Source organism: Metopolophium dirhodum, chromosome 7 (assembly GCF_019925205.1).
Source record: "Metopolophium dirhodum isolate CAU chromosome 7, ASM1992520v1, whole genome shotgun sequence".
Classification (NCBI taxonomy): domain Eukaryota; kingdom Metazoa; phylum Arthropoda; class Insecta; order Hemiptera; family Aphididae; genus Metopolophium; species Metopolophium dirhodum.
Window position 1 is genome coordinate 23733154 of NC_083566.1, and position 65294 is coordinate 23798447.

Here is a 65294-nt window from a genome sequence, read left to right on the forward strand (position 1 = left end):
TTAAACAAATTTGTGATTTAATTTAATTCTATAATGTTACCAATTTAGACAATTTAGGTAGGTATATACTATGTATTATTATTATTATTTTGTCATTATTATTGTTATCTTTATTCATATTATTTTCTTATATTGAAGTTGTATACAAATGTATTCTTATACCGTATACACATATTTATAATTCATATTGTACCTATAATTGTGTACAATACACATATTATGTATACATAATTATTTTCTTTGTAAATTAATTCTAAAATTCGTCTTTGTTTTTTCTTAAACATTTTTAAAATTTGTTGAAAATAATTTTATAATACTATTTATGTGTAAAACAATTTCCAATTAGGGAAGTCAAATTTTAAGTAAAATGTTAATTATTTTTCTATTATTTATAATTATTTAAATTATCATCATAACGGTGAATAAAAAATATAAGAAGAGCTATTATCTATATTCTATCAGGTGGTGGAGTTCGCTGAAGATCTGAAAATTTAATGAAGTTATAAATAAATATTTGCTAAGCATATTAAAAAAAACCGTAATTGGTAACGCTTCTCAAAAGAATTACTATAGATGAACCGCCTAGATGAACTTTCTGCTGGTGGAGATTGCTTATAGTTTCTAAAAATGAAATAACATTGTAGATAAATATTTTCTAAGTATTTTAAATATGTTATATTATTAATTAACATTAAAATAATAATTACAAAGATGAAATTCTTATATACCTATACCTACTTGTTGTATCTGAAAATTAATTTAAATTACCTATATATATATGATATATCTAATATTTTGTAGCTATATGATAAATAACACAAGTACCTAGGTATACCTACCTAATTATACATTTAATTATTTAAATATTTAATTTTTATCAATAACTACTTGGTAATTATATAATTATTATTAAACAAAAATATTTATGAGCGCATTTGGTACCTAGATATTAACCTACATGATTTTAATGAAAACGATTTATTTGTATATTTTATAAGCTTTTTAAATAGCATAATGACCAAACAGCAAAAGGGAATGAGACATTACACAATCTTTCATTTGGGTTGGATCCCTGGGGCAGTAAAAATGTATTAACATTTTAAATAATTATTTTAGACAGAATAGACAACGCTGCAAGTATAAGGGAATTCTGGTAATTACAACTTAAAATATTTACTTTTTGGTTTACTTTCGATCTTCTAGAAAAATAATTCTACATTTAAATTGGTATAAACATTTTTAAGACAGTAATTGCATATACATGTAAGTATGATGCAAAGAGTAAAGACATACACCTACATTGTAGAACATATCAATGGAATCATATTTAGTATTTTATGATGGTACCTAACTACCTAAGTATTATAACTAAATAAATATCATACATTGTATTTTACAAATATTAAAAACGAATATGATGATAAGAACATAATATTCTAATATATAAATTAATCTATCATATTTCATAAAAAATTAACTGTCTATAGGCTATATCTAACTATCCACTTATAAGTGGAACTAAAAATTTAAAATATTCAGCAATTTATATCTTGTGGATTGCATTCCTGATGCGAAAAAAATAAAAAGTACCATAATTATGTATTGACTATTGGCATTATACTAAAAATATAATATATTATGATAAATGACTAAATGAGCATGTGGCATGACCATGTTTCGGAGTCAACATTCGCCACTGTATTTTAGATTATTGTTAGGTTAGATATAATAATTAATAATATAGACACAAGAAAGAATATAATAACTATACTTATAATTAGGACTGGCGGTATTTCAAATTTTAATATCGGTATTTGTTTATTACCGGTATGGCGATATCTATGGTATTACCGGTTATACGGTATTTTCGGATTATATTGAAAATACCGTACCTCGGTAATTATCAAAAATACCATACAATTATTTACACATAAATAGATAAATTTACACTATATAGACATATTATAGGTACATCGTAGGTATAAAAATCAGTGGTTCTCGTATTTAATATGTATAGGTAGTTTCGATATTTTTTAAATGGTATATGAACATCTTATATCTATTAAACTTGAATCTTATATTCGATTTTCAATTATTTTGGCCAAGCTAACATTTTTATCGACATAAAAAAAAAAAATTTCAAATAGGTGTCCAATGTCCATATAGGTACCTAGGTATAATTTAAAAAGAGTAAATTACGGTTTACCAACCCATTAAAGTGTTGTACCGTCATATTCAATTCAAAAGATTTGTAGTGTACCTACATACACTTTCAACGAATATTAAAACTTTTATAATATATCTTCTCAAGCGTGCGCACTGGTATGGCATAATAATATCATCAATAGACTACGCGTGGGGCTGAACAGACTTTATGAATCACTGTGTACATTAAAGATAGCAGTAACGTATAGGCACAGAATATATTAATCTATTCTGTGGTATAAGTACAATGCAGGTATATGGCGAGTATATTACAGTTTAATATATAGGTAGGTACTAGGACACTGGCTACTGGGCACTGTCACAGTATAACTGGAAGGGTTGGGGGCATTGACTTATAATATAACCTAAGACCTAACCTATATTATTATAAGTCTATGGTTGGGAGTGTCAATCACCGGGACCCGTATAATATTTACCGAAAACGGTACGCCCCGCGGTCAAACCAACAGCTGCCTATTTCCGTATTTGAATATAAATTTCACAAAAAATATCAAAATCATAATATTTTGATTTATGAAAAATATTTTTTTCGCCAAAAAAAAAAATTGATTTACGAATTCTAAAAACCTATTTACAATTATTTATGATTAATTTGCAAAATATTGGTATATTTTTCACCTAAAAAATAACTTGCGCGCCTAAAAATAGCGAAGATTTTGTTACAGATTCTCTATTATTACCTCTCAGTATTTAAAAAAAATGTTTTTGCTGTTTTACAATATTTTCTGTAGTTGCTACAATTTGTGTTAATTTCCAATAATCCAATATTTCCAATCAATGAACATCAAAATTGTTGTACCCTTTTTACTACCAAATTAAAATGACCTATAAATGTATGTCTGTTACGAGCCATAAATTCCTAGAAGCTTTACTAACTTAAACGACTGGCAGCTCAGGGTTATTGCTAAAACAACACAATGGCACTTCATTCAAAATTCGATCATATTAATTACTTTTGAAATTTCTGAAACAGTACTGAAGTCGTTCTAACATATTATATATTGTGTTATATTATATAGTGACACCTCTGCAAATACGGAAACAACAAAGGCATTGGCCAAATTAAGCGAACTCCGGTCCAAGAAAGAACAACGGGAACACTACTTATATAAGTTAGCCTGAAATACGCAGCATCTTCATATTATATGATTATATTTATCACTCTATTGTTCCGTTGTTTAATTATGTTATTCATATCATATTTTATTTTTATATTTTTAAGTCTACAAAACTATATAATATTTATAAATATTATTTTTCTTTGTCTTTTTTTTTATATAAACCCATTATTATGTATTATTATAACATTACTTCTTAGATTATTTGTACACATTATGTAATTTGTCATTATATTTTATTTTATGTAATTGGGAATTTTTTTTTCCGTGAATAAAGAATTATTGTTAATATTAGGTAGGTATATTATAGGTAGGTACAAGATTTGTACAATACATTAGTTTTAACTTGTGTTGCATTTAAAATAAAAAAATCATTTGCAATATTACTGTTGAGATTGTCTTCAGTAAATTATTTAAAAACTCCACCTGAATCTCTGGCAGAACTCACGCAACGTGTCATATTAAATACCTACACATACCTAATACACAAACGTCATACATCACTATAAAAGTAAAACAATTATGTTTGGAATCCAAATTTAATATATTTTAATATTTTATATTTTTATCATACAATTAACAGTTGTTATAGTTATAGATACTGCAGATTGCCGATGGGAAGAATAATAGTGGATAAAAGATGACCTATTGAACCAAATAAATACCAGAAACCTCTTTATTAATAGTTATTATACATTGAATTACCTAATTAAATATAATTAATATATAAATCACTGAAAAAATGTAAATTATCAAGTACCATGTAGGTATCTTTTTAAGTATAAAATATAACGTCGGACGCTTTATTTTAATGACATATATTATACTACGTTACAGTTGTTGTCAATGTCAATTTTCATAGGCGGAAATCCATTAAAATTTCAGGGGGCTAACATTATTAACATCAATGTGAGCGGGGGGAGCTTCGATCCTACAAAACTAAAAAATGAGGGGGCTTGACGGACTTGGGGGGTCTAGCCCCCTCAATTTCCGCCAATGCATACTATGGTCTATGCTAGATTTCGACCTTTTTTTATGTAGTTTTATGTATGTTTTATAGGTACCTTACTTTTGGATTTTCAAAGTAAATATTATTGTTGTAGATATATATATGATTACTACAGTAAATAAAAACTGCTCGCTAATACAATATTGATAATCGTAAATTATTAAACACAAACACAGATACTTAGTAGATATATAGCTATGTATATAAGGCTCTGGTCCAAAAGTAATTTGGTTAAAATTTAAAGGAATCCCGTCTACCTTAGACATGTGATTTATTAACAAATTACTAATTACGAGTACTTTAACTATCTAAAATATATAATAAAAGTATAAAACTATAAGAACATCAAATGAATTATTAAAGCTCTCCAAAACCACCGACGTAAATTACCATTTCGCTTACGAAAACGTCGAAAACAAAACATTAAACATGCACCATAAGTAGCTATAGGGTTAATGCGGCTTATACTAATTTACTATGCTAAATTAGCTTGTGTTTATCAAATAATTACCATCAGCCAAGCCACCAAGCTCATAATATTATATACAACAGTAGGTACAACACTGATCTCAGTATCTCACTATATAAATCCTACTATAAAGATCTCGATAAAATACTGTCGACTAAATAAACGTATAGATATAATATGTTATACCTATTACCTATACGTAAATAATAGGTAGGTACCTACATGTTTAATGATTCTTTTTTTTTATTATGAAATTTGAGTCAGATGAATAATTAATTCATTGCACGGCGATATTATATAATGATCCATTTCGGTAGAAAAAATTCTGATTGTAGCTTATTGCTAAAATGTTGATTTGAATTTCGAATGCGAAATATTAAATTGTATCACGTTGAGCAATATTATAATTAGAATCAATTACTCTAACACACTTTGCAGTTTGTACTACGATTTAAGATAGTATTTAAATATCACTCTGATTCTTATTAATTGTATCATAGTGTATACTACCTATAGAGTGGCGTCATTTCAGTTTTCAATAGAGGGGGGCAAAGGTTTTAATCGGCTCGAATGGGTAAAAAAAAACAGCTCGCTTCCCTCAAAACCACATATTATCATATAGGTACTTACATTTTTTTATGGTACCCTTTTTATTAACTAAGTAACATAATTTTTAAACTTAAGGTAACAGATATTTTATAAAAACAATTGTATACCTATACCAGTCAAAAGTCTACAAACTATTATAATATGGCAATAATATTTATATTGATAAACAAAAATATTAGTAGTTTATTAGGATATCTTTTTTTTTTATTTATGAAAATATATCAACTGCATTATCTATAAGTCAATTTTACCTTATTCATCAATTACTCTATTACTTTTACATAGGTATACGATGTATTTACAAATTAATATTATCTTAAATTATAATATATTTTTTTTATTGCTTGCTTACCGGCTCAAGTTTTGTCTGTTTATTAAACTTACCTGAAATTATTTTCAATTTTTGAGCAGTTTGCGGTGAGCTTATATTTTTACCACACATTAATTTTTTTAAGTCATATTTTGCCTTTAATGTAAACACTAAACACCGCGTCATGAAAAAAATAAATTTTAATTTAAGTAGAATAAGGAACTCAACTAAATTAACACAGTACGCAGAATAGTTGAATCATCATACACGACTCACTGTCGCAGTGTCGCAAGTTAACTGAAGTCCGTGGTCAATGATAATTAAAAAGAGTGCCAATCGGTTGTTGTTTTTAGAATTTGTATTGATTTTAGATTTTAGAAATTAAACTATACCTACGAGATTATGATACTAATTATTATTATTACTGTGCATACAACAATATTATGTTAATTTTCCTTCAAAAACACACTCACACAAACAAACATACATAAATAGTAAATAAATTACAATACATAGGTACCCCCCATACATACAATGTAAACATATACAGAATCAATAATAACGATTTTGATAAATATATTGTAATTCAAATAAAATATGTAGATATCGATTTTAATATAGTAATTTATCACATTGTCAGTAGGTATATAGCCTATATCTACGATTATTTACCATAGGTAGTAGATAATAATTATGTTTGTACAACAATAATTATAAATAGTTAATTACTACTAAATGGAATAACATAAGTACCTATAATATTGTTCAATATTCAGGTTTTTTCAATTAAGTTCCTACTTTGAGATGAATATTAATAAGAAATTATTGGTAAGTATAGGTACCTCAGGTACCAACTTAATTTTTCAAATAATAGGTAGGTAAGTAAGAATATTCGTCTGTATTAAATACAAATATATACAATGTACCTAATTGTGTATAAAGAGTTTAAACTTTAAATTCATATTTTTCTCGCATTACCTAATTTATATAAAAACTGAATAAATGTTAAAAAAACTTCGGCCTTTGGGATTGGAATGTTTTTATAATACATTTGAAAATAATAAAGGTAAATGGTAATGATACATTTTCGAATTTGTTGAATGATTTTGAGCAAAAATCAGTAATAGCAAGGTACTTATCTGATTTGTTTTAATGTCTTTAATATTTATCTGTAGTGTGTATGTGCTTTAGCTTTGGGAAAATACTATAAAAATCAATTACTTCTTCCCAAAATAATATACAAAAAAATTTAGTATTTAAAAAACATATTAAAACCTTTACTCGGCATTCAAAATCAATATATGAACTATCTGTATAACAATAATGAAAACGTTTTTAATTTTATTATTTAAATGATAAAAAACAAAATCCATGAATTTAAAACCATCATATTATAAAAACGTCTTTATACATCTACTTCACTTTACATGTAAAATTCTACAAAAAAATCATCATTGTCAATATTAATGTTCTTTTATAATATTTTATGCACATATAAAAAAAATGTATCGTTATAGGCGCAATTTATGACAACTGATTTTTTTTGCGTGGGGGGGGGGGGCGGCTAAATTTATAAAATCAATACAGACTCGCATAATTTTTTTAATAGGTAGGTGGGTTTAAGAATGAATATATTTAAAAACTTAGGGGGCTTAAAAAAAACTAGGGGGCTAAGCCTCCCCTAGACCCCCCAAATTGCGCCTATGTGTATAGTATCCGTTTGTAATGCTTATAAAAAAAATTGTGACTAAGGATTTTTAATATTTTTCAAATGTCATTGTAACAATATAGTAGGAGCCTTGTATTAAATTTTCAAGCTTTTTTACCCAGCAAATAAAGTTTTATTGACATTTATAGAAAAAAGACTAACAAAATTGGAAACTGAAAATTTTCCTTAACAATTCAAAACAAATCTAAATATTTTGAAAATGTTATCATGTATAGAAAATGCAAATATAAACAACCAGTGAAAATGTCATGTATCTACGGTCATTTGTTTTAAAGTTACACCAAAAACCAGTCAATTTTGTGTAAAAATTCCCGTTTTCCTTAATTTTTCTTTTGTTTTTCATGGCGCTTTTGAAAATTACTGAGAATTTTAAATTTTGACCTCCCCAATGCACCAACAATATTCACTTTCCCATCGAACAAGATACTGAAGTCGAAAATCGAACCATTATTTCGACTACCTAGCGTGTACACACACACAAAAAAAAGTGTTCCCACCTCTATCAAAAAGAAAAGGTTCACTGGAAAGTTACGCTATTTGAAGCCATTTTTGTGATTCTGAGGAACTTTGTCAACATTTGAACTTTAAGTGCTTATAAAAAGTAAGGGCCAACGAATCTTTAATAATTTTTAACTGATTTTATAGTAAGAAATAAATTATGAAGAACTATTGGTATTTCGTATTAAATTCTTAAGTTTTTTGATTGAGCGAAAAATTATTTATCAACAATAATAGAAATTAAAAATAAAAATATCGACATTTTATGCCTAAAAATAGCATATAAAGAGTCAAAATGTTTTGAAAATGTTATGGTGTATAAAAAATGCTATTACCAATTTAACTTTTTTTTTTTTTGTTAAAGGTGGACAAACTTATGAGGAATTTTGTATTACATTTTCTAATCCTAGATAAAAAACAAAAATTCTTATACATTTCTAACATCTGATTCACAATAATTTGCAAATTATCAAAATTCTAACTTTAGACACGCTCATAAAAAATTATTGTGAATTTACATTAAGGTTTTTCTGTAAATTACATAAGTCACAAATAACAAGTTATGAGGAACCTTGTATTCAATTTTTTAAACGGGCAAAATATCTTCAATAACTACAAAAAAATAACTAATGAAAAACGAAAGTCTTATGCCTGTAAATAGCTGTCAAGCTGTCATCCATCCAAGTACTAACTACGCTTGACATTTCTAAAAGTTAGGCAACTTAATGAAAATAATTAATATTGTGGCAAGTTAAGTTAATTCAATTAAATTGCCTTCAGTTAAAAGTTGTCAAAAAAAATTTAACAATATAAGTTTAAAGTTAAGATAGAAAATAAAATTTACTTAACTTAGTTAACATTTTTTTTTCATTTATGTAACATTTCAATGTGGTATTAAAATATGTAATGAAGTACAATTTAAATATGGTAACTATTATAGGCATAAGATACCTGTAGGTTTTTAATTATACAGTTTTAGAACAAGGCTATTTGTTGATGAATATTTTATTAGTGTTTCTCTATAATTTCATAGTGTTAATACTTTTAATAGACTGATCATTAGATAGGTCATAGGTACCAAACACCAATAATACGTTTGACTTACAATAACTTATAGGCAGGTATAGATGCAGTGTATTTAAAAAGGTACTAAAAAAAAATTTATAAAGGTACATGATTTTTGTTTCTAATTTAATTATCAAAGTTATTTTATTGATTTCATGTCATCATCAACCATAATATCTAATTAGTATCTATCACAGGCAATAGTCTTACATAGACCTCTTTTTCAGGACACCGCCATCTGAATATTATATTATTACCTAAGAATTAATAACTATGAATTATGATAGAAAAATAAACACAAATGTTTTACAGATTGTTTGATTTAAAAATCAACTTGTTTACTTAATAATTTAAGGAAAGATAAAAATCATGAGATCAAATAGAAATATCTATGATGAACCTATAACTAAAATAAATCATTCAGTATCTCCATTATCTCTTTATTAAATGATTATATTAAATCAATCTAAATTATTATTTTCAGAGTTTAGATAGTATTACATTTTGAAGGTACAAAATAATGACAAATGAATATATTAAAAATGTAATAAATAATATAATCAGTTGTATACTTTTATATTTCATTTACTCTTATAATAGAAAGTATGATTTTATTTAATATTTTTATAAATATAAAATTATGTATTTACTCAATTTTAGAATATTATACAAAGTATTTTTATTCAATCAGTTGTTTGTGTTCATAGCTTTGGTCATATACAATTTAGCCAAAGACTGAGTAGAAAATTTAGCTATTTCTTCAGCATATGAATCAACTTGAGTAGCCATTAACATGGGTGGTAATCTAGGAGGTACTGGTAATGCTCTAAATATTTTAGTTATGTCTTCTTCAGGTAATGGTGGCTCTTCTTTCGCTGCTCGTGCTTGATTTTCTATAGCCTATTTAAAATAAAAAAATTTTTAGAATTTACACTGTTCTTACTTAGATATTGAAAATATTACTCGTTTCTGTAAGTAACGGTGTTTATCCGTAGCTTGACGAACAACTGCTTGTTGGTAACGATTGAATTTAATGGCTTCTTGATTTAGATCATCTACTCGGTCCATTAAATGACGCAATTGCCCTTCCAAAACAGTACTACAATAACATAATAATGTGTTATTTATGTTAACTCATACAAATTATTGAATCATATTATATTATTTACGCAGTGCCAATATCCAAATGCTCAGAGCCTTCTTCAACCTTAATTTTAAAACTTAGTTCTGAGAGAAGTATGTTAGTCAATGTTGAATTTTTAATAACAACTGGAACTTTCACTAATAAATGATCATAACCAACTTTTAATGATTTCAATGTATCTGGCAGAAAATCATTTTCTTTAAACATAGTTAAAGCCTGAGGTGTAAGACGGTAAGCACTTAAAGACAAAAACCCACGATTGGTTTTGGGAGCATCTGAAACAAAAATGTTTTATTAATTAATAATTATTAATATACCTACCTAAATATTAAATTGGGATATATACATTATCTCCAAAAATGCCTATTTTAACAGTTAGGATATTTTTTTACCAAGAGAGCACACATTTATCAACCATTATATTAAAAAAAAAAATTAAAGAAAAATGTAATTGTTTGTTTATATTTGGAAATAAAACAAAATTTGGTAGTAAAATGTTGTCTGAAATACAAAATATTTTAATAATATTGAGATGAAAAATATATTAATAGGTTTAAATACTCAACATAAATTGAAAATTAATTTTAAAATTTCACAATATTGCTTGAGAAAAATGCTTAATACTTGTGAAAAACAGAGTTCCGCTTAAGAGGAGTAAGAGTGAATAAAATACACTAAATTCTTAAAATTCAATATTTCAATATACCTATCTATTTGTGCATAATACAAACCAATAACACTTACCGAAAATTAAAACGACAGACTCTTCTATACTAGTCTGGTAATGAAATTGTGATTCCAACAATGGCAAACTCAAAAAATTTCCAACGTCAGAACTTTGATACCATCCAACATGATAATGATCAACATTAACTTGACGAAGACTTTTCATCATATCCAGTTGATATTTTTCTATAAAATAAAACAAATATTAAGGTTTTTTTTAGTATGACTTGTATAATCAGTCTATTACGTTTGTTCCATAGTTTTGGACATTTTCATTTAAGTTATAATTAAAGACCTGATTTATATTCTTTTAAAATACCTAAAATATGATGCTAATATTCTCTAAAAAAACTTTAAAATATTCTTATTATATTCTCTTAAAAATTTTAAAAATATGCTAAAATATGCATTTTTAAATTTTTTTTCCAACATTATTTTAATAGTGAGGTATTAATTAGGTTTAAAAAGTTGCGTATTCTAATGGAATACTATTGCACTTTAGTAAGTTGGAAATGATAAAAAAAAAAAATTGTAAATGTTCAAAAACATTTTTTCTATGTACCGTAATATTAATAATTCAAAATAAATACAATTTTTTTCTCACAATTTAGGAAATATTCCAAAATATGCTAAATGGGTTAAAAATTCTCAAATATGCAAAAAAAACTTTTTTCTATGCATTCGGAATTGAACAAACCGTCCACATTTTTTACTCTCATAAGACTGCATAGACCCAGTAACGATATGTGAAAACATATAAATCTGGTTCTAAGTTATAATTATAATAGAAAATATAGATTACACAACTGCAAAAATATAATTAAGTATTATCATTATTAATTTAGTAGACATATTTGGCTGAAAGTTTCATACTCATATATATCTATCACTTATTTAGTTGTATATTTTGAACATTGAGATGAGTGTTTGAATTATTTGAATTAGTTCACATTTTTTACTGAAGTATAAATTGATTTATAAATCACATTGTTTAAAACTTAAATGCAACCAAATCGTTTTGATCTTGTGTCACAACCGATCTAGTAGAACAAATATAATTTAGGTACCTATCTACCAACAATTTTAATTTTACAAAGTGTTTAAATCTATTTAGACTACAATGAACTCATACCGTAATTATTATGCATAAAATATCCCTTAAAATATACAGTGTGGTTAAATGAAAATTAGCTTGTACTCTATTATACTAGGTACTACTTTCACTAAGTACTATTAATATCACAAATTACATAACAAGCAACTGACCATCATTGATAGATTCATCGACACTTTTCGGGAAGGCGAAACAATTGGTGATCTCGAGACGGTCTTCGACGACCAGACCCAAAAGTGCTCCTTGAGCGATGATCACGTCACTGGCACACTCTTCATGGCAGTGTTTAGCAATTTTCATCAACGCCTGCAGTCAAAAATTTTAGCACCCGACACCGGTCGCCGTTTGGGCTTATTAATAATATATTTTTAAAATAATCAAAATCTATGGGCATTGAACATGCATTATTACTCACCAGTCCTTCGACCTGCACGTATTTGACGGCTGAATATGATTCTTTGCCTTTCGGATCGAATCGTCTGGACGCCATTGTATGCGTTATGTTTGATCGCCACAGATAGATTTCTAAACCAAACGAAACACTTAATAGGACAAGGAATTCCAGAGAGTAAGTACTAAGTAGTGTTAGTGTACTAGAGTAGTAGGCCGCGTAGGTACTACGGAATCGGTGGGGACTGAGGGGTGATTGAGTGATTCGGTGATCGGTACTTGGGCAGTGTCGGCGACGCGTGATTTTTTCATCAGTCTGAAGTTGGCAACAGCGAATTAATCCAAATCAAACCACGTTTCCAGTGGTTCTTAACGTGTTTACGTCATAAATCTTAATTCGTGGTTTACGTCATGAACTAAGATAGTATACTATCATGGTTTACTTTCCAAGATAAGATCCTTATCTATGATAAGACCACAGAATAGATAAAATTTCAATTTTCATTTCTATTCAGTGAAATGTGATACTTTGACGGCTAGACCTTGTTATGAAAAATGAATACTATAAAGAAAAAAAAATTCTAGATTAGACCACGTCCTTTTATTTATTAAACTATAGTAGTTTTTTATATATGTAGAGTAGTACTGTAGTAGCATAGTGTAGTAATTCCAATTTTCCATTATAACGATTCAGTATTGGTACTTGCAAAACAAGACTAGTAAGTACAAGACTGTTCTCATCATGGCTAAATGATTTGTTTAGCCATGGCTCATGATTCATCTTCTTCTCGTGTAGAGTTAAAATTGCCAATAATCATAATTAGTTATAAAGTAGGTAACATATTATATATAAATAATTAAACAAATAAATGATGATGCTTATTAGTCTATATGCTAGTCTTCAGACTACTCAAAAGTCTGAGTCTCAGACTTATAAACTAAATATTCTCTTTTTGTTCAATGTTGTTGGGTTGAGCGTTTAAAGTTGGCTTACAAACTTATTCGGTGGGTCTCAATAAAATGAATTGAGCTTGTTTTAATACCGGGTCCCTTTAAACTAAAAAAAAATCTTTCTTCCCATTTTCATAGACTTGTGTAACAAAAATATAAACAGGTATGATTTAGACTGAGCAAAGCTTAAAGCAATATTGATTTTACAAAGCTTTTACTTTTTTTCTTGTGGTCAGTTATTATCTTTTGAAGCAGTAATAACACATAGATTTTTTTAACTCAATATATTTTCTGGTAGGGAAGTGTATGTAGTTGGTACTTTGGGTAGGAGGGAGGGGGGTCAAATATAAAAAATGTCCAGTTCTTAATAATTTGATAAAAGGAGAAATATCATGACAATAGTAGTCAAAAACCCTAATGGCTGAAAAACAATTATTATATTTCAATTTTCAGCCAATAAGGTTTTATTTTTGTATAAAAATTTCATTGACACAGAATACAGAATAATTTTATACCGGGCAGTTCAATGTTCTAAAGGCATTGGTTGGTACGGATCGACCACCTACCTGCATATCTATAAATATTTAAACATTTATAGTTATTAGTTGTCAGTAATTACTAACTAATAACCATGGATAAACAATTAATTTAGTATGTCTAACTACAATGGATTAAGATAAATTTTATCTTGGTCCATTGCTATATGTATCAACTACGACCAACAACTATTGCTGCATCATAGGCCAGTATAATTGAAATATTTATATATTATATATTTTAGTCTGTGGTAGGTATTAGGTATTTGTTTGGAGCTACTGTAAGGTGTATTTATCAACAGGAACAAATTAATCAACAACTTAAACAAAAACAATTGTTATTTTTAAAAAATATATTCGATTAAAGCTTAAAAGAGTAACTATAATAATTAACAGGTGATGATATTGTAACCAATTTTTTTAAATTAATAAATTGATCATAATGTGATGTAAAAGTAAATGCTAGAAATTGTTTGAAATACATAAATCACTATGAACAATCATATAGATACATATTTCTTAAGGAATACTTTATAACTTATTCTTTAACATTCTTTGTTTAAAATAGTTAGCAATAGAATTTTGAAAGTCATCTGAATTGAATCTTTCTATCAGTCTTTCAATCTCTCTATCATTAGCTTTGTGCAGTTCATCTTTAGAGATCACACCATTCAGCATCATTGATTTTGTGTACACTATAGGCTGTAAAGTTCATTGAAATTAAAAAAATTAAAACTACTCAACAATATGACAGTTGACAGATATAATTTTTGAAAAAAGGGTAAGAAAATAATTTTACCAATTTATACAAAGCTATTTCAGTTGTGATTTTTTTAATTAATTGATTTCTTCCATTAATTCCGTCATTGATAATTTCATTGACCAAGCCAATCTTCTGTGCATCAATAGCATTCAATGTCTTACCAGAGTACAAAAATTCAGTGGCCTAAATAGTAAATACATGTAAGTAATATTCAATAGGGGTAATGAATAAGTAGACGGCCAGCGCTATGGTATAAGGTTTTTATAGGGAAATGTAATGATTGAGGGCTTTTCAAATTCTAGTGGCTTAATTACTTGACTATCACAAATACACGGTTTACCACTTGACAAACATACTATAAGGGGTGCAAAAATTAAATATTTTAAAAATAGGAAAACAAATTGAAAATAACTGGCATTGATAAAATGCCTTTTTATAATAATTAGAATACACAGTGGCGTATCAGGGCGGTTTGGGGATTGTAACCACTTCCTTCCAAAAATTGTTAAACGATAACAACGTTATCATTAATAAAATATTTTCAAATAAATTATAACCCTTCCCAAAAAAAAATTCTGGATACACCACTGAGAATACATGTCATATCATCATGTTTGTGCATAATACTCACTTACATAGTGTACAAAACTATCAATATGTTGGTAAAAGATTTTTAATTTTATAAGTAAGGGCACAATTTAAGATATATCTTAAATCGTGAGTAGGGGTCAGTTTAATTTGCTGAACTATAAGTAGTGATATAAAATCTTCTGGCAAATAATTAAAATGTGGATTGTAATAAAATACCTATGTTTAATAATAAGTGAGGTATAATATTGTTATACAATGTGAATATCATTGAGAATATATTGTAATATATACCAACTTATTGGCAATATATGCGGATGCTTATAATTTTACTGGACCATTGATTTTAAGGTCAACCACGTACTATAAAAGCTATACTTTAAAACAAATTATTATTTACCTACCCTAGTTTTGCCCATAATTAATGGAAATGTAATACTTGAACATCCTTCAGCAGTAATACCCAATCTGTGAAAAGGACATGAAAATGTCGCCTAAAATTGAACAATGTTTTTTAAAAATCTAACACTAATTATATAATTGACTTACTGTTTTAGTTGCATAAACAAGATCGCACAGTCCTAACGTAGTACACGCAATGCCAACTGCTGGACCATTCACTAATGCAACTAATAGCTTTGGATAATCTATGAACGCTCTTACAAAGTTTCTGTTGATGTAATCACATATTTTAATAGCTAATAAGTATTAATAAAAAAATAAGTATGGTTACATATGTGAAATATTTATTTACCGTGTTGCAATCAAACGATCTTCAATATCTTTAACAGAACTATCAAATAAGTCTGTACCACTACTATAGGCTTTTCCTACACCAGTTAATATAGTAAGGAAAACAGAATCATTTTTAGCCCCTTCTACGAGAGCTTTAGTCACTTCATTGTAGCACTGTACATTTTTACAAAGTTAATATTGAATAAGTAATATAAGTTTCAGGTAAAATAAATAAAATATTATGCACTCTAAGTTTTACACATAATTACCTGAAATGATATGGCATTTAGTTTATTTGGACGATTAAATGAAATTATCTGAACTGATCCTTCGTAAATTACTAATATTGTAGACATCCTGACAAATTTAGATATTTCTAGTAAATCAATAAAATTAATGAGTTAATTTATTGCTTCTATGTCTCACTCATAAATAATACAATTTTTGGAATGAATATATAATATATTAGAATTAGAATTATAAATTATAGACTAAATAGACATATAGTATATTATATAAATCTTTAATAAATTAAATAAAATTACCTACCTACTACAAAATGACTTTTATAAGAATATCGTAATATGATGTACCTACTTGATTATACCAATATTATACATAGGTTGGATATGACTGTATGAGGCTATAAGAGTATAATCGACAGCAATAGTATTTTCTGATACTTTTACCTTTTACAGTTTACTTTCACCTTCACCACTTGCCTAGAACTTGGGTTAACACAGACTAATGATAGCATAATATTAAATTCACCAATCGGCAACCACCAGTAGTTTCCGACGTGAGAATGTGAGATACAAATAACCATGATAAATTAGATCTATTTTGTTATGCAAATAAGACGTAATGCCTTTAGCTTAAATAGACTAATTAGAGCCGGTATTAGATAAAATGCCATGACACTAGAATTCTCTTATCAGTTTTTTCTATAATAAAATAATAAATTCATACAAATATTACGACGATAATCATATTGCCATATTGGAAAGAATTTGTAACAATTCAACCAAATACTATATGTAGTTGTATTTGTTTTTAGACGACTACACGGATATATTTTGTTGTCTCCGTCTTACAACTTACAAGTGTATAACATACCAAATTTACACTCAGCAGATCACGTTTAGCTCCGTTAGCTTAAAAATAGAGTGAATCGAATAACTTGATGGTATGTGGGTTTTTTTTTACGATAATTCAGTTTTTAGTGAGTCATAAACTTATAAACTGAATTCGTACATGAATCAAATCAATTAAGTACTCTATGGGGTTAATCCAGACGACATAACTGAGAGAGAAAAAACATGTTTTGGCTATATGTTTTAGCCGGTAGGCAGAAAAAAAAGCCATGAAAATAAATCCACGGAAAAGACAAATAAAAATTAATAAATGCGTACCTAGTCACCTAGGTATACAAAAAAAATTCCAACAAAATGCCATAAATTAAACAAAATTAACGTTGTATTTTGTGGATATACCACCTATAAGTATAATGTATCTATATACTTTGTACAGGGTGATTATTTTTTAAATGTTTATGTTGTAGTGTATGAACTACATAGGTATATATATTAAATAATATTATACTTACTGACCTACCATGAATTTACCCACCAGAAATTCGGTTTTTAGGATATTTTATAGTATATTTATATTGTTAATATACGGTAGCTGGTTAAGTTGAATTATAATTATTTATCATCATATTTAGAAACTGAAAATGATTTTGATTAAAAATACCCGTTTTTCCCCTTACTTTTGAAAACTACTAGGAATTTTGACTTTCTTAATAATTCACCAACTAAATTCACTTTCCCATCGAACAAGATATTAAAGTTGAAAATCGAAGCATATTTACTGTCCCAAATGGCGACTAACAAAAAAAAAAATTTAAAAACACATTATTGTAAAATCAATACATTCTTTACTATAATATAGAAAACTATTGCTATTATTATTGACAACATACAACTGATATTTTGAAATAAATAAATTGGATTTTATTCTTAAAATTTAATTTAATTTTTTTTAAATATATTTATTAATTTTAATTTGACTTTTTTCCGTGGATTTTTTTTCCTACATTCGTTTTAGCCATAGATATATTTATAGTTTTAGCACACCGTAACCGCCCAAAACCTCTTTTCTCTCTCAGAAATCCTGTCTGGTAATTTCTCTTTCTATGGGCTTTCCATTAGTATATTATCAGAGATTTTGGTAGTAGATACCACGTGGCGCTTAAGACATAGTTTGATTTTTATGAGATCTCGAAATTCTCACTATCTAATGGCGGTCAATGTGTTAAAAATAACTATTTTTTATTTTTGTATAGTCTTGTTAAGGATTTTTTTTATACTGCTCAAATTTAGTTTTTTTAAATGATTGTTTTTAAATTTTTTTTGTTAATTTTATCCGAGTAGAATTAATGCCTAATGTTTCAGATATTAAAATGATTAAGATATTGAGAATCAAATATTTTAATATATCAACAAATTATAAATCACCTTAAATTTTAAAACAAATTATTCATCATCATAATTCATAACATTGGCTGGTATAGAGTAATATTAATTATTAAATATTAATAATACCATAACTATTCTCGTGCCTGTTCATAGTTGGAACTTCGAGGTATGATTTATATTTGTTTTGATTACCTATACTAAAAATTCCACAACAATACCGGTAATGATCAACATTGAAGTGTACATACATTTTATTGAACACGAAGAAATTTTATTGATACAATTATTAATCTATCTATTAATATATAAATGAATGTATGTATGTCTATCTGTCTGTGTTTCCATATATCCATGGCAACCATTTATATATTATTTTGAGATTTCCGATGGAATTTTTTGTTTATAAATGGTTGCCATGAGTTTTGAAGCTATTATTATAATAATTATTGTTTGCTGAGCCACGAAGTGCACGGGATCAGCAAGTTTGAATATAAATAAGGAACAAAAATACAAATTGTGAAAAATAAAACATCGAATCTTGCAGCATAATAAATAGCGTTTTTATATATTTTTTTTCTTCAAACAATTGTATTGGTAAGCATACTTAAGTACAACAATGTAATATTATCTTAGTGAATAAACACAATTAGTTTCAAAGTATTTAGGACTAGAATAACACAGTTTTTCGATTAAATGGTCGGAATAGAGCGAAGGATCTTACAACATGTAATTTAATATTACTTTTATTTGACATACCAAACTACATTACTAGATGTTGGTAAATTTTGGGTAAACAATTATGTTTGGAAAATACAACTCTGTAGAAGGCTAAAAGTTTAAAATTAAGTACATCAAATTTAAGCTATTAGTAGGGGCAATAATAGTTTTTGTTACAGTAGTCATTTTATAAATAATCTATTTACAAATTATAAAAGCTTCAGCTCTCTCCAACCATAGATGAACATAATATATAGTTCGTTATTGGAATGTTATGTAATTCTAGGAATATAACTTATACCTAAGTACATTCCTTTTTATTAAATAGGAATATAATATAATATAATATATAACATTATTGAATTTATAAGCCTAACTACTGTGGTATTTGATACATATATAGATTCAAAATTTGAAGTTAGAAAATACATAATATAAAAATTGCACATCAATAATATTATTATATAAAACAAAAATAAAATCATGATAAATAACAAAGCCATCAAAAGAATTTTAAGTACAAAAATGTAGAAAAATAGTGGTTTATATCAATAATAATAATAATAATAATAATAATATGTGTTGTGTTAGTTATAAATTGTATTCAATGAATAATAAAATTTTAAACACAACATTTTGATGTTCACCATTTAGTTTTTTTTGTTAGATTTTGGTTTTTGGAGATCATGTTTATAGTAATGTTGGAATGTTTGGTAACTAGATTATAATAGTCAATAGTATATCAAATCGGCCGGACTGAATGACAGGTGATATGTAGATTTTAGATGGAAATTAGAATATAATAATTATAATAAGTTAAAATTATACACATCCTTAACACCAAAATTCTAAGATTGTATGAGCAAAAACCCTTAATTTAACAACTACTACTTAAACCCAACACCTGATTTATATTTCCAAATATACAATTAAAGACAAAGTACTAAAAATATAATTTAACATAAATTGGAAATAAAAATAATTATTAACAGTTAATTTTTAATATGTTAGATTTAAATATAATTATCATTTGAAGAAATACTAAAATGTACTTGCTGCCAATTCTATGTTTTGAAATTACATTCAAATGTAATTATAAAATTACATTCAAATGTAATTATAAAATTACATTAAAAAAAATCAATACAATTGAAATTACTAGAGCTGGAAGAAATGTATGTTATTGAGATGTTAAGTTAATTAATGTGAAGTTAAACCTGACAAATCTTCCACTACTACTATTCAATAAAATTCTGTAATTAGGAATTACACTGTTAACTATAGTAGTTAAAAATGGAGTAAAAAGAAAGCTACAAATATATAATAATCTTACATATTGGAGTTAGGTCATCTTACCTAAAAAATGACTAGCATTTTATACCACAATCAACTTACACTACAAATGAATGTACAAATTAATTGAACAAATGTTGAATAAACCTATTTCTAGAAATTTCACCAATAGAGTATATATTAAAAGAAAATAGTAAGACGTAAAAAAAAAATTCTGCCATAAAGCAATTTAATTTTACCTAATTTATTAAATTACACGGTGAACTAGTAGTAAATACATGAGTAGGAAATACATAAGTAGGAGTTAGTATTAAGTATATTCAAAAAATGTATTTTGAATATAAATGATTGTATGTATCGTTTATTATTTGTTTATAAATATCCAAAATTAGTATATGAAAATACGTTTGTTCAATGCGGATCATTTTATGACGGTAAGTATTTCTGGAACATACTATACACTATACACTTTACAGTATGTTCACGCAAAGGTACCACCACTAAATAATTCAGCTAGAATACCTTTTTAAAAATCAATTGTATCAATTGTATTACAATGTTTTTATAATAACAAAATTGACAGAGTTAGAGTAAGTTGAAATTTACTTATCATCAGAATTTCAGTTATATTTTAACCATGATCATTTGATACACGAGACATTCATGACATTCTACACACATAATCATAAATATACAATTAAGTAATTCATCTGTTCATACTGTCAGTTTGTAATAGTATGTTTTTTGTCTGTAATATTAAAGTAAAAAAAATGAAAACATTTTTTGTTGTGTTAGTTTTTGTAAATTTTATAACATGAAAAAAGTTAGTTGTAGGTATTACATTTACCTAATCGAAAACATTTACTCAGTATTTTTATTTCAGTACACCCTTTAATCTCTAGAAAAACCTATTTTAATCTGTGATAATTCAGCTGAAATATGTAGTGGCACCTCTTAGCGTCAACCACCGTGTTACTTGTTAAACATTTAAGCACCAATATTTCATATAGTACTAACACCAAAATGTATTATTTACAAAAAATTCGTATTTATTGGTATATGTAAAAGTCAGTGGCACCTTTAGCACAGAAAACTTATGAATTGGTATAACACATAAACACATAAATTAACATCAAAACACAAAATGTTAAGATATTTAAAATTGTAAAAGCTCAAAATCATTAGAAAACCACAAATTTCATTGGGACGATTAGATTAGATAAATGCATAAATTTAAGTGAATTATTTTTGTAAAAAAAACCATAAATCCTATTATTTGATCAAATTCTTGATAATTATGTCATTAAAATGTTGAGCACACAAATGACAGGTTGCACAAAAAATGAAATAATTGAATGGTTCCCCAAAATTGAATGAACCAATCAAGAGGCAACTAAATTATTTTTAAGGGACCAATAACTTATTATTCATTAAATGTTTAATGATTGTTTATGCAACCCGGCAATAGATATTTAATGGTAAGTTACAATGTCAAATAGGTACCTAATAAACTCCATCACCTTGAACTTAGTTTTATATACATTTTCATGTATCTTACTCTAAAGTGTAAAACTATTATAAAAAGTGATTGAACAAGTAGTATTAAATTACTAAAATATCTTTGACCTGATAAAACGCCGCAGTAAAAAGTCTTTACTAGGTTCGTAATAATTTTTCTTGAAAGCAGCAATTTCTGGAGCTTTTCTGATGGTAGCAATAACATCAAAATCAGATTCTAGAATAATTATTATAATCAAAACCATCATAAACAATGCAAATATAACTGGTAGCAAAGTCTGTCGCAAGAATGACAAGCTTGATTCACTGTTTCGAATTGCTGTAGTCTCTAAATGTTTTTGACCAGACTGCTGATTCGAAATAGATTGGATTAATGGTGAACCGTCTGTTCCCATTGTAGTAAAGTCTATAAACAAATTAGATATTTTTATTAACAATGATAAACATAAGTTTTTGTTAAATGAGTTGAAGCTCAAGCTGCAATAGGTGTAATAATATGTTGTATTTTAATTTCTATTAAAATAATATCATGGTATTTATATACATCGTAAGCAATTAGATTTAATCTAGAACTGATATTATTTACTTGATTTTATCATTCTGTTAATAAAATAAAATGTAATCAAAATTGTACTAGATTTAATTTAAGATACAAACCCATGATCAATTTGAGTACTGTACATCCCTCTACTAATTTTATATATTTGTAAGTGCCTTAAATATTAATTTTTTTTATTCATAAAATCTATAAAATATATATTAACAATAAGTTTAATTATTGTATGATGAGATGTTGGGTTGATTGTGAGTAAGTAAAGAGGCCCTTTAATTGAAGAAACTATGCTGGGGTTCATCAATAAATTAAAATTGTCCTTTTAGAGGAATATTTCCTTAATTTCCTAAATTGTGATTTTTAAAAAAAGTAACATCTCATTCAGTATTGACGATAAAAAAATTTGGGACAGTTTTAAATTATACTCGTTCTTAGTCAATTTTTTTTTTTGCATAGTTTAGAAAATATATCTGCATTCTAGACATTTCTATTGACTATTGTTAGACTTAAATACTTTTATATTTTTATTATAAATACATCAAAACTAATTTATACATATTTACGAATCAGCGATCAAAGTGATAACAATCACAGAAGACGGGAGTAAAGAGAAATCTACATTTAATAAAAATTAAACGGATCTCATCTCAAACCATAATGTCTCAAAATAATTTGATTCATCATATTCTTTTCAATTGTATAAATGCAATAAGATTAATAGAAACATAATATTATAGTATATTATATACTATTTATAGTAAAAATAGATTCTATGCAAATTATTTGAAAAAACAATATTGCAATTATTAGTTTTTAATATATATTTTTAATCTAGATTTTTTTCCCAGTAAACCATATTCTGTGGATTTAAGAACTTATAAAAATTATACAGGTTGGCAATTCAATATCTATAGTTTAAATTTATAAAATTTAATTGATTTGTTTTTTTTTATTTTTTATTTTCTAGAAATATAAAATAAAATGCTTTTTTCATCTTAAAGATGAATAAAAATGAGTTTATACTTTATATACACCAAAATGTATGATGATTAGGCAGTTAGATAGGTAAGCAAATACAAAATGTACATTTTTAATCTATAACAGTCTTTGTATGAATGAATAATCCAATGAAACTATTAAAGAAAATTTAATTTATTTTTAATTAAAATATTGAATATAATATTATATTATGCATACTGTATAGTTATTACTTTATTAGTTATAGAACTATTTTAAATAAAAACCCATTTAAACTAATAATAATAATAATAATAATAATAATTCAATAATACATTTACAAAATAATAATTTATTAGAAATGGTATATATATTTTATAAATACTTAAAGTTAAGACTTTAAGATGATGCACTATTTTCTTTCTTTCTTTGAGTCGTGTGTAAAATACCAAATCTGTGTTCAACAGAACCAATTTTTTATTGTTAGTTTAGTACTAATAGTGAATTAATCTATTATCAAACATTTAAACTTAAAGTTAAGAACATTATTTGGGTATTAACGTTGGCTGTTTTATAATATTTATATTTTATTGGGATATATTATGAACATTTAAAAATTATAATATTTATATTTCATATACTTAAAACTTTCATAAGAATTGAAATATTATAAAATACCAAAGTAAAAAACACAGATAATGTTCTTAATTCAAATTTTGATAGTAAGTCAATAATTCATACCAATAGTAAAGTTAACAGCGCAATTGTGTTATGTTGCGTAAGGGTCAGAGATAAAACAAATAGTGTGCTGTTGCGTGCAATCAGTATCGTGAACACATTTTTGATAATTTTATACTATTTAAAAGGCATACAATTAATTCAAATTTATAATTACAGTATAGCATTTAATATTCGCATTAATTTGGACTAAGGAGGGTGTGGATAATCAAACAATGATTAAAAATATATAAATACATAATGAACCATTTTAATGTTTTAAATAAAAATAAAACATGTATGTACATTGTATTACATATAAGTAAAAATTATATCGTTTAGTGTTTTTAATTAATTAAAAATTAATTTTTTTTCTTCTTATATGTTATTTAAAATAATGATTTGAATAGTTAAAGAATATCTACATAAAATTTAGATGTAGCTAGTAGATAATAAAATAATCTATAATTTCATAATACAAACACGATTAAGTTGGAATCTATAAATACATTTTGTAATATGGATAATTGAGGCAACGTTGAAAAATCTCAAGAATAAAAATCATATTACCTACTCAAGCAAAATAATTATATTAATGGTGAAAATACAAATTTATGTTAATATATATTTATGACTTTTAGTCACTTTTAAATGTTATGAATTTGTAAAACATAATACATTTTAAGTTTTAAGTATAAAGTAAATGTTAATCTTAAAATAGAATAAAATATGTAGGTTGCGAATCGTCATTAATTTAAAATTGAAAGAATGTGAATTTTAACAGTAAAAATACTAGAGGATAAAAAAAAAATATAACAGTTAATGATTAATACTATAAAAAAATAGCAAGTACAGTTATGATTTATAACTTCTGAGTAGGTAGATACATATTGTAAATAAATTGTTATAATGTTCTACACTAGTTTTGTATTAGAACATTTGGAACAGTAGAGTATCAAATGGCTGCACAAGTTGGGTCTGGGCATATCACAAATTATGTGTTCTAATTGGGTCAGTATAAAATTATTTATCTGATCATAATATGATGTACACGGGTCCCACACTTTTCTGAATTTAGGATAAGTGGTGATTATAGAAAAATTCAGGGTTAGGTAATTACTTAAATATTTTTTTTGGACTTAAATTCTTACCACCAAACAAAGCGGAAAATTGTTTTACAAACAGTATTGTTAGTATTAAACCAGATAATTGGACAAATACATAATTGAATATACACTAGTATATAATTAACTCTGTTTTGTGCATAATGCTATGTTTAGCTGTTTGCCTGTTAGTATTGTCCATCATCAAACATAGATAGGCTTACGTCATAATTAATCATATTAATAATAAAAACATGCATGCGCTGATTGTACATTATTTAGTCAAAGTTGAGATCATACCAGTGTATTTAGGCATGATTGGACCCAACTAAAACAGTATGATTTTTAACATAAGACTCAATTAGTACAAAATTTAAATCTGGGACCCAACTAGAACACACCAAATCAAAGACACAGTTAAACTAGAAATATAATTCAGTGTCAAAAGCAAACATGATGTATGTAATTTAAAGCACCATCACTACCTTATTTTAGTTAATAATTTTTTTAATATAACATTATTGCAATCAAATTATAAATCTTGGTTAAAATTATTAAAAAAAACAGTTATATTCTTAACAGGAATTTGTGAGAAAAAATGTTAAAAGTAACACAGCATATACTGAGGTTATTATTATTATTTTTAAATTAATTGTGTTAATCAAATAAAATTAAAAAAAGGAACTTGAGTTGAGGTCATTACAAAATAAAATATGAGGCAATTAGTTTAAAAACGTGGCATGACTTGTTACATTAAATAATATAAAGGTATAAGCATTAACATTACAGTTAGTAAACTATGCTCGATAATATGAAGTATGAAATTATTAATATTATCATATCTCTTATAATGAAAACCCAATTTGTGGATTCTCTTAACTATATTTAACTAATATAGCGGATAAGGAACACTATTAATGTGTATGTGCATTTAGTTATACGGTTATAATGAGTAAAAATATGATGGTGAAATTAAACCAATTATGAGAAAAATACGACCCAATACCCGACACTTACCAATCAGTAAATGATCATTCAAGATTTCTTCATGATGGACCTCTTGCTCAACTAAGAAATTATAATTAATAATAATTTTTAATTCTAATATATTTATTAATCACTCTTTTATAATAACTTAAGATATTTAAAAAATAAAAATACTAAATTTCTAATAAATAAAAAATATTGGTATATAAAAAAACTATACAATATATCTTACTTTTAGATGTCATGATCTCCTGGTCTTCTAATAAAGTCTCTAAAACTGAAGAATTATCAATTTGATTGGAAGAATCTATTGAAGTATTATATTCTTCACTTGTGTTTGTTAATGAACGTGGAAGGCTATTAAATCCTGCTGTAAAATATTAATAATAATAATATAACAAACAATACATAATTTGTTAAAAAAAAAATCAAATTTAATTAAATGTAAATAAAAAAATTAATAATTAATTTACTTAAAATATTTAGTCTAATGCTAAGTGGTTAGTTATTCACCTAGTCAAAATGTTTGCCCTTTAAATCTTTAAAATCAAGATATTTTAATAAGTAATAACTATAGAAATCTAAGAAATGAACCAAAGTGAAGAAGAGAGCAAAACATCCAGGTTTTTGTATTTGTCTGTTTTTAATATTATATAATACTAGCTGATCCTGTGTACTTTGTTGCCCGTAAAAAAATTATGATTGTTTAACTAATTTTGGGTGTGACTTGTTGCAATAAGTTCAACTCAGCCATCCCGGTAGGCACTCCGACTATGTTGGATCGCAAACTAAGTACAACTCATCCACCTTGGTATAGGTCATGTTTGAAAATTTGATTTGATACAAGCTTGCACCAATGGCAACCAACAATAAATAAATACTAATTTCTAATAATTCTTTCTCCTAGCTGATCTCACGTACTTCGTTGCCATAAAAAATTTACTTTAAAAAATTGTGATTGTTCAACTCCTTTTGGGTAGGCAATTCGACTACCTTGAATTGCAGACAATGTGTGACAGCATATCAAGTAGGCGATGTGAGAACATTTTATATGATGCATGCTTGCACCTGATCTGCTCGATTAACCAATGGCAACCAAATAATAAATACTAATTTCCTAATATAGCAACTATTTATACACAAAAATGTCCACCGTAAACTTCAAAATCCCGGTTTGAGCACTTCCACAGGTTGGACCTAGGAGGGTGAAAAATACTTTACGACCTATTCTCATAACTACCAAATACACAAGAAAAATTTCATTAAAATCAGTCAAGCAGTTACGGAGGATTGAGACCACTAACACCATGACAATTATATATTAGATATATTGTATAGTATTGTTTGTTGGATAATATGACATATTGGGGTGAAAATGCACTTAATTCAAAATGTGTATCTATAAATGATGAACGTAGAAAGTATAGTTTAAAAAATGTATTCTAAATATCTAAATTCGTTATTTATTTATTCAGATCAATAGATCATAAACATTTGATTTTAAATAAATGTAACGAAAATAAATCATTGTAAAACTAATAAATCCATTGGCTTTGATAAAAATATGTAATAAACAAATAAATAAAAAATAGAAATAATAATTACAATTTAGTTAAATTATGTTATTTATTTTTTTTTTGTAAGATGTAAGATGCATAATGATAAATTTTCTCATGTTATGGTAAGCAGAGGACAGGGGTAAGTAAAATATTTGAAGAGGGGAAAAGATTTGAAATATAATGTATATATTTTTTTTTCAAATAGCCTTATATTGAGATTTGAGAATTAATACAAGTATGAAAGCATGAACAATATTATATCGGTCAACAGTAGGAGTTCAACCTCATTAAACCATCATTAGAATTCCCATAGTAGCAAGATAGCTGATAATTGGATAAATTTGATTGTATTTTAATTTTTAATATTATGATTCACAAATTAAATTGTCAGTATTAAACTATTGATTTAGTTATTTTAGGGGTTATTTTGGTTTTTCAATACTTATACAAAAATTATTTTATTATTTCACATTGTGCAATTATCTAAATGTAGCTTAATATCATAATTTTATTTAGGCAATATCATAATACTTTAACAACATATAACACGTTAATATATTTTTAATAAAAAAGAAAAATCAACATTATAATATACATACCAACTTGATTAATAACAAGATTAGAAGGAGTAGGAGGTTCACTTGATGATTTTCTTCTAAGACTACCAACACGGGTTACAGATGGAGATTCTCTGGTAATTGACATATCTTCTAATATTTCCCGTTCAACACGTCCACTATATTTAAATTTGGTACCCCACGAAAAAAAGCCTCCACCAGAAACTACATTAGGAACATCAGAGCTTGAAGGAAATCTGTACAATAAAACATATATTTTAGTGTTATTTTGCATATTATTACTCGAGTGATAAAATAATCGAAATAATTTTTTTTTCTCAGTACCTGTTATCTGTATACTACTGACTACTTTAGTACTTTATAATAGTTATTGATTTTATAAGTATAGTTATTATATAATGTATAGTGTAATACAATTAGTTAACATTCAGTTGAAGCGTATTTATTATTTACCTAATATTGTTTTTGTCTATAAAAATAAATTATAAATTCCTTAATTTGAACTGCGAATCCATTCGATTATTTTATTATTTGAATGATTATAGTTACTAATTAATTTAATTATTAGTTACTACTACTAATTTGGTAGTATATTATTGTTCGAAATAACTAAAATAATCGAATAGATGATCAGTTTGAATAATATAAATACAAAAGATTTTTTCGAATGATTTTAAAATAACCGAATTGATTGGATTATTTCATTCCAATTATCATCATTAGTTATCATTATAAAGAGTTGTATAATCAAATTTAATTTGAATGTCTTGTATAGTTAAATATTATAAAGAATATTATAATTAGGTACATTAAACAATATTTTATCAAAAAAAACACTGTCACCCATAGTCATAAAAATTAAAATGATTAGTAGGGGTGCTCTCAAAATATATTTACTAATAGTAGAGAAACTCTGTCCCTATAAATTCACTTTTAAAATGTTTAAAAATAAATTATGAACAAAATATTCTGATTCTCAAAAAAACTTACGTGAAAAACAACATTTGTTCAACAGCACATTTCCATACATGACGACATGAAGAACCTCTAGGACATTTAAAACCAATAGTTTGCTTTTTCTGAAAATATTTATATGTATGAATAAAATTATTGTTAAATAATGAATGAAGATATTTTTTATTGTTCTTAAAGCTGATAGTTATGAGAATCACATACTTATAAAATTTATCACATTTTAATTAACTACATTTATATACCATATGAATTTCATAAATTGTGATATTTACATAATAAGAACTATAAAATAATGATTTTAACATTTTATCTATAATCAATCTATAAATAATCTGCAGTAAACTATACATAAGTGAATATCTAATTTATTAGATAGTAAAATACAATTTAAATAGAAATAAATATATCTTTTTGTAAAGAGACTAGTCGATTGAAAAATCTACATATTAATTTATAAATGCAAATATTTTTTTTTAATCTAATAACAGTGGATAAAATCTAATAGTTTAATAAATTGATTGATACTAATTGAAACATGACAATAGCAGATGAAAGAAATTTTATAAATTTACACAATACTATATGATATACATATATTATATTTGCTAAAATTATTAAGTATTCAATTACAAGTTAACTTGAAACAAACATACTTGTAAAACTAACCTAATCTTTTGAAGCAATCTTTCATGTTGAAAAATAGGAAAATTAAACAATGATCATAGTAAAACCAAAATTATATTATAATGAGCCCGGTCTTGGGTAAAAATTATTTGTAACCATAACACGAAGAAATATTTATATTAAACATTTTTTCAGGGTCAACATAATATTAACAAATGTAATTATGTTCGATACATATTATATGTTTCAATTTTTTTAGTGAAATTTCGCTAAAGTAAACACGAAATGAACCCTAAGTGTTAATTTAAAGAACTGCCCATCATGTAATTACTCCTTTATTGAAGTATTTAAAATATTCATTAGATGTTTCTGATAAACAAAAATTGTATATACTAGATACATATTATATTATATTTAGTATTAATACTAATTATTCTAAAAAAAAATTTTATTATAGTAACTACCTTGATTCTCTGATCCTAAGAAGCATGTAATTACATACAAAAAATACTTAAATAAAGTAAATAAACTAAAATACAAAAGGTTATAACAAATACAAAATAAATTGAACATATTAGATTATTATAAATAAAGAATACCTCATTAAGAATGATATGAATGATGAACATTTTACCCTCAAAGTTAATTTTTTGAACTTGCGACCAGCTAAAGTGGTTCATTTTCTTACTACCTTGGAATGTAAGTATGCCAGTATGATTAATTCCCAAATAAAGTTGATTACCTCTTTGATCCTATACGTAAAATGTAGGAGTTTAATTATGCCATTATGGTTATAATATATTTTTACCTTAACAGCATGAGGATCAACTCCATATGTATCCAAGATACACGCTTTTTTCAAAAAAATTGTTTCCATTTCAGCGGCAGTTTTTCCTTTCAATTCATTTTTATGAATATCCATTATTTTTTCCTCTAACTGTAATGTTTGTTTCAATAGTATTTTTAATTCATTTACATAATTATCAATATGTTCTTCTGGATTGAAATCTCCAAGTTCAGCTATTTATAAATATTAAATAATTTATTGTGATTGTAAAATAGTTGGATATATTATTATTTATTACCTTGTAGTATATAAGCTCCTAGCAGAGCAGCTTCCGATGTGTTACAGTAAAGTCGACCATGTAATAAATCCCTTTTTAACTGAAGATAAATTTGGTAACGAGTAATATCTTCTTTTAAACGAAATGGATTTGGTGGATAAAATTTGACGCGGAAGCTAAATAATATATTGTCTGCTTCCATATCTAAAATAAAAATATATTTTTAGCAAATTTTATTCAATAATAAAAACTATAAAACAACAAACCTCTGATTTGTTTAAAAATTGATTTAGATGGTTCTAGCCAATGCTGTAAAAGTACAAAATAAATCATTATTAAATGTAATTCATTAATAATACAATAGGTACCGCTTAATGAAATCACTAGTTAATAAAATAAATCCATTCTATGGAATCATAATATTATTGAACCATCATGAAAAATTAAGTAATACCTACAGTCACTATAGTTATTAAAAATATTAAGTACCCTTTGACGTTTGCTATCAACATAACGTAGACCAAAATAATCTTTTTCAATTAAATCCAATTGTTCACAAATACGACTTATCAAACTACTCCCCTTTTCATTTATCTACAAAATAAAAATAAACATACATATCATTATTAATTAAATCACAGTATAAGAATCACAGTACAAGAAGATATAAAATATAAATTAATAAACACATGTATCTAACACTGTATTATATGAATACATAATTAGAAATTCAGAATAAAACTGAAGTTTAATAATAATCTATCATTATATTTTAAACTATTTTATTTTACTAATTAATACTAAGTAGCACTGTACCAGTAAGACATAATTTAATAGACTAGGTTCATGTTATTATTTAATACACTAAAAGAAATAACTAAGTATTAAAAAAATAAAAATGGAAGTTCCATAAATATGAGGTATCACTAAGGTTAAGATCCATACGACAATACCCTTTGGTATGAAGAATGTATTTTAAAATAAGATACACTTATATTATTTGTTGTTTTTTTTTTTTTTTTAGATAAACACTAAATAACTTCTACGAATATAAATTATTAATCTAGATTTCTATAAAACAATTTTAACATTTTTTTTTTTTACAATCATCAACTGGTGTATTAGTCTTTAAGAACAACTTTAGCGTCAGTGGCGTAATTTAGAATTCGTCCTAGGGGGAGGAGGAAAGTGGCGATTTTACACACAAAATACAAACATTTTAAAGAACAGTGGCGAGTGGTATATACTAAATATACCTATATTATAAGGGCTCTGGAAGATATATCCCCCTACCACCTTTAATTACGCCCTTCTTTAGCATTACATAGGTTTTATTAATATAAATATTGAATGCTCAATAATTTTTTTGTTGTCTACAAAATGTAGAAAGTTCAAAGTAGATTTAATAATGAACAAATTGTTAAGTACCTATTTGCTATTCATAACTTTATAAGCGTGTAGCAGAAATAAAGTGATACCTGATTTGGCCTAAACCATATATAAAAAGTAGAAAAACTTATATTATTTTTTTATTCTGATTTTCCAGTTGACGGTACCCAATATTTTATCTATTATTTTGTATAAAGATTATTTTTAGAATTTTAGCATAGAATAATCATAACTTTCAAATCTTATAAATATTATAAATTTAATTTGACAATAATAAATATATTTTGATATACTACTTGTTTCAAGGATCAATATAGAGAAAAATTATATCTGATTATTTATTCTTATATTTTATCAGTGTTTAATATAGGTAGGTACAATTTCAAAGAAAACACTGTTAGAATGTATACCACATATTCTTAGAATAATTTGATACTAATATAAATTATAATCTAAATAATATATTAAATCAAGTTTCTATTAATACTGCTTATTTATCATTCAACAAATATGTAATAAGACATTTGTTACTTTAATAATTAAGTAGGTACTTAATAGAAACGTTGTAACTAGGTACACATAATTTAATAAGTATACCACTAGGTATGAACATGTATATTCATAGTGTTGAAATATGTTAAAACACTTAATTAAAGCATGTAAAATCATAAACGTGTTTCTATTAATAAAATATATAACTATTCTAATTGTGTATTAATGCATCAATATACATAATAGTATATTAGTACATATCAAATGATAATTTTTTAAGATAAGTTAAATTAAAAAACCTTAATGGTAATTTCAGATCATTATATATTGATAAATACAAATAATACACATGTAACCTGCCTACCTAATAGTATGATAATTAAATATCTAAATACATTTATCAATGAGAAATAATATTTATCAACCTATTTTATAATTATGTTAAGAAAACTGTATATTATTTTCAATTTTGATTACAAAAATACCTATAAATAATAAATAGTTATACTTTGGATATTAAACTGATGGTAATTTTTGTAGCATTACGATTAGACAAAACATTTTATTGACACAAAAGTTGGGAATCTATAAAGAACTAATTTAGGTGAGTAATAAACTTTGTTCCTGGTTCATTAAAATATAATATATTGCCATTTCAGCATAATTGTTTTAATAATGAATAGGTACCTAGTTAACTGTTAATCATTTTCTCATTCATAACATAATATTACACATGCATTCATTGAAAATAAATACAATTTTGTAAAATTGAATATAATATACACAAGTAATATTTAATCAATACACATAATGGTTTCTAGGGTCTAGTTTACTATTTATATTTTATACTAAATGAGTAATAGGCAATGATACCTATTCTTTTGAATAAACTACCTATGGTTATACCTGAAATTCACTGTACAACAACTGATTGTCGTCCAACAGGCGGATGGTACACTTGATTGGTGTATTGGCGGAGTTTTTGCTTCCAAACTTCATCATGTTATATTTTAGAGAACAGCACGACCGTCGAAAGTAATTCCGCGCAGCTAATACCGCCGAAACGTCCAAGTCCTGTGCGGAAAAACAGTAAAAGAAAACTGAAATAACCAGTCGAGAAAATAGGAAAAAAAAATCGTTCGGGCCGGCATAAAATATAGCATGCAACGCGGCCGGGTCGTACAGTTGGCGGTCAGTCAGGTGAAAAGACACACAGATAGGCTTAGGGTACCACGTTATGTAATAATGGACGTACCTACGATTTACATACTTACTATTGTTATTATTCATAATATATTACACACGATCCTTTTACCACCTACCTATTAATATTGCGAATAATCAATGATCGCCCTACCCTATGCACGGGTTCGGGTGCGAGCAGCAGGCTTACAAGTCGGGGACGCGTCGTCGTGGAAAACTGACAACTACGGCGAAACAAACAAAATATAGTACATAATATATAGTGTATAATACTATTGTGTGCACTATGGGCGATTAACGGCGCGCGCGAAAGGTTTCGTCCGTCGGTCGACCGCTTATTATTGACTATCACCCATTCACCCGGCCCACAGCACTGGTTAAGAAGGTCGCTAGCGCACGAAGCATGGGCGGCGGGCAGTAGTGTGTACACAACCACAGTGAGTTGTACAACACGGGACGACGCAATATCCGATTCGTCGCGCTCAAAGATTACGGCGCGTCCTTATCTCGGCGGCAGTCCTCCCACCAAGCGATTCGGTTTGTTTACGCACGCACGTCCATGATATTCTCCATCATTACTGGCGAATGGTGATTACTGATATACTAACTGAAGACCAACAACAATAATAATAATAATAACAATAACAATAATAATTAGTAATCACGTAAATAATACAATAATTTACTGTCGATTGTCGAATAATCAATGGTGGGAAATGTGTCTTTAGAGTTTAGATATTGACAATTGCCATACACTAAACAGAGTTTAATTTTAATTTTTTTGGCGCTCACTCGTCAGTCGCCACTGCTGTGTATGGTCGTATGGAGAACGCGATTGGTGGTGATCAGCCTGCTGCTGCCAGACGTGGACTGGTAAATTAGGGCACGGGATGCTACACAATTTAAAGGGCAAATTACAACAATTGTTGGGGCAAATTTAAAACATGTAGATTATTTATAAAATATTAATATATTTTGTTTTAAAAAAATATTGAATATACGTTAAAAACGTAAATAAGTACCAAGTTACAGCAAACTTTCAATCAAAATTGTACCATATTATAGATTACCAATAATCGTAAGCTGGTAACGATCTGCTGTTCATTAGGTATCTAGAGTCTTTAAATATATAATACATAATATTAGGTAAATATATATTTTAGGGCAAGGGATGATGTAGCATCCCAGCATCCCAGCCAGTCTACGCCTGTAGCAGCAGCAGATCTCTCATGCATCTACATTATAGACCATTATATTATAATAATGTCTTCTTCTTCTTATTTCTTCACACTTCGATACAAACTATTTGGGGTCGTCCACCCTTGTCCTACACCTCGTCACATCGTAGGGTTCCGTCTCCATAATATAATAATAATAACGTAGCACAATAATCTAATTAGCTACACAAGTATTCGATAACGATCGATAAACGTTTCTGTATAAAATATATGGGCAGAACTTGGTAGAAGATTCATCGACTAATATCCAGAGCCCTCTGTAATGATTTTCTCGGGCTTTATTAGCAATTGATTATCATGGCAGTCGTCAAACGATGAATAAAATATAATTAATTCTATTATTGTTCTTTGCGTTGTTCGTTATTGTGCACGTCAAGTCCGTCGTAATCGCCTGAAGTCGGACGGTAGACTGTGGACACCTACGGTAAAGTAGAAATCGGCGCTGTGACTTGTGTTAAGACAATAAGACGTGAAAAGTCCAAGTGTCCAAGATCCTAAGTAGTAAGTACTAACATTGTTATATTCTGTGGTACTAAGTAGTAAGTACTAACATTGTTATATTCTATGGTACTAAGTAGTAAGTACTAATATAGTAATAATAAATGTACTAAATACTAATCTCTAATGTACTAAAATAATTATGATACACTATTCTCCCTGTCACCCATGAGCCATGACAGTCTCAAAACGTTTCGAGCGCGGGGTTTGGAGTTTGGTCAGTGGCTACACTGGTGCATTGACGGGTGGTTGGCAGCGGTGGTGGTGATTATCATGAAGCCTAGAATATTCAATTCAAGTCTTCGTGGTGGTTTGGCTAGGCGGCGGCGGGCACTCGCGAGTGATAAGACGGACCTCGGCGACTCGGCTCCGGGTGGCCTGGATATCACTAATCACTATCAACGCGTATCATTTGTGTTTTGACCGGCATCGGTGATGGCAGCTACCGCGTCCAGCGTAGTCGTTCTCGACAGAGGAAACAACACAACATGCACCATCAACTTGCACGGTAATGACGACAATTGTTCATATATTTAGGTACTCGAAAGAATATTATAATACCTTTTATTCGATCACCAAAACTATGTAATTGCGCCGGACGGTTTCTATTATTCGGCTGGTCGCGCCTCCTGTCACTGGCCTTGATCCTTATTAAATTAATATAATAATTCTACAATGACCCTATATTACACCTAATGATATTATTTTCGTTATAGGTTCTACACGATAATTATTTTTTTTTCTAATTTGTTCATACATATAAAGTCAATCACCTTCGTTCTTGTTTTAACAGGTGCTACCGTGGTCTCTTGGAGGGTTAACAATCAGGAACAGTTGTTCGTCAGGTGAGTGTTTTGTTTTTATTGTTTACGGCAACCTATGTATACAACCCTGTATTAATTTTGATATGTCAACGTTTTTCAATTTTTTAATCAGAATAACAACTTACCTCGGCATGTATATGTATCGTTAAAAATTAAATTAAATTAAATGTTTCTCAATATTTTAATTTGTCGATATCGATACCTATTTATTTTTTACTAACAGGTACTGACAGATTTACACGATTTTTACATCGGATTTGATTAAGTTTAAAATATTATAAAATCTATTAATTTAGTAATTTAGGTAAATTTATGTTAAATTTTGACTAGATGGGCATATGATTTCCATTATTTAAACAATAATATTCTGAGTTACAACATCTAATAAAATATAGTGCAGTTCTAAGTATATTAGGTATATAAAATTAAATTTTTGAAATACTTCTTGCTTATAATATAGGTAGGTATAGCTATTTTAACAATAATTTTTATTACCACATTTTTCAATTTTTTTATAATTGATATTTGGGAATAAACGGATTAAAATATAATTCTATGGATATTGGATCGATATTGAATGTAGAATGAATTACGACGTGAGGTGATATAGTATTTAAAGTCGTAAAAATAACTATGTTTATTGTGTTTTATTTACTAAAACAGTGCTGTATGTTCATTTTAATTAGTAGAAAGTACTTGTATCCTAGTCTTAATTATTACAAATCATTACGATATAACAGTATAAAATAGACAATATGATGCCATTTGCGAACACATAAATATATGAGTATAGAAAATATTTAAAAATAATACTATGCTAATATTACGTAGGTAATAATATACCTTTATAGGTAGTGGTTATGAGTTATCAAATATATTAACAATTACAATATATCTGTATTCTATATGCGTGTTATTGATAACTAACTACATATCTATATTACCTATATAGTTTATATTTGTATAGGTACTAGGTAGCTAATATTATGTTTATTTTGTTTAAAATGCTAACTTAAATCATAATTTGTGCACTGCATGTTTATGATTTTATAATATTATAATTATAGGTATCTTGGGAAAAAATATGTTATTTTTATTTTAAAATAAATATTTGACGTGATGTAGGTACTATTTTTAATATACTTATTACTTATTATATTAAGTAGTTAGTCAATTTTTTATTTATTGAAATTTGAAATTAATCTAATCGTTTTTTTTATTTAATAGAAAGCAATTAAAATTCGATTCAATATTTATTTTAAATATACACTCTTTTTAATTAACGTCAAAATATTACCCTTTTTCAAAATTAGCTATAAACAAATTCTGATTTCGAGCACACTGAATGTTGATGACGATAACGCCAATGCATAATAAACTAAGCTTTGATTTATTTGTTTTAAGCGGATTAAAATACACAAAAAATAGTAACAAAATTGGTTTTTAGTTGAATTTACCAGCATAGAATAACACATTTGGGATAAGTTATTATAGTTTGACCTCTAAAATATTACCTCTGTGCATAAAAATGGGAAAGAATTGTTATTGTAAATTGGTGATTACCAACATATTATTATTTATTTTGAAAAGACCTTTTTAACAAACAGAACTGAACAAAATGTTAGGTTTTCAAGGTTGAATGATTTTTTTTTCATTTAGTCTTATATAAAGTTATAAAACGTGTCAAAAGACCAACAATAATATATATGACCGTGAAATTTGTCCATTTTATTCTTAAGATGGTACCTAACATAAAGGTACCTTTTTTTCTTTTACAAATACGGCAATAAAAATCTTAAACCATTTTTCTTTCTTGTAGTATAAATATATCTCAGAGGTGCATTATAGTTATTTATTGCGTGGTTATAGGCATATCGCATATATATAAACATTTATTTTCTTCTTAAACATCGAGAATTTTTGTGAAACGTGTTATGTGTAAGTAATAAATATCAAGAATCTTTTCAGTTCAAAATTATTTATTTAGGTAATCTGTATATATATATATACCTAGTAACATTTCAAATTAAGTAAATTATATTTTATTATTTTTAATTTTTATTGTTAGTATGTAGATACAAATATTTAAAATTCAAAGTTCTCGTTAGATTACTTTTTATATTATAATCACTATTGCGTGTGTGTAAATAAAACCACAGAGACACATATAAATATTTATTGCTTTTTATTTATTGAGTACTACTGTCGTAATTATTTGTATACAACTTAGTATCAAAGAAATATGTCAATATAATGACCATTGTTACCAAAGTTGTTAAAAATAAAGATCAATAAAAAAAATATATATTATTTAACTCGCTACATAAAGTATACCTGGTTTATAACTTAAGAATTTATACATTTATAATTGTTGATAGTTGTAGACTGCATAAAGATTAACCAATAATATTTTTGTATTCATTTATATAATAATAAATTAATTGACATGATAAGTATTTATAATATAATTTGTTGACATATTTTTTAAGTGACTCTGAAAAGGTTCGAAAAACTTTATTATTTTTTTAACAGTAGGTATTTTCAAATTTTCGGATGGATTATTTAGAGAATATTTTAGAAAGTTTACGATGAATGAAAATGAGGTATCCTTAATATTTTTTTCTACAATTTTTGTTTTAGTTTGTTTTCGAGATAATAAAATATTTTAATAAGACATTATACAATATTAAACACATCATATTGAATAAGATACCCTTTTATAAACACACTAATATACTAGAACACGTTTTAAACAGGTTAAAATTTGAAAAGCTTGAATAAACTCGCCTTTTTTATTATATTAAACTAAAAACAAATACTTTTATGACCACGTTAACTTGACAGACGATTTTTAATAAATAAATATAAGGTATTATCGAACCAAACATTTTATTTATTTATAATCTCCATATTTTAATATTTTATCGTTTAAATATGGTCGGGTTACGTACGGTACCTGCCCTTGCTATACTGTATATCAGTATTCAGCATATCAACCCAACTTTTTCCTTTTACTTCATAGTATCGGAGTATTTATACATAGTTAAATATTAAAATTATGTTATAAAATGTAATTTTTATGAAACAAATTATTAATACTTTATCTAAAAGTTCGAAATTTGTAAAAAATACTAAAAAGTTTTTTTAAGACAATTCAAAGCAAAATTTGCAGCGCAGCTGGCAGATAAAGGGTTTCGTTGTTATTTTTTCACCCCTCTAAGGGTGTGGCAGCCTGGTAATGACTGATGAAGCATTTATCCCGCGTAAGGACCCTCTTTCGCTCTGTTCAAGTCATTGTCGTCCAACATCTTTTGACTGATAGCCTTGGCCCGGATCAACCCTTGAGCCTCGTTAATCAGATTATAACTCCTCCTTTTGTCCCTCAGATACTGTTAGACAAGCACAGGAGCTGCTTAAAAGGTAATAAGGTGGAATTTAAAAAGACGCAAATCACCGCGTTATTTGATGGATGCCTACTATTTTGTTACTTTACCTATATTGCGGGGTGTGAACTCGTTACATATTTTATTATAATTTATAACTATTACTTAATATATATATAATATATATTAGTGTAACACTTAAACTTGAAAATAAAGATCAAGCACAAACAGTTTCTTCAACATAAATTAATGACCATGATATGGTCTATATTGGTGCTATAATAATAGTTTAAACAATAATAACTAGAAATATTGCTAAATATTTTTATATCAGTTTTTTGAAACTAATATAACTTTAATAAGAATACTTAATTGTTACGAATGTATTTAATATATATTTTTTTATAATTTTATCAGGATTGAAAGTTTGCACTACATTTTTTAAGTTAGGCACCTACCTACTTACATCATGTTTTTTTGTTTGGAATTAATCTATTGAATAAAAATATTACATTTATTTATCTATGATTTGGTCCATGACTTTTTATTAAAATCGCTATAGTTTTCATTAAAATTGTAGTTATTCATAAATAATTGTTAGGTACCAAAATAATAAATAATATATTTATTTATTCAATTTTTGTACGTAAACAGCCGGTAAATATCAAAAATATTTAACCTATTCTACGAAACATCATTAAATGCTGCTTGTTTCGTAACACATTTTATTGATAATTCTTATTAAATAATTGAATCTATAAAAATGTAGATTCAATTTTAATTTTCTTATATCCATTTAGATTTTATTTCTATATTTTAAAATAAAATCTAAGTATTTCGGATACTTTTATTATTTCATGATAAATAAAATATATTTGCTTATGCTGCAGTCGTTGAATTGTATATGTTACATTTTTTAAAAATTGAATGAAAAAAATAAAAATTGCAGTGTAAAAACGAGATTCCCAGGGAGGTCAAGTGGCCCTTGTGAATGTTTTCTCGAGTCGATAATTTCGTCTCGTCGTAACTCTTTGATGTCTAAAAGCCTGAAATGACCCAGCTCGATTCTTGTTTAAATATGTGGTGCTCCGACCTGAACATAATAAAGTTAAATAGCATTATCAGTACGCATAGGACGAGATTAAATTTAAGCTTTGACTTTGTTTAATTGGCCCAGTTCGCCGTTTAATTACAATGATTAAATTATGGTATTGATGTTTAATATAATCAAGCGTAACCTTTGTTCTCTAACATTTTTTGTATTCCACCCTAGAGCTATATAAATATATTTAAATACCAAAAGATTTAATTTTATATTCATGGCATTTTATCTAATTGATTTGCTTTTTTTAACAGTATAATAGTATATAAAACTGACAATTAAACTTTATGTTGTAAAATCGATAACTATAGGTTGGCATAATAGTTAACATCTTAGTATAATTTATAAAATATTATATTATAACTAGCTGACCCCGTGCACTTCGTTGTCCTTAAAAAATTACTAGGTACCCTTTAAAAATTGTGATTGTTCAAATCCTTTTGGATGTAACTCGCAGCAGTAAGTGCAATTAGTAAGCCACCCTACGTCGGATCGCGCTCAATGTGCGACAGCATATCAAGTAGATAGTATATCTATTATCTAATATATAAAAATGTCGTGTCAGTGTGTTACAGTGTTTATTATTGAACTCCTCCGAAACTAAATAATGTTCCAATGATTATTTATGTTTATTATAAATTAGGTGAATCCGTGTAATTCGTTGCCCGTTAAATGTACTAACTCTATATGACTCAAACTTTGTTCAATTCGTTATTTAATATTCGGTGTAGTTCAAAATTAATCTTAACTTTTACGTTGCCCGGAATAAAAATTCTGATTCTCAGCTGTATATTATCAGGTAGGCAATCTACCTGCGGTAGATCGCGGACCCCGTGCTGTTTGTACGTATAAGTGTATGATTGTAGTGTATCAAAGTTATACCAAGTTTGTCGTATTCTACCTATGGTGGATTATAATATAATCAATTAATACAAAATCCTCACTGTTGTATTTTTGACATCCAAATTTCCTACTTTTCCAGTGGATTTTCCTAAAATTGTCTCCTAGAAACCTTCTCCGTGATATACTCTTTTGTGTGAAGATCTGATAAGTAGTTCCAGAGTTTACCCTGTATAAAGATTTTCAATTCACATTTATATAGTTAGAAGATATAATATATTGACAAAAAATAATAATACAAATCAACAAACATGCCCGTAACCAATAGCAAGCAATATGCAATGCACTATTATTATTTTAATCTGCAACTAAACTTTTATTATTTATTTTATTTTTTTCGCGCAACATAATCCAGGAACTTCATTTTTAAACTTAAATGTCTTGCAGTATTGGCACACAACGTTTATTATGATACTGATAATTAAAAAATTTCTCTTAGAGCTGTTCATTTTTTTTTATAACTTTTATGAATTATATTTTATTTTGTAAATCAGTACCTATTATAAATTATTTTTGAGTTAAGAACTATTGATTAATAAAAATAATTTTTAAAAAATGCCTGTGGTAATTGATGGTAATACCATCGGGAAATCGGATTTTCCGGAAAATGGGCGAAGTTGCAAATTTCAAAATTGGTGTTGCAAATCAGTTGCAAAATTTGGCACTGGTTTGAAGTCGATATCTCAAAGTGGGGGTGCCAACTTCATGGACGTGTTCATTGGCCCAATAGCAACGATTTGCTGTGAACTGTAATCGATTTCCACGATATAATTGAATGCAGCTCGATAGGGGTTAAACATTAAATATTGATTTCGATTTAATCGATTCCGTTCAACTTCATTCCGCGCATGTTGCTCGTCAGTTTGACTTGCTCTTTTATATCTTTGACTCGCAGAATTGCGAGTTCTGCGACTTAAGTTTGTACGTCTAATTGCTGGCATTTTTAAAAACAACCATACCAAAACTCTTTAAAAAATGATTAACACTTATCTATAAACATACAGTATTGTGGAATTCTGACGGATGCATCATTGTTATTTTTGTTTATAATTATATTCAATCATAATCAATAGTGCTTACAATAAACAAAAATATATTATTATATAGTTTATTTTCTTACTGGACAGATGGCGCCACGGTTGTTGTTTTTTTCATCCATATTTCCTACTTTTCCGGTTAAGTTTCTTAAAATTGTATTACTTAAGAACCTTTTCCTGACAATTACGAACACAACAAAAAAAGAATTAGCAAAATCGGTCCAGCCGTTTACGCGTGATGCGATGACCAAGAAAATCGGGATTCATTTTTATATATAGAGATTACAATATTATATATATATATATATATAATAATAATTATTATATACATTCGTATATTATGTATGTATAATATATAAATATAAATATTTTGTTATATAATAATAATGTATATACCTATTACAAATCTTTTTTGTTTATTATTATACAATTATTATCAAGTACGATAAAGAAAATCGTAATAAACATTTACCAGACTTAATATAATACGTCAAGCAAGTGAATGTACTCGTCTGCATTTGTTCTGCGACAAAAATTGGCACTATGGCGTCAAGTAGAAAATATTTGAATTAAAAAAAAATAATATGGGTTATAGGATTTGAGAATAATATTTAGGTTAGGTATATTTATTTATTATTATTTTTTTAATTTGAATATTTTCTATTTGTTTGTGTCCATAGCAACCATAAATAAACAAAAATTTCTATCGTAAATCTCAAAATTCCTGTTTGAGCATCTCCCGGGGGTGATCGTTTCCCTTTTTAAATCAGCCTTAAACGTATTCTCAGACCTACCACTTATACACAAAAAATTTGATCAAAATCGATCAATTTCGGAGGAGTTCAATCACTAACACTATGACACGACGACAATTTTATATATTGACTAACTGATATCGCGCAATACGTTGGCCGTAAAAAATTACAACTTTTAAAAAATTGTGATTGTTCAACTTCTTTTGGGTGCAACCCAGCCTCCCTGGTAGGTAATCCGAATACGTCGGATCGCGGACAATGTGTGACAGCATATCAAGTTGACAATGTTCAAAAATCTATAGATAAAATTAATTTCTGTGCATATTATCTTTATATATTAGTAGATTATAATATAGTACATTTAAATAGGTATTAGGTATATGTTTTAACGTGATATTTTAGTATAAATATGTATAAATAAGTACATGTAAATTATACTCTTATAAATCAAAATTATTATTGGTGAAAATCAATTTTTCAAAGATCCGTAAATCATGTAACAAACTTACTATCCTGAAACGTACATATGTTTAAACTTAAAACGATCGATTCATTATTCCCGTACAACTCTTTTTCCCATGTGTGTATATACCTCTATATGAATCACTGCACTCGCGCTATACCGCGGATGTTCCGGCTATTCACCGCGGTTGGTGCACCGTGCGTGTTATAGTATATAGTGTGGTGGTGGTTAACTCCCCCTCGTCTACCTTCTCATATATATGGTACCTCAAATTGCCTCGTCCACCCTGCAGTACAATGTCAGCATCGGCTATAATACTATAATAGCGTTAACGGCGATAATGGCTAGGTTTTTGCTTGTATCCGTTTTGTAATCACTAAGGCGGCTGTTAATGTCGTTCGGTGTGGCAGTCTTATATTAATGGCCAGCGAGCTGCAGGAAGCACTCGGTAATTACACGGTCGCACACGACCGATCCCCCCGTTCCGCGACTATAGTTGGTGGTGGTTCATGCTAGCTTAGTCCAGCGTGAAAAACAATCGGAGAAAACTTGACGCCACACACCATTACTTTGGGTGGTCCCTCTTGCCACCTCTTACTCGGCGAGCTCAGTTACTATATAAGACCCAAAACTGTTAAATATAGCTACATAAAATACACTGCCGTTAAACTACGTTTTAAACTTTTAGTCGGTAATTCATCGTTTCGTATGATAATCCACTTAGTTAACTCCGCCCAGTTGTATATAATATGTATGTATGTAAGTTTAAAACTCAACTCTAGCGTAATCGAATCCTGTTATGGATGTTATATTTGCAATTATTATTTTATTAATTAGTTATTATTAATCATAGCTCTGAAAATATTAATTTGCAATCTTAACATGGTTTACATAAATTCTAGATTTAGCTAACATTTTAAAATATGAGTTTACAAACCCCAGAGGTGATACTATTCATTTTTTTGAAATAAGTTTCTTAAATTTTGAGAAACTTAAAAAGACGACTGCTCTAAAGTATAAAGTACAGCATGTGTTCAATTCCAATGTATTGGTCGATTGATTGATGCTGCATTAAAAGTTTCCCCAAAAAACTACACATTACCTAATGCATAATACCAATAGTTATTCATTGAGTAATCTAATAAATAATAATCTGCATTCTATTAATATTAAACTGAATTTCAACGATTTACTTAGTGGACGAAAGCTTAGTATATTACTACTAACCACAATAGGTATGGATTTATTTTGATTTTGCAGAAGGTATTAGAGTTATTTTAATTTCATAACTGTTTTATTGTTATTACTATGGATTCATCTACTCTAGCTATGTGTTTACAATATATGTAATGCATACAGGATGATTATGTTAATAGCAAACACTCATTATTTAAAAACCTATTTATTAACTAACTTTTTTTGATTATTTCTTTTTAGAAAATATAAGATAGGTTCATTAAAAAGTTGAATCCCTAGAATTTTTCTTAATAGTTGAAAAAAGGTGGGCAAGTGGGTACCGCTCCGCTGTACAGTAGGTTTCTAGTGCTTTGCTGTAATGGTTGTGCATGTGTTAAATTTGAATATTCTGCAATGATATAAAATCATTGTATATGAAAAACGATACTGATCGAAGGTTGTCTGTCAGCTTATATAACTAAGTATATTTTATTATTATTATATTATTGACATTTCAGAAATTGCTAATATGAACATTTCTTGAATATTGGTTTAAAGTTTCGCCAAAATAAAAATCGATATTACCAAAAATTGGTTTTGTGTAAAAATTCCAGTTTTTTATAAATTTTTTTTCGTGGTGGTTTTGAAAATGACTAGGAATTTTTTGTTCTGACCTAAAAGTACCGACTAGATACAATTTTCTAGCAAAAACCCCCCTCAAAATTGAAAATAAAAAAAATCAAAAAAAAAACCACGTCTCATCTATCCACTCAGAATCTAAAATCAAGGAAAGTAATTGGAATATTTGTATCATTTTTTACACTCCATATCATTTTTTAAGTGACGCGTTTTGAGCTACATTTGAAATTTTCTAATTTTTAGTTTTTTTCTATAAATATCAATTAAATATTTTTCTTTATAAAGCTTGGAAATGTTATGCAATGTTTCCCCCATAAGTTGTTATTATAGTTTTTTTTTTTAAATATTAAAGATAATATATATTATAGAGTAACGATTTTTTTATAAGTATTTTAGGTTATTCAATTTTTGACAAAATTGTCAAAATCACTAACAATTAATGAATGCTAAGTTTTTGGTAAAAATTAAATCAACCTTCTGTAATACCAATGCTAAAATTAATTACTTTAAAAGTAATATCAAAAAAAATATTATGAAAGATACTTTGTAATAGGCTGACGACCGTACTCGTTTTGCGTATGGAATGATTTATTACTGAATTCAAATTTAACCTATACTATTGTACCTACTTTACAGTACGAGGTACACTAGACACCTATTGTATTACAAGATAATAGTTAAGTACTTACTGATTTTTCCCTTTTTAAAAATTAAATTTCTAACCAAGTTTTTGAAATAAAGTATGGTTACTTTCAAAAATATTATACATAATATGTTGTGTTTTATGCAATATTGAGTATTTAATATAAAATTAAAATAACACAGTAATATATAGAAAGTATTAAATTATGTATTTAAAATTACAAAGTTTAATAAATTTTTTAGTTTTTACCCAATACAAATGTAGTCTTTAATCATTATATATATTGTTAAGATTATTAACTTTGAGCAACAATAAATGTTCTAGAATATATAGTTCTTTTAAAATTTAAATTATACTTTGAAGTTAGATATAATTAATTTAATAACTTATGCTTACATAAATTCGTAACTGCATGACATATTTCAATCTTTTAAAAATATAATTTAGATTTTAATATTTTTTAATTACTAGTTCATCCAAAGGCTCTTTTTAAATTTGTTGTCTTATGTCAAAAGGCTATTTGTTCTCTTTCTTAGTCTTAAATGTCTAATAAAATTAAAAAACGCTGAAAAAATAAAAAAGAGCCATGTATCTTACAAAATAAAATAAAACCTGAGATAAAAACTTATTAATTCGATTTTAACACTACAATCGTCGAAAACTTCTAAAAATGTGTATATATCACAAATTAAATGTTTTTGGTAGGTATATTACTTTACAGCTTTCATTAAATTAAAAATAAACTCCTTATAATTGTAGGTTTCTAAACATAAGTTATTCACCTCATGTCCCCGTTATGTTCCGTTCATCCGTTAGTTACCAGTACATGTTTACGGTTGTTGATTTAAAAATATTTATTTATTTTTCGTAGTTATGAAATTATAGTTTATTGCGTTTTAGAAACCAGGACTTAAATACAGTGAGCTTTCCTAATTTTTTATATTATTATACCTAGAACTAGAATAATTTGTTAATTGTCATACAAAATTAAACAAATAATGTTATATGATAATAATGTAACAAAAACTATATTATTTTATTTTCAGGGCCGTATTTAGGGGTGGGGTGGGGACACGGGGTGTTGTTGCCCCGGTCGGCTGATCATGAGAGGGTGACTAATTTTTTTTATATATTTTCAATATTTAACCCTTTCTTATTTTTATAATTTTATCAAGACCTAAAACATTATATTTGTTAGGTATCTAATATAGTAATATCGAGATTTAAGTGAGTCAAAAAGTGTAAAATTATAACTTATCGATAAATCGATAGTAATACGATTAGTTTGTGTCGAAGTGGTTGTACTGAAGAGTATAAATTATATTTTAACATTTTAGATACTGAGTGGGACGATGCATGTATTGATTTTACAATGTGTGTTTTTTTAAATTTTTTATTTTTGAATTTTTATTATTATTTTTTTTTTGTGTCTGTCATTACCTTTTAGGACAGTAAAAATGCTTGGATTTTCTTCAACAGTATCTTTTCTGATAGGAAAGTGAATCTAGTTGGTACTTTGGGTTACGATTGCGCGCGGTCCTTATCAGCGGTACATTTTTAGGCGTACGATTGCGCGTACTAAATTATTTTAACTTCTAAGCAACGTTGGGGAGTCAAAAGTAAAAATTTTACAGTAGTTTTCAAAAGCGCTGTGAAAAACAAAAAAAAAATTAAGGAAAACCGGAAATTTTTATTTTGAATTGAGATTTCATAAAATTTTTTCTCAAAACTTTTATGGCTAAGGATTGAAAATTTAAAACAAGGCTCCAAGTAAATAGGTTATATATAAATTACTTTATTCATAATAATATCATAAAATATACTTGGTAATATCATAGGCTGACTGACCGTTTTCGCTCAGAATCGTTTTTCTTATACAATGATATTATATCATTGAATTCAAATTTAACACCATCCATTACAGTAACCCACTTGTAACCTACTGTACAGCCGAGCGACATCCACTTACCCACCTTTTTTGAGCTAAATGTACCTAAATGCATGTCTAATTGTTGATACATCGCTATGTTTGAATACTTACATAAAATATGTATTCCGATTGAAAATTATTATAATATTATTTAGGTACGCAATCGGTATAGTATTGCATCTTGCAAAATAGTTAAACATGAAATCGTGCACGTAACCAATCACATTATATGTTAGTGTATATTTATATTGGTATACCTTGTATACCTATAGGCTATAACTTATTAGTTAATACTTTATTAGTAACAATTATTATGTGGAGACGTACGATAGTTTCCAAATTATTAATATTATCTTATTAGTTATTACTTATTATACATAATACAATTGTTTGCAGGCAACAATTAGTATGCAATGCGAATGCTGCTGTAGTACCCGTAAAAATAGTCAAAATAGTTATCTAGTATACTGTCTGAGTATAATTGTTGTATGTATATAATATTATCTCCGATGTCCCATCTCTTATATTTCAGTTCTCAAAACCATTTCGCTCCACGATGTGAACACTTGAGTACAATATATACACGTATTTACTATACATAACGATACATATATTATATGTGCGTAATACCGTCGTTATGATTTTCTGAATCTACGTAATTTATTATACTGACGCGGTCGTGGTGCTACTTCGTATAATCGTATCGTATATATATAGTATATAAAATAATATATCTGAGGGACGCAGACGTCGCCCTCTTGTACGTTGCAATGTGTCCGCGCGCTGTGCGTGGCTAGTTTTTTGCTGCAGTTGATGTTGCCCCATGGTGTGTCCAAACAGTAACAATATACCGGTGGTGGTGGCCATGATTGTAATTAGTGATAAAGGTCCTGTATGGATTAAAACGAGCGAGAAACCCGGAGACGGCAGCGGTGGCAAGGGTGAAGAATCGATGGAATGGCGGTGAGGTAGGCAGGGATCGTGTGTAGTATGAAGAAAAGCGCGCGTGAGGGCGCAAAGGCCGAGAACGCTGCGGGGACGTGTATAGGGAGGAAGGGGAAGGGTCTCCGCCGTTCGACGGTTTTTGTCTCGAACGCTCATTTGTCAAGGCACACGCCGAGGAAATGAAAGGGATGCTACGTATGTAGGAACGCTGGGTGGACCTGCAGGGTTAACTCTTCTTTTGACCGACACCCTTAAGGTTCGAGGATAGATGCAAAAAAAATATTGCGCGTACACATATTATATATATATATATGTATATCACACACACATGCTTGTTGTAGAGTTACAGAGTTTATATATTATGCTATCGCTGCACGTCCACGAGAACAATATTTTCAATATCATCTGCTATATATATTATTATATTATAATATAGAATACGCTATACAGTATACACCATGCAGTTCGCAGTATATTTATACATAATGTAATATAATTGTATAAGCTATGCATTCGTATGGAACAAATACGGTTAACTGATATTACTGCTACTATTACCTGCATGTACATCATAAGTAATCTTGTTATACTATTACTGAGTTACTGAGTATATAACTACTGCTGTCAGCCTATATTAGAGTATGTTCCCCAAAAATTTTATGTTTATTAATTTAATAAAAATAAATTGTTATCATAGATATTCTTCTAGATAGTAGCATAGTATTATTTTACATTTCCCAAATTATTTTTACATGTATGAAAAAATCTATATAATATATATTTTAAAAATAGACTATTTTTCGTATGTATAAAATAAATATACTCCTATTGAATATCTATCAGTATTTGTATTACTTATTGTTATTTATTATATTAGCTTAAACATAAATTTAAACTTATTTTAGACATTTCTAGTTAAATTTGGAATGGAAGAAATTTGAGAGCTTTGTATTTATTTTGTTAGGTATTGTTTTATATCTGGTGGCAATTTTTAACCATTTATAAAATATCTAAGTTGAATTTTATTTATGGAAATATTGTTTCAGAAGTTTCACATAACCTGTGTACCTAGTCTATATAGACCTAGTAGTAAGCAATACTCAGTAGTAAGCTATGAACTGTATAGGTAATAAATCATTTTTGGTATTTTATTGAACTGGTGATATAATTATTAACTGTCATAGTTTTGGAACAAAAACAAAAAAAATCGAATAAAATATGTATTTTACTTAATGTTGTGAATCAAATGATATAAGTACAATATAACCCTAAACCGCATAAACCAATATGTATAAAATGTGTAATCTTAGTTACTTAATATACTATTACATTTGATCCATTAAACATAAGCACCAAACAAATGTATTATTGTTAGTATTTTTTTTTATTTTATTCAACCAAAAATTATCTATTTATAAAATTGTAACAGTTATTATATGTATTTGAAAAACTATGAAAATGCCCCGTATAATATTATACTGAACTTTGTTAAAATCTTTTTTTGAAAATCGTTATTAAGTTTTTACTTCAATATATTAATAATATTTATTACCACAATATTATTAATAACTATCTATTAACATTATCGCATACAATTGTACCGAAATTAGCAAAGTAATTATTAATTATAAATACCTAAGTTTGCTTCACACATTCGTATTTTAAATTCTGATTAAGTTAGAATGGCCTTACAATTATATGAATTTTTATTTTTATTTTTGTGTATAGGTGTATAATTATAAATTATTTTTGGAGCAGAAATTGTGCTTCAATCTTCAACATTGAGGTGGTCCCTGTACTCCTGGTAAATAATTTGATTTATTTGGTATTTTGCAAGGGGCCAAAAGTAGATACTTTTATCACTTAACTATTTATAATTTATTAATTTATTTTTTTACTTACAATAAACAGTCGTATAATATATTTTTAGAAATAGAAGCTTGTTTTTACTATTATACTATATTAGTATTATACTCGTATACATCTATCTATACCTGCATGTGACTTCATTTCGTTTATCAGACCGTCGAGCAGCCACCGTCGTTTTTGACTGGAACATCTATATAATATATAAAAATGAATGTTTGTCCGTGTCTTTATGCATTCCTAAACGGTTGGATTGATTTTGATGAAATTGTTTGTGTGTGTTTAAGTGGTTCTCAGGATGATTTAAATTTTAAATTCACAATTGGATCCGGTAGATCCAACCAGGGGAGGTGCTCAAACAAGGATTTTGAGATTTACAATGGGAATGTTCATTTAGAAATGGTTGCTATTGGTTAATAAAGGAGATTAGGTGCATGCATCAAATCAAATTTTCGCTCATTGCCTACCAACGTTGGTAAATGCTTCTGGGAAACATTGTTTTAAATTTTCAATTCTTACCTATAGAAATGAAACATTTTATAATTTTTTAACTACAAAATAATTTGCAAATTTTCGTGATTTTAACGAATTTTGTCCAAATTTGAACTTTAAATGCTTATAAAAAAAATCGTGCCTTAAATGATCTTTAATATTTTTAAACTACTATTATAACAACTTATGAGGAACCTATTCTTTTAAATGTTCAAACTTTTTGACCTGAAAATTTTTTTCGTTGATATTTAAAGAAAAAACTGAAAATGTCTATAAATAGCTTAAAAAAGGCATCATATTTTGTAAATTCTACCGTGCATATAAAATTTTAATATAAATATTTGGTGAAAATTATAAGTATCTACGGTTAATCCTTTTGAATTAAAACAAAAAAAGTGGATGTCGCTCTGCTGTACTGTAGGTTACAAGTGGGTCACTGTATAATGGATGGTATTAAATTTGAATTCAATGATATATCATTGTATAAGAAAAACGATTCTGAGTGGAGACGATATGTCAGTCTAGGTATAAGACATATTATACACTTATCTATGGTATTAAAAAAAAAATTGACCTATAATAAATTCCAAATTAATCATATCACAATATCCATTAGGTACATATAACGCGTTATACATCAACAACAAACCGTGATACTATCATCATAATATATCGATGAAAATATTACAAATTAGAAGTTTCAAGTGCCCATGAATAATATTATACAATCACAACAAAATAACTAAAATAGTTATTCTAGGTTTTTATGTAATTTCGTCCAAATTTGAACTTAAAATGACTATACAAATAAACTGTGCTTGTGTATTTTTTAGATTTTTTGGTAACCGAATTATCTATTTACATGGAATCTTGTTTTAAATTTTCAATCCTTAGCTATAAAAACTGAACATTTTATAATTTATTAATTACAATGGTTGATAATTTTCGAGATTTTGATAAATTCTGTCCAAATTTGATCTTTAAATGCTTATAAAAAAAAACTGTGCCTATGTATTTTCAATATTTTTCAACTGCTATTGTAAAAATATATCAGGAGTCTTGTATTAAATTTTTACACTTTTTGGCCCAACAGATAAAACTTTATTGATATTTATAGAAAAAAAAACTAAAAAAATTGAAAACTGAAAATGCCCGTAAACAGCTCAAAAAGTGTCAAAATATTTTCAAAATTGTATGGTGTATAGGAAATGCTAATATAAACATTCAGTGAAATTTTCATGTATCTACAGTTATTCGTTTTTGAATTACAAGAAAATAAGGAAATCGGTACATGAGAAATCGAGTGAATATCTAATGTTGTAAAAATATGAATTTAAAACGCTCATAAAAATTTAATTTGACTTTCTTGTAGAAATTTTTTTTTTGATAAAGTTAGACAAACTTATGAGGAATCTTGTATTAGATTTTAAAATCTTAGATTTAAAAAGAAAATTTTTTATGAATTTCTAACTCAAAATAATTTGCAAATTTTCGTGATTTTTCCGTATTTTTTCAAGATTTGAACTTTAAACGTGTATAAAAAAAAACTGTGACTAAGGATTTTTAATTTTTTTCATCTGCCTTTGAAACAATAACCTAGGAGCCTTCTATTAAATTTTCAAGCTTTTTTACCCAACAAATAAAATTTTATTGATATTTATAGAAAAAAAATTTAAAAAAACTGAAAACTGACAATGTCCGTAAACAGTTCAAAAAAAGTCAAATTATTTTCAAAATTGTATTGTGTATAGAAAATGCAAATATAAACAACCAGTGAAAATTTCATGCATCTACGGTCATTTGTTTTAGAGTTACACCAATAACCAAAATCGATTTTGTTAAAAATCGATTTTGCGTAAAAATTCCCGTTTTTCCTTAATTTTTCTTTTGTTTTTCACATCGCTTTTGAAAACTACTGGGAAATTAAAATTTTGACCTCCCCAATGCACCAACGATATTCACTTTCCCATCGAACAAGATACTGAAGTCGAAAATCGAAGCATTATTTCGACTACTTATCGTGTACACAGACACAAAAATAAAAAAATAAAAAAAAAATAAAAAAAAAAACACACATCATTGTAAAATCAATACATTCATCGTTTCACTCAGAATCTAAAATGAAAATCGTTTATTTATGGAAAATATCCAGTGCTGTAAGAATTTAACTTTAAGTACTTAGAAAAAAAGTATGTGATTTTCTGGTAAACTTTTTTATTTTCAAAGGTAAAGAAACTTATTAGCAATCTTGTATAACATTTTCAAATCTTAAATATACAAAAAAATATTGAAACTACTCATGTTTTTTCAATATTTTTGAATTGGTGTATGATCAGGTTATGAGGAACTACGTATTAAATGTATGTATACAACAATTACCTATACAGTTGTTTGTTTTCGAGTTACATTAAAAAAACAAAATTGATTTGGTCGAAAACTGATTTTGCGTTAAAATTCCCGTTTTTTATCTGTTTTTCTCGACGCTTTTGAAAATTACTTGTATGTTTTTTAATTTTGACCTTCCAAAAGTACCGACTATCCAATTTTATACCAGAAACCACCCTCAAAGTTGAAAATCGAATCATTTTTTCGACTATTTTTAATTTTTTGTGTACACAGTCACACACACAAAAACACATTATTGTAAAATCAATACATCCATTGTTCCGCTCAGAATCTCAAAATGTATCCTTATAGAAATATTATTCATTCTATCTGTTCTCAAATGTAATATTTATTTATAATCCAAAAATTTTAACTTGTGTTCAAACTAGGCATTTAATTAAAAAATTTAAAATAATATTCATTATTAAATTTAAAAAGTAAAAAACGAAATGATATTATATTATAGAGAGGAATATTATTGTCTCTTTTAAATATTGTAAGAATATTACTTATTAGGTATAAATAATTAGATGCAAAAAATGTTATAATTAATGAATAATTTTGTATTTTATTGAAGTAAATTAATATTTTTTTTACCAGCGTTACTTGCAGGTAAAAATTATAGATCTAAAGAAATTATTGTTTCAAAAACGATTCAAAGAGAATTTATTTGTAATTCTATAAATTAAATAAATATGTAAACTTAGTGATGCTAAAAACTAGTGATAATCTAATATTTTTTGCCCGTTTCTAAATAAAAAAAATCGGGGTATTCGCTCAGTTGTATAAAAATTGGTGTCTACTATTTAGACATTTAGTGTACTTATAGTACATAGTCATTCAGTAGGTCAGTGTAATGGATGTGTTATATGTGATAAATCATTGCATACGAAATACGATTTAGGCGGAAATGGGATGTCCACCTATATGACTAGGTAATAGGTATATTTTATTTTACATTTATTTTAGTATTATTAATACACTAATATGATGGTTGGTTAATTGATTTTTGCTAAAAACATCGCATTTATTATAATAGTTTATATTTATTTCTTATATTATTGCTAATAAACTTGATTAAATAAGTCGATGGTGACTTACCATATTACTAACAGAAAAATAAATTACTACTAGTTTTACAAATATTAAATATATAATAAAATAGAAATATAGTCTGGCAAACAGCGCTGCTCATTACAGTGACCTATTCATTTATGTGGTGCACTCAAAAGTTCGACACCTATTATATAGCAGAGTGACTTTTCCTATATGTTTAGTATTTATTTTAAACATATTATAGAGGTTGGTAAAGTGCCATGGTGGGCTTAAACTTTCAGCTAATATCAACAATAATAGGATATGTTTAATTACATAAGTGTGATAAAACCAAACAAAATTCATCTGAGTATGTAATAAACATAAGCGGACGTACGGTTTAAAATATAAGATTCAAAAGAATGTACCTTATTATTAGCTGTATAAAACTATTATCTTTGTTGTATTTATTAAAAATATATAAGTACCAAGATATAATTGTGTTAACTTCAACATTTAATGTTTAAACTATTAAAACTTTGAAAGTACTTCAAAATGAGTTATATGCATATATTCTACAAAGGTAGAATTCAATATCAATTTTTAAGAGAGTAAAACTCAAGGTTTTAATAAGTAATACACTTTTAAACTAGGTACTTAATAATTGAGAAATATACTATATATTTTACTGTAAACTTTTAAAACAATAACTCATTGTTTAGTTTCATAATTTATGATTCATGAACATATTATTTTAAACAAAACTATTCTGAAATCACTCATTTGTTTAAAATTTAAAAATGTTCCAGCATAACAAAATTATTTTAATCGAAGTGTGTTTTATTTTATCATGCCCCAATTATTTTGAAAAGTACTGATTGTTTTTTACTTTTGACCACCAATATGTATCAACTAGATCCAATTTCTACTAGAAATCACCCTCAGAGTTGAAGATTGAAGCATTTTTTCTACTGTACTAAGTGTCTTACACTCTTACACATGGACACAAACAAAAAAAGCCAACAACAAATCTAATCGTGATTTCAATTTGCGATACCAATAATTTTATATTTCTGCTCAGAATCTAAAATCACAACAATAATATACCTTAACACATCGTACTTAAATTCTCTTCTGTGAATAGAATGTTAATAATTGTATGATAGTTATTAATTGGTATTTATTAATTTGATATATTGTTGATTATTTGTTGTATTTATGTTTAGTAAACTGGCTGTTTTTGATGGTCAGAAATCGATTCGAGGAGGCATTCCAATAGTTTTTCGTAAGTACCTTCAAATGTTCATGTGTCACTTAATGACAAATAAATTTAAAAAATCTTTGAAGAATTAAACTTCTACTCATTTTCTAGGCATTGAAAACATTACTATTAACAACACAATTATTAATATATGCATCTCAAATAAATTCTAAAAACCCATATGACTCTTATTAAATAAATAAAAATAGACCAAATAAATTTACTCATTATGCTAAATTATTGAATACAACTCTGTGGAAGCATATTTATTACTGGAAAAATTTTAAATTGATTTTGTTAACAGTTATATTAATAATAATATGCTATTTTGGTTTGTTGTGTGGCAATTGAAGACTGGGTTATTTTATTATTTTTATTAATTATTACCTAGTTATTTCATTTAATTATCGTGAATTATGGATGACTCCTAGCAATAACGAAGTATTATCAGTGGTCCATAAAGTAGTAAATCTGTACAGGTACCGATATAGTTAAGCGGAATAATTTGTAGTTGATGCAGTTTACTGGATAATGTTTATCTTGATACAATAATATTTCAGTTGGTTATAATTTACAATAGCCATTAATTAATCCTCATATAGAATGTTGGGACAAGGTGTGTCCTATTTACTCACTTTGGAACAAGGTTGTACAAGATTTTGATGTTATTATTAAAAATTTGAAAGAAATGATAAAACTTAGAGAATTTTTTATAAAAATTACATTGTTGTAAAACCAATCACTCAGACTCCGCCCAGAATATAAAATAATAAATATGAATTATATTTAAATATTTCCATGTATTTGTTTTTTTGTTCATCTGTCTGAAAATCAAAAGTTAAATTATTGTTGTTATAATATTATAATAATGAAAATATAAATTAGTAAACAATTCTAACAAAACAAATAATATATTTATAAATTTATTATGTAGGCATGATAGATAACATTTAATATTTCACTGTATCTTTAAAAATGTATAACAAATAACAATTGCCTAATATTTTTAACTTATTATTTATTAAAATATAAGGGTTACACCATTTGTTTCTGTATTTATTAGAAGCATTTATAATTTTTAAATTTGACCGACAGAATTTTTAATAATATATTGTACAATAGACTTAAATAAATTTTAAATTAAAATGTTTTTGTTTTTTATACAGCTCATTTTGGACCCTGGGCTTATGGACCTCTTCATGGTTTTGCCATGACGTGCAGATGGAATGTTGAAAAACAACCTGAACCATTAGACAATGGTGACATTGAAGCACTATTTTCATTAGTGGACAATTCCGTTACAAAACAAATGTGGAATTATAGGTGAATATATTTATATTTTAATGATGCAACTTAAACTATATGCTAAACTTGTTTTTAGTTTCAAATTAGTGCTAAGAGTAATATTGAGAGAAAAAGAATTACAAGTCAGCTTCAATTTATACAACTCATCTCTAGAACCATTTCAATTTAACATGCTTTTCCATACATATCTAAAAGTACCAGATGTCCGAAAATGTAATATATCTGGTCTTCAAGGATGCATGTACGTAGACAAGGTATGTACTGGTTTAATTAATATTTAATAGCATTCAAAGATGTATATATATTATATATTTACTAATTAGTAATAAGTTATTAAATATTAATTTTTTGATAACGATTAGACCAAGGAAAATGGTGTGTACCAAGAACCGAGAGAAATGGTGACTGTTAATCATTGGACTGATAGAATCTATCAAAATACACAACAGGAACATGTGATTTCAAATGTTGTGTCTGGAAGAAAAATGAAAATGATAAAATACAATATGCCAGATACAGGTAAATGGAATCTTTTGTAATTCCTATTATTAATTAATACAACTAATTAATGATATTTTTAGTTGTATGGAATCCATGGGATGTAACATCCAGTACAATGAGTGACTTTGGTGAAGACGAATACCCAAATATGATATGTGTTGAAGCTGGCATAGTAATCAATCCAATAACATTGAATCCGAATAACACATATGAAGGCACTATAATTTTACAGGTATATAAAATAATTTAAATAAACTTATACTGAATTGTATTTTGAATTGCATAATTTGTTTGTGTTACAGGTTATGTGAGTAGAGTCGGGAGCTGCTGTTGGCGGGGCGAGATCTAAAGTACGTGGTGTCAATGCACGCCAACGTTGCTCGCCATTATCCGCAGACATTAATAGAAACTCCGGCAGCTCCTATTTTCAATCACAGACATCACCTGTTTCAACAATTTTTAACAGACAACCAGCTATAAATCATGGTTGGTTTACTTCCATGATGACTTCGACTGATTTTTTCAGTCCTCAACGTTATCCATCCAATAACCCAGTGCCACCTGTCCACCATGATTCGACGTGTGATCAGCATTCATCATGCACCATATGTTCTTTAAATTTGTAAACATTTTATAAAAATTATATTATATTAGCTATTATTGTATATTACATACATTAATTTACTTAGGTAAAATTCATATTTTTAGTTAATAAATTTTAGTAGGTAGAACATTTTTTTTTAATCTAAACATTTTAAAAATGTACATAAAATTCCATTTTTTTTTTGACATTCCTTTATTTATATTATCAGCACATTTACAAAAGTTATAAACTAAAATGTTTCCAACAAAAATCAAAATAACAAATGAGGAGTTGAATATTAAAGTAATAAGATTATTTCAGTAATTTTAGTTTTTTTTAATTATTGTAAATTATTATTATATTATTATGTCAATAGTGTTTATTTCACTCGTTAAAAAGTTAAACATCATGTTCTTTATAATGTATAGTATGAAATAGATCTGATATTGTTTTACACTTATGTGTTTCGTTATTTTTTTAAAAAAAAAAATGCATTGTTTAATTATTGGAATGATGTAGTGTAGAATATTTAATTATATTAATTGATTGCTCAACTCAATATATAATTAGTAAACAATTACTAACCATTTTTTTTTTTTTATCGTAATATTATTGTAGTTACGACGAATTTGCATTATTTCTCATGATAATTGATTCCGTGACAATATTCTGTAAAATCATTCCAATTTAATAATTTTTATTTTCAATTTCAATTATTGTCAATATTTATTTTTCATTATTTTTATAATATTTTTACCACTATTAGTATTTCTGTGTTATTTCAAAAGTTTACATTTGTTATAATTAATTTAGCAAAAAATGTTTGGTTTATGTAGTTAGACAAAACTAAGTAATATCTATAATAATTATAGAAAAAATAATAACTTTTGTTTATAGAAAACATAATAGTTGAAATATTTCAAATCAGTGCCTAAAGTATTTTAATCTTTTTTTTTACTGTTCTAATAAAATTAAGATAAAATTAACTACATTTTTGATATTTTTTTACTAAATTCTTTATGTACTTAATAGAAGTATTTTTTCAAATATAATTTTAGTCTGTTGTTGTTATTGTGATTGTAATTTCTCGATAAAGTGTCAAAAATATCAGTATCACAAGTTCAATAACTGTAATTTGTAATGAATATTATAAAATAAAAAATTGTGTAAAAATTATATGTTTATTATAATTGTTTGATCTGATCTAAAGACATTTATTTTTAAATAAAATAACAATTAATATAATTTTTTTTATTCATTTTAGTTTTATTTTTTAATAATTAAGTCTTCCAATGTAGGAAACCATAGAAAAATTACAAAATTGTGATTAATTTTATATAAAAGGTTAAGAAAAAAAAAATCTTACTATTTAACTTATGGGCTTAATGTGGTGTTATATCTTAAAGGTAGAAAACCAATTTTATGAATTTAACAATTATTGTATTGTGATTGTACAGTAAATTATTAGTAATTATTTGTTATTTATAGTTTTAAGTAAAATTATGTTTTTTTATATGTGTATGAAATAAAGTTGTAGTGGAGTTATAAATAATAGACGGTTGTGTCAAAATATTATTTCTCAACTTTAAACACAAACATTGTGGTCATTTATGGTACTTTCTTTTTTGTATCAGAAATAATTAAATTGAGTTAACCTTCATACTGTGTTTAAAATTCTATACCTACATTATATTATAAACTTATGAAAATACTGTATTCTAGATCAACATCATTGTTGATTTTTATGCATAACTGGTGACTGGATGAGTTTTTTTTTTTTTTAAATTAGAATTTCTCAATTTTTAGAATATTTGAACTTTTTAATGAATTTATTATTATGTGATTACACATCTGTACCACACAGCTAGCTAGTTGTTAAATTACGTTAAAAAAATATTTATTTTTTTTCAGTTGGTTTTGTTTCTGTGAATTTTTCAGCAATTTATTCTGCGCATAGAAATACATTATTATATTATTTTATTAAATAATTCATTAATCATCAGTATTAATAAATTGTATTAATTTGGTTACCTGAGGTTTATTGATGGTATAAAGATAACTTTTAGATTGTAATGATAACAGGTAAATTTTTAACTTTACCTACATATTATAACATAGATAGTAATTTTTATGATTATTAAATAAAAATTCAAATTATGAAGGACAATAAAAACAATCACTAAAATGTTCACAAATTGTCCTGAAAAGTGTGAACTTTGACTGTTGGATTAATTGCAATCTTTAGAACCTAAATAAAATTGTTCGATCTAAGAAAGTACCTAGGTAATACATTTGTAGTATGTACATAGAAAGTATAATGGATTGTTAGAAGATAACAAATGTACTATATGTACTTCTTAATTGATGAAAAAAATAATTTTACTATTAATTTTTAAAAATGTTGTTTTATATTATGTACTTAGTTGTTATTTAGTTCCACTTGTTTGATATCTGTTGGTTTTTCTTATACGGAAATGCAAATTACATCCAAAATCTTAAATTGTTTCCTAATATTGTGTATCGCACAGTTTTTACCTGTTATCGGTCAAAAAGTCTGTTATGAGAAATGTTGGACAAAAAGTCCAAAAATACAAAATTATCTATTAAATTGTCATTTATAATTAAAGCTCAATGCAGACATCGGTCACAACAATAATAATAATAATAATAATAATAATAATAATAATAATTTATACTATAAATTCATTTTTCCATACCTATCTATGTAATTTCTTCAAAATGTCTGTAAAAAATAACTGTTTAAATTTTTCACATTGTTTGGTTAAAGTATGATCTATTTATGAGAATCGTTGTTTTAAATTGAATATTTTATAGTTTAAAATAAGTTATACTTTTTAAAAAATTGTCAATACAAACATCGATCAGTCTACACTAGGGCCCGATCAGGCAGCTGTCTGCAGCTCAGTCTTCGTGCGTTGGTATATTCTTAACGTGAACGCAGTATGGGGACGATTATTTTTTTATATTTTTATTATTTTTTTTTATTCTTCAAGAAAATAATGAGCCCCACTGAACATGTTCGTGTGGGGGCCCGAAATATGCATTTAAAAAATTTTTTTTCTCAAGTCGTCAAGCTTAGTTCTATTATTTAGCAGACTATTTTAACATAAACTATATCTATTAGTTCAAAGACTTAGCTAGGTATAAAATGATATCATAACTTTAAGATCAGTTTTTTTTTTTATATAGGTATACTTAGCTTTCTTTTTACACGGAGTTTGGCGGAGTGTTCTTGTCGGGATATCATTTTTGTTGATACCTTGTTATTTCGGAAACATAATTGTTTAACAATGATATATTTTTTTAAATTATTATACAAAATAAGTTTTAATGTTTATAAATGGTTGTCATTGGTTGCAGATTAATCTAATATATAAAAATGTTGTGTCACGGTGTTTTTAATGAATTTTTGTTGTATATTTGGTAGGTATGACAATAGGTGGTAAAGTATTTTTCACCCTCCTAGGTTCAACCCGGAGAGGTGCCTAAACGGGAATTTTGAGATTTACGGTGGACATTTTTGTTTATAAATGGTTGCTGTTGGTTATAGGAGAAATAATTAGTAGAAATTAGTATTTATTAATTATTAGATGCTATCTATTAGTTATTCGGGCAAATCAAAATCAAGCATGATTTACAAGCATGCATAAAATTGAATTTTTGAACATTGCCTACCAATGTGGCTGAGTAATGAGTTGCACTTACTGCAGCGAGTTATATCTAAAAGGAGCTGAACAATCATAATTTTATTAAGAGTTGCCATTTTTTATGGGCAACAAAGTGCATGAGCTAGTAGTAATATTGTAATAACATAAATTACCATTTTTTTAAATTTGTTTATTGCTTGCTATAATAATTGTTACACAGTGTATTGTATTGCGGGTCGCGGGGAATATTACCTAATAAAATGATGAAAATATGCAACAATAATTTTCTAGTTAATCTTGTAATTGGCAACGGGCTGCGCACACCTATCCGGCCTATGGTAAATAACTAAATTCAATAATCTGTTATCAATATACTATGTCTGGAACTTGTAATTATTTTATTAAATTAAATTTGAATATCTTTTTCAATATTGGCTATGGCTAAATTCAGGGCCGGATTTAGGAGGGGGCACAGGGCCCCAGGCCTCCACTAAATGTGCTTTTTTTGCATCCAAGTAAAAACACAATATAACATTTGCAAAATAGATTAAAATCACATCTTGAATAAAAATGTTGAATCATTGATATTGTCATAAATTTAAAAATAAATGATATAATTTATATTTAATAACTAATAATATATTTATAAATTATAAATGCATAAAAGTGATTAGCGAGCTTACAAATATAAATTTAAAATCGATTAACCTATGTTATTATGTCATTATCTTATAGACTCGTGGAAATTTTAATTAAAAACATTTATAAATAAACACATATTATAACTTGCATAACAAGTCACCTGGTCGCTGTTGTAGATAAATACCGAAAGCTTATACGAAACAATTTGTTAACGTTTTGGTTTTTTAAATAAATTTGAAAAATTATAAGCTTCTGAGCTATAATCTGCTGCAAATTATTTTGTTAGCATTTATCCCAATGATTTAGAATCTTCACTTGGTGATGAATTGATACAGTTAAATTCATTTATCAAAATATATAAAGGAACGCGTAAAGATAATGAGCAATGGGAAATGTTTTTATATAGGATTATTAATGAAAATAATTTGCAGTGTACATTTCCTAATGTAGAAGTAGTGCTGTGTAGGTATATATTTAGTTTTGATGGTGTCCAACTGTAGCAGGGAACGATCATTTTCAAAAATGAAGTTAATAAAAAACCGACTACGAACTTCGATAACACAAAATCGACCACCAGGTTCTTATAAGCATCGAAATTGACTTACTAAGATCATAGGATTTTTCACAAAAATGTGCAGCGACGAAATCTCGCAAAGTTATCATATGATAACAATTTATTATTATTTAAGTTCTTTATAATAATACATAATATTATGACAATTTACAGTACATATTATAATCTAATAAATGTAATTTATTATCTTTATTGTTTCATCACAACAAATCATTGTTTTTTCCTAACCAAAATTATGGTTATTTAGAATTTTGGTTATTAAATATATTATGTAATCGAAAAAAAATATCTACTTCTAAGGGCTGGGCCCAGGGCCCCACATCCCTAAATTCGGCCCTGGCTAAATTACCAAACCGATCTTGATTCATATAGTGGAGCGTATAAGTACCTATGTCTATGTGTCCTATCTTACCCATAGGTAGCTGAAAAGAAGCGTAATTAATTAAGACGTAATTGGTAAAGTAGTGTAGTATAGTAAAGTTATACTTGTACCCCATTTTACACAACTAAGGAAACAATTTATTGTACAAATTCTCTTTTACAAAATTGAAGTCCGGTATATTTTTACCAATAACATTTTAAACACCAACATAGGTAAATTCTTTTTCAGATCATTTTTACAAATATTTAATAGGTATCTACAACCTAAAAGTAAACTTAACTATACCGTGTTTTACATTGTAAATTATTCACTGAAATTTATTTATTTTTACCTTATAATGTTTAACCAAGAATGAGCTTCCTTTATAATCGAATTGCACTAAATTATTGGCTAAAGTAGCAATGCGTAAACTTTTTTTCGTAATCTTTTTTTTTGTACTGTAAATAAATGTGTCCATAATGACACAAGGCATTTATAATTTTCAACAATATTTTTGATTTGAATCATCGTCACTCAAATAATTTTTGGTCTGCTCTGCTGCAAAGTAGAAACTGTTACATCATATTATATTAGTGAATTAATGTTAGTGGTTAATTTCTAAATCTCTTTAATCCTGTTAATATTATACACAAATTCGTAATTAAGCGGGTGTATATTTTAGTGTATTTATATAATATCAAAATTTAAATATAATTATATGCAATTAAAAATTAATGAATTTATCTGTAAAGGGATATCAATTGAAATCAATAAAAAATCTTTTTATACCAACTTTTTATTTTTGATTATTGAATATTGTCGAGCTTTTATAATGCTACAATTATTTTACTTATTTTACTTATTTTTTCTCAGTTTATGTGTATTGTATTTGTTGGTGT

At 26.8% G+C, this 65294-nt stretch overlaps 4 protein-coding genes and 1 long non-coding RNA gene across 10 annotated transcripts; 2 read left to right on the plus strand and 3 right to left on the minus strand.

The window, feature by feature from the left end:
- Positions 1–9590: 9590 nt before the first annotated feature.
- Positions 9591–12655, minus strand: LOC132949226 (eukaryotic translation initiation factor 3 subunit H). The gene is made up of 6 exons (XM_061020004.1): positions 12433–12655; positions 12170–12323; positions 10922–11089; positions 10203–10452; positions 9997–10132; positions 9591–9933 (listed from the first exon to the last, which is right to left on the minus strand). The coding sequence occupies exons 1-6, from the start codon at positions 12505–12507 to the stop codon at positions 9721–9723; spliced, it is 996 nt and encodes a 331-aa protein (XP_060875987.1). The 5' UTR covers positions 12508–12655; the 3' UTR covers positions 9591–9720.
- Positions 12656–12987: 332 nt separating this feature from the next.
- Positions 12988–15979, plus strand: LOC132949229 (uncharacterized). The gene is made up of 2 exons (XR_009665071.1): positions 12988–13126; positions 15803–15979. It is a non-coding gene; the product is annotated as an uncharacterized LOC132949229 (long non-coding RNA).
- LOC132949228 (enoyl-CoA delta isomerase 2-like) lies at positions 14230–16903 on the minus strand. 4 transcript variants are annotated; one of them, XM_061020008.1, is made up of 7 exons: positions 16670–16903; positions 16250–16356; positions 16000–16154; positions 15795–15915; positions 15650–15739; positions 14694–14840; positions 14230–14596 (listed from the first exon to the last, which is right to left on the minus strand). In XM_061020008.1, the coding sequence occupies exons 2-7, from the start codon at positions 16334–16336 to the stop codon at positions 14426–14428; spliced, it is 771 nt and encodes a 256-aa protein (XP_060875991.1). In that variant the 5' UTR covers positions 16337–16356; positions 16670–16903; the 3' UTR covers positions 14230–14425. The 4 variants fall into 4 exon arrangements, with proteins under 4 accessions (XP_060875991.1, XP_060875992.1, XP_060875990.1 ...); XM_061020009.1 differs by having other exon boundaries at positions 16574–16903; XM_061020007.1 differs by having other exon boundaries at positions 16578–16902.
- A 2093-nt stretch (positions 16904–18996) lies between these two features.
- Positions 18997–34753, minus strand: LOC132949224 (FERM domain-containing protein 5). 3 transcript variants are annotated; one of them, XM_061020001.1, is made up of 13 exons: positions 34309–34741; positions 33893–34060; positions 31595–31699; positions 31372–31414; positions 31127–31309; positions 30850–31061; positions 30641–30793; positions 30506–30520; positions 29433–29521; positions 28464–28678; positions 26538–26675; positions 26336–26386; positions 18997–22394 (listed from the first exon to the last, which is right to left on the minus strand). In XM_061020001.1, exons 2-13 carry the CDS (start codon positions 33986–33988, stop codon positions 22081–22083), a joined length of 1614 nt encoding a protein of 537 aa, XP_060875984.1. In that variant the 5' UTR covers positions 33989–34060; positions 34309–34741; the 3' UTR covers positions 18997–22080. The 3 variants fall into 3 exon arrangements, with proteins under 3 accessions (XP_060875984.1, XP_060875986.1, XP_060875985.1); XM_061020003.1 differs by lacking the exon at positions 26336–26386 and having other exon boundaries at positions 34309–34753; XM_061020002.1 differs by lacking the exon at positions 30506–30520 and having other exon boundaries at positions 34309–34734.
- A 623-nt stretch (positions 34754–35376) lies between these two features.
- LOC132949227 (uncharacterized) lies at positions 35377–60704 on the plus strand. The gene is made up of 8 exons (XM_061020005.1): positions 35377–36433; positions 36719–36770; positions 56727–56785; positions 57928–58084; positions 58143–58320; positions 58429–58585; positions 58648–58799; positions 58870–60704. Exons 1-8 carry the CDS (start codon positions 36361–36363, stop codon positions 58876–58878), a joined length of 837 nt encoding a protein of 278 aa, XP_060875988.1. The 5' UTR covers positions 35377–36360; the 3' UTR covers positions 58879–60704.
- Positions 60705–65294: the final 4590 nt, after the last annotated feature.

What these genes read in the sequence shown, in the direction of transcription:
- LOC132949226 (XM_061020004.1), bottom strand. Translation starts at nt 12,507, where the DNA reads ATGGCGTCCAGACGATTCGATCCGAAAGGCAAAGAATCATATTCAGCC. An exon ending in ACGTGCAGGTCGAAGGACTG is followed by an intron (nt 12,324 to 12,432) that starts GTGAGTAATAAT and finishes TTTTGACTGCAG; the next exon opens with GCGTTGATGAAAATTGCTAA. An exon ending in CGATGAATCTATCAATGATG is followed by an intron (nt 11,090 to 12,169) that starts GTCAGTTGCTTG and finishes TTTATTTTATAG; the next exon opens with AAAAATATCAACTGGATATG.
- LOC132949228 (XM_061020008.1), bottom strand. Translation starts at nt 16,336, where the DNA reads ATGTCTACAATATTAGTAATTTACGAAGGATCAGTTCAGATAATTTCA. An exon ending in TTGTTTATGCAACTAAAACA is followed by an intron (nt 15,740 to 15,794) that starts GTAAGTCAATTA and finishes GTTCAATTTTAG; the next exon opens with GCGACATTTTCATGTCCTTT. An exon ending in TAATTATGGGCAAAACTAGG is followed by an intron (nt 14,841 to 15,649) that starts GTAGGTAAATAA and finishes TTTACTATTTAG; the next exon opens with GCCACTGAATTTTTGTACTC.
- LOC132949224 (XM_061020001.1), bottom strand. Translation starts at nt 33,988, where the DNA reads ATGATGAAGTTTGGAAGCAAAAACTCCGCCAATACACCAATCAAGTGT. An exon ending in AATTTTTAAACAAATCAGAG is followed by an intron (nt 31,310 to 31,371) that starts GTTTGTTGTTTT and finishes TTTTTATTTTAG; the next exon opens with ATATGGAAGCAGACAATATA. An exon ending in AGGAGCTTATATACTACAAG is followed by an intron (nt 31,062 to 31,126) that starts GTAATAAATAAT and finishes ATTTATAAATAG; the next exon opens with CTGAACTTGGAGATTTCAAT.
- LOC132949227 (XM_061020005.1), top strand. Translation starts at nt 36,361, where the DNA reads ATGGCAGCTACCGCGTCCAGCGTAGTCGTTCTCGACAGAGGAAACAAC. An exon ending in AGGCATTCCAATAGTTTTTC is followed by an intron (nt 56,786 to 57,927) that starts GTAAGTACCTTC and finishes TTTTTTATACAG; the next exon opens with CTCATTTTGGACCCTGGGCT. An exon ending in ATACAATATGCCAGATACAG is followed by an intron (nt 58,586 to 58,647) that starts GTAAATGGAATC and finishes TGATATTTTTAG; the next exon opens with TTGTATGGAATCCATGGGAT.